This window comes from Triticum urartu, chromosome 3 (assembly GCF_003073215.2).
Source record: "Triticum urartu cultivar G1812 chromosome 3, Tu2.1, whole genome shotgun sequence".
Classification (NCBI taxonomy): Eukaryota; Viridiplantae; Streptophyta; class Magnoliopsida; order Poales; family Poaceae; genus Triticum; species Triticum urartu.
In genome coordinates this window covers 512,446,916-512,519,004 of record NC_053024.1, presented here as the reverse complement: position 1 = coordinate 512,519,004, position 72,089 = coordinate 512,446,916, and the positions used below count along the sequence as shown (strand labels likewise).

General features: G+C 43.6%; 3 protein-coding genes across 4 annotated transcripts; 1 reads left to right on the top strand and 2 right to left on the bottom strand.

Annotated features, from left to right (window-relative positions):
• Positions 1 to 56,940: 56,940 nt before the first annotated feature.
• On the top strand, positions 56,941 to 61,762 carry LOC125544698 (serine/threonine protein kinase OSK1-like). Of its 2 annotated transcripts, XM_048708442.1 has the most exons (11): positions 56,941 to 57,094; positions 57,585 to 57,766; positions 58,228 to 58,412; positions 58,666 to 58,848; positions 58,959 to 59,090; positions 59,181 to 59,366; positions 59,806 to 59,895; positions 59,980 to 60,063; positions 60,168 to 60,305; positions 60,392 to 60,616; positions 61,243 to 61,762. In XM_048708442.1, the coding sequence occupies exons 2-11, from the start codon at positions 57,592 to 57,594 to the stop codon at positions 61,354 to 61,356; spliced, it is 1,512 nt and encodes a 503-aa protein (XP_048564399.1). In that variant the 5' UTR covers positions 56,941 to 57,094; positions 57,585 to 57,591; the 3' UTR covers positions 61,357 to 61,762. The 2 variants fall into 2 exon arrangements, 1 of the variants encoding a protein (XP_048564399.1); XR_007299608.1 differs by lacking the exon at positions 61,243 to 61,762 and having other exon boundaries at positions 60,137 to 60,305; positions 60,392 to 60,459.
• Positions 61,763 to 64,700: 2,938 nt separating this feature from the next.
• Positions 64,701 to 65,267, bottom strand: LOC125548590. Its single transcript, XM_048712159.1, has one exon. The coding sequence runs from the start codon at positions 65,183 to 65,185 to the stop codon at positions 64,868 to 64,870; it is 318 nt and encodes a 105-aa protein (XP_048568116.1). The 5' UTR covers positions 65,186 to 65,267; the 3' UTR covers positions 64,701 to 64,867.
• A 1,975-nt stretch (positions 65,268 to 67,242) lies between these two features.
• On the bottom strand, positions 67,243 to 69,766 carry LOC125548589. The gene is made up of 3 exons (XM_048712158.1): positions 69,409 to 69,766; positions 67,991 to 69,150; positions 67,243 to 67,903 (listed from the first exon to the last, which is right to left on the bottom strand). Exons 1-3 carry the CDS (start codon positions 69,737 to 69,739, stop codon positions 67,502 to 67,504), a joined length of 1,893 nt encoding a protein of 630 aa, XP_048568115.1. The 5' UTR covers positions 69,740 to 69,766; the 3' UTR covers positions 67,243 to 67,501.
• Between the last annotated feature and the right edge of the window lie 2,323 nt (positions 69,767 to 72,089).

The following is a 72,089-nucleotide window of genomic DNA, read 5'->3' as shown; positions in this document are numbered from 1 at the left end:
ATTGCAATCTATATCAAGAACGATAAAATCTATGGGCACATAATTCCTATTAGAAACAATAAGAACATCATTAATTCTTCCCATAGGTTTCTTAATAGTGGAATCTGCAAGATGCAAGTTTAGAGAGCAATCATCAAAATCACGGAAATCTAGTAAATCACACAAAGTTTTGGGAATAGTAGAGACACTAGCACCCAAATCACACAAAGCATAAAACTCATAATTCTTAATTTTAATTTTAATAATTGGTTCCCACTCATCATAAAGATTTCTAGGAATAGAAACTTCCAATTCAAGTTTTTCTTCATAAGATTGTATCAAGGCATCAACGATATGTTTAGTAAACGCTTTATTTTGACTATAAGTGTGAGGAGATTTTAGCACGGATTGCAACAAGGAAATAAAATCAATCAAAGAGAAATTTTCATAGTTAAATTCCTTGAAATCCATAATAGTGGGTTTAGCAACATCTAGGGTTTTAATTTCTTCAATCCCACTTTTATCAAATTTAGCATCAAGATCAACAAATTTTGAATTCTTAGAACACCTTCTAGGTAAAGGTGGATCATATTCAGTCCCATCATTATCAAGATTCATATTGCAAAACAAAGATTTAATAGGGGACACATCAATAACTTTTAGATCTTCATCATTATTTTCATAGGAACTAGAAGAACACGCTTTTATAAAGGCATCTTTCTTAGCACGCATCCTAGCGGTTCTTTCTTTGCATTCGTCAATGGAAATTCTCATGGCTTTGAGAGACTCATTGATATCATGCTTAGGTGGAATAGATCTAAGTTTCAAATAATCAATATCAAGAGAAATTATATCAACGTTCCTAGCCAAATCATCAATCTTTAGCAATTTTTCTTCAATCATAGCATTAAAATTCTTTTGCGAAGAAATAAATTCTTTAATATTAGATTCAAAATCAGAGGGCATCTTATTATAATTTCCATAAGAATTGTTGTAGGAATTACCATAATTATTAGAGGGATTACTAGGATAAGGCCTAGGATTGAAATTTCCTCTATACGCGTTGATACCAAAATTGTTCCTACCAACAAAATTCATCATCCATAGATTCATTATTATTCTCAATCAAAGTAGACAAGGGCACATCATTAGGATCAGAAGAAACAATCTTATTAGCAAATAATTTCATAAGTTCATCCATCTTTCCACTCAAAACATTAATTTCTTCTATCGCATGTACCTTTTTAGTAGATCTTTCAGTATGCCATTGAGAATAATTAACCATAATATTATCTAGGAGTTTAGTAGCTTCTCCTAAAGTGATTTCCATAAAAGTGCTTCCCGCGGCCGAATCTGAAAGATTTGGGCCATTTGCATTTCTGTCCCTAACTCGAACCACCTAATCAGATATACCCCTAATTCCAAAGCCTGCTTAAAAATGCCCCTCCGCCGTGATGTGCCCTTATAGAAATGCCCCTCCGAGCCGTTTCCGTCCAGTCAAGGCTGTTTGACCGCTAACGTGTCGTTTCTTTGACATTTTTGCCCCTCCTGCCGTACATCTGGGCCCAACTAACCGCTCCCCTCTTTCTTCTTCCTCGCGATGATAGGGGCATTTTTGAGCACATACTGGATCGGGCGTTTCCGCGGTCGGAGAGAGAGGGGCAGGTCAAGCGCGGCGTGGTTAGCGATGTCTATGGCGGGCACGGCGGGGATGTCTTCTACGAGCTCGTCGGTGGCCGCCAATGTAAGTTTCAGTGTCGATTTGGGGGAGATATGGGCATATTGCGAAATTAGGGTTCATCAATTTGGGTTTTTTTGCTACTGTTAGGTTGATGGTGTCGGCATAGTTCAGTTTCAATCGTAGTTTTACATCCCCGATCTGACATTCTGTGGCCTTGAGGTTCGCTCGATGCAGCGGTACCCTGGCCACGGGCTTATTCCTGCTCGTCGTGTCGCCTAGGGAGGAGCAAGCTCCGGCAGAAGGTTTCTCGGCTGCCCTCTTGATGTAAGTGTTTGGCTTTTAAGCTTGATTCGATTCTGCTCTTTCCCCTCTTTCTAATTCGATCATTGATTTTGCAGCTTCCTGATGAATGTGAGTGGGTTGTATGGATTGACCCGCCACCGACCGAACATGTTGCTCGTGCATTTGAGGAGCTTCATGCAGGATTGGAGAAGAGCTCGCTAAAATCTCATGATTTAGAGAGGAGGGTGATGTATCTAACCGAGAAGAACAAGAAATTGAAGCTGAAGATGAAAAAGAGGAACGAGCTTATGCAAGCATGGGGATTTATCATAGTTCTTGGTATTAGCATTGTGGCCACATTTGTTTCTGGGTGGTCTAATAATCCATACTAAATGGATTTCTCTTTGTAGTGTATGTTGTGATGGAGCTTGGTGTGGGTATGTATTATCACAGGACAATGCTGTGATTTGGGAATGTTGTGATGTTGCTATTTGGAAATGACTCAAGAATCTTGCTTTGATCGATGACTGAAATAGCATAGATTGAAATATTTGAACAAATGATCTGTTGTGACAAAATAGGAGCTCACAAAAATATTTGAAAGTAGCATCTCACAAGATAGCAGCTCACATAATATTCCAAACTAGCAGGTCACAAAAGGAGCATTGCACATTCAATATAGTAGCTCACAAGTTCACCATTACATAAGTTCATAATTTCAGCATCACACACTTAAGGTAGCAGCTAACAAGTTCACAAATAGTTGTTGAACAACAAAAACAGCAGTGCCCTAAATGATTCCAGTCACAGGTCTTTCATCTTCTTGCTCCTGGTGTTGCAAGCAGGGTTAGTTAAGAGCCTTGAACTCCTCCTTGTGGTGACAGTTTTGCTCACTTCTTTGCTTAGCTGGTTGCTTCCAGTTACAGATCCTACTATAGGATCTGGTGCAAACTTGAGCCTCTTCTTGGCTGGTGACATCCCTCTATCAGCTGCCCTTTTGTAGTTCTTCCTTGGGCTACAATTGAAATGAGAACATTAAATGCAGAAAAAAGGAAATGAGAACATCAAATGAAGCAAAAATTGAAATGAGAACATCTATAGCAGTTGCACCTTACAGCAGATGACACTGTTGGTGCATCTGTAGCAATTGGAGCATCAGGTTCAACCTCTATAGCATTTTCAGCATCAGGTTCAACCTCTGTAGCATTTTCAGCATCTGTTTCAACCTCAGTAGCATTTTCAACATCTAAATGATCATCTGTTGCATTTTCAGCCCCCCAGTGCTCTTCTTCCCCAAAAGCTAGGTCAATGGATTCCTTGCAGTGAGTGCCACAATGGCCAAGCCTTCCACACCTGCCACATTTCTTTATCCTTCCTCCAAGTCCTTTTCCCTTAGATTTTGCCCTAATTCTTGTCTTCCTAGGTCTACCAGGGGCCCTGTTTTGCAATGGAGCAGACAATTTAAACCCAGGGTCCACCACATCCCACTGTTGTTTGCCCTCCATTGCAGGCAAATTTTCAGCATAAGTAGCATTGAATCTAGCAACAGAAAAGTACTCATGTACATACTGATCAATCTCACTTACTGGGCCTCTCGTTGAAGTAATAAAATACAAAGCATGTATGCAAGGCTGTCCAGTTAACTGCCACTTTCTACAACTGCAAGTCCCAGTGGCCAAATTTATTGGATATCTCCACTCTCTCTTTTCCTTGTCAACTGCTGTGATCTCTGCCTCATATGTGCTTCTCTTCACTATCTCCATATCAAGGTCCTTAGATTTTGCATGAAGCATTTTCATGACTTTGGGGATTCTGATGTGGCCAATGAATGTAGCAGCTGCAATCTGCTGTCTGAGATCAAACTTCTCCATTATAAACTGTCTTATTTTTCTAGCAAGTCCACAATGTGTACACCCTTCCATTTTTTAATCTTTGAATTAAAGGACTCAGCTAGATTGTTATTAACATAATCTACTTTACATACTTCATTGAACAGCGACCTTGCCCATAGCTTGGTATGATGCTCCTCTAAGTACTCCTTCACACCAGCCTTACTGTGCAACTGCCTAAGATGGTAGTTGTGTTTCTTTATGTTGTATGTCAATGAATAGGGCCATAAATTTTCATCAAAGAATTTTCCTCTAAACTTTTTTGTGAAATTTGCAGCCAAATGCCTCATGCATTCTCTATGCTCCACACCTGGGAACACATCTTCCACTGCAGTCTCCAGGCCTTTGCATGCATCAGTGTGGATAACAAGACCTGCTGGGTGTCCTATAAGCTCTCTTAAGTTCTGAAAAAACCAAGTCCAACTGTCTATGTTTTCACCCTCTAGAACTCCATATGCAACTGGGAAGATCCAATTGCAAGCATCCACAGCACATGCACTAACTAGTTGCCCTCTAAATCTGCCATTTAATGCAGTGGCATCTACTGCAAGATAAGGCCTACATCCATTCAAAAAACCTTGCCAACATGCTTTGAAAGAAACAAATACTCTTCTAAAGCACTCTTTCTGTCTACTCTTCCCATTTAGTTTGTACTGCACAGTGTGTTTATCAATGGTAACTACACTACCAGGAGATGCTTTCTCCACTTCTGCCTTGAAGGTATACAGTAACTGGAAAGAGTCAACCCACTTACCATAGATATTGTCAAGTGCCATTTGCTTCCCATAGAATACTCTCATATATGGAACTGCCAGGCCATACTTCTTCAAATTTTCCGCAATTCTGTTGGTCCCACTTCTGAATCCTCTAAAACCCAGGTCTTCACAGCATCAGCAACCCATCTACTCTTAGCTGACTTCAATCTTTTTCTCCTGTTCACACTGGGACATGTATGAGCAGTTTTGTTCACCTTAACCTGCATTCATGAAAGTTCAGACACATGTTAGAACCTATGTACTGCAACAAGAAAACAAAATACAGTATCAATGCTGCTAACTATAAGCACAATGCAATGTTAGTTGCTATATATTAGATACCTGAAACAGTGTGCTATGTCTCATTAAGGAGGCATGCATCCTCCATTGACACCTCTTATAAGCACAATGCACTGTCAACCTAGTACTGTCACTCTTGTCTATCACAAATTCACTTTCAGTCTTTATTGAGAAGGTTGCAAGAGCATTTCTACAGTCTAAAGCACTGGAAAATATTGTTCCCTGTGCCAAAGAAGGATCATCTCTATTGTATTGCACATCTGGTCTTTCCTCATCAGATGTTTCAGAGTATCCCATGTCCCTGTCCTCCTCCTTCTCATCTTCACCTGCCTCAGCAAACATGACTTCAGGGGGTGGAACATAATCTTCCCCCTCATCATCTTTATCCTTGCCCTTCTTCCTTGTTACAAACTGTGGAAACAACTTTTCATCCTCATCATCACTTGGCCAATCATCTGGTAGTGCCTCTTCAGTATAGGGGTCAACTGAATCTCTACTCTAAGAAGGACCTGCATTCTTAGGAACTTCTACAGTAGGTGTTCCTGGTGCCTGCATGGAACTGCTGCTGCCTCTACTATGAGCATTTTTTCCTGCCCCTTGATTGGCTGGTCCTACCTTTATCTCTAGACCTAGACTGAGATCTTGTTCCTCTGCTCTCTGGCTCTCCTCTCTTCCTTTGTATGACACTGATTTCTAGTTTAGCAGGGAAATAATCATGTATTGCAAACATGATACCAAGCCCATCATCACACTGGACAGGGACCCAAGCTGTTTTGTCAATGTCCCAGTACCTGAATTCCACTGCATCATATAGACCCCATGGATATTGAGCACATATGGCAGATCTAAACTGATTAAAAGTCCATTGATTGTCAGCAACAAAAGGAAAAGAGAATCCTGTATTGGTTGCTTTTGTGCCAGCTCTAGCTAGAAGTGTGGTTTCCATTCTACATTCCATCCCAACTACTCTATCGGGGTCGATCCTACGATGACCATGGAAAACAGAGACAGATCCCAACGCCATGAGCACTATGAACTAGGTCAACAAATCCCAAATCGAACTACAAATGGCATGAGACTCCGCCAGATTAGAAGAGAAACTTACCCCGCTGAAGCATGCTTCTGTGGCTGCGGTGTGCTCCCTCGTTCGCCGCCGCCGCCGCTGCCGCCGCAACTACTATCCCCATCCATCCGCTGCCGCCGCCGTAGTAGAGTGTCGCGCAGAGTCAAATCTGAAGCTCCACCATGGCTGCCATCAGGAGATCGAGCCTTGCGAGTTGGATCGAGCGAGCTAGGGTTAGGGTTACGGTGGGAGGCGATTTGGGGGAGAAAGAGAGAGCGTGCGGCTCGGGCAAGAGAATGAGAGGGAGAGAGAGTGAACTGGTGACCTGGGCCCAGGTGTAAGGACGGAGGGGCAAAAATGTCAAAGAAATGGCCGCTTGCCAGTCAAACAGCCTTGACTGGACGGAAACGGCACGGAAGGGCAATTCTATAAGGGAACATGACGGCGGAGGGGTATTTTTGAGCAGGCTTGCGAATTAGGGGCAAATGTGAGTAGTGGGTTCAAGTTAGGGATACAGATGTAAAAGACCCAAAAGATTTCTAGAAGCAAAATTCACTCCGGCATAAAAATTCTGAACAATCATCCACAAATTTAAACCATGAGTAGGGCAATTACGTATCATTAATTTCATTCTCTCCCAAGCTTGCGCAACATGTTCATGATCAAGTTGTTTAAAATTCATAATATCATTTCTAAGAGATATGATCTTAGCGGGAGGAAAATACATAGAGATAAAAGCATCTTTGCACTTGTTCCATGAATCAATACTATTTGTAGGCAAAGACGAAAACCAAGCTTTAGCACGATCTCTAAGCGAAAAAGGAAATAGCTTCAATTTAACAATATCATTATCGACATCTTTCTTATTTTGCATGTCACACAAATCAATGAAGCTATTAAGATGGGTAGCGGCATCTTCACTAGGAAGGCCAGAGAATGGATCTTTCATGACAAGATTCAACAAAGCAGTATTAATTTCACAAGATTCAGCATCGGTAAGAGGAGCAATCGGAGTGCTAAGGAAATCATTATTATTGGTATTGGTGAAGTCACACAATTTAGTATTATCTTGAGCCATCACGACAAACAAGCAAACTAACACACGAGCAAACAAAAAGCAAACGGGCAAAAAGGCAAACGGAGAAAGAGAGGGAGGATAGAGAGAGAGGGCGAATAAAACGGCAAGGGTGAATTGGGGGGAGGAAAACAAGAGGCAAATGGCAAATAATGTAATGCGGGAGATAGGGATTGTGATGGGTACTTGGTATGTTGACTTTTGCGCAGACTCCCCGGCAACGGCGCCAGAAATTCTTCTTGCTACCTCTTGAGCACTGCGTTGGATTTCCCCGAAGAGGAAGGGATGATGCAGCAAAGTAGCGTAAGTATTTTTCCCTCGGTTTTTGAGAACCAAGGTATCAATCCAGTAGGAGGCTACGCTCGAGTCCCTCGTACCTACACAAAAACAATAGCTCAACGCAACCAACGCGCTTAGGGGTTGTCAATCCCTTCATGGTCACTTACGAAAGTGAGATCTGATAGAGATGATAAATAATTTATTTTTGGTATTTTTGGTATAGAGATGCAAAGTAAATAAAGTAAAAGCAAAGTAAAAGCAAAGTAATAATAAAGGGATGGAGATTAATATGATGAGAAAGAGACCCGGGGGCCATAGATTTCACTAGTGGCTTCTCTCAAGAGCATAAGTATTCTACGGTGGGTGAACAAATTACTGTTGAGCAATTGACAGAATTGAGCATAGTTATGAGAATATCTAGGTATGATCATGTATATAGGCATCACGTCCGAGACAAGTAGACTGAAACGATTCTGCATCTACTACTATTACTCCACTCATCGACCACTATCCAGCATGCATCTAGAGTATTAAGTTAAAAACAAAGTAACGCCTTAAGCAAGATGACATGATGTAGAGGGATAGTTTCATGCAATATGATAAAAAACCCATCTTGTTATCCTCGATGGCAACAATGCAATACGTGCCTTGCTGCCCCTTTTGTCACTGGGAAAGGACGCCGCAAGATTGAACCCAAAGCTAAGCACTTCTCCCATGGCAAGAACAACCAATCTAGTAGGCCAAACCAAACTGATAATTCGAAGAGACTTGCAAAGATAACCAATCATACATAAAAGAATTCAGAGAAGATTCAAATATTATTCATAGATAGACTTGATCATAAACCCACAATTCATCGGTCTCAACAAACACACCGCAAAAAGAAGATTACATCGAATAGATCTCCACGAGAGAGGGGGAGAACATTGTATTGAGATCCAAAAAGAGAGAAGAAGCCATCTAGCTACTAGCTATGGACCCGTAGGTCTGAAGCAAACTACTCACACTTCAACGGAGGGGCTTGGATGATGATGTAGAAGCCCTCCGTGATCGATGCCCCCTCCTGCGGAGCTCCGAAACAGGCCCCAAGATAGGATCTCGTGGATACAGAAAGTTGCGGCGGTGGAATTAGGTTTTTGGCTCCTGATATGTCTCCAACATATCTATAATTTTTGATTGCTCCATGCTATATTATCTACTGTTTTAGACTATATTGGGCTTTATTTTCCACTTTTATATTATGTTTGGGACTAACCTATTAACCGGAGGCCCAGGCCAGAATTGCTATTTTTTGCCTATTTCGGTGTTTCGAAGAAACGGAATATCAGACGGAGTCCAAACGGAATAAAACTTTCGGGAACGTGATTTTCTCACCGAACGTGATCCAGGAGACTTGGACCCTGCTCCAAGGAAGAAAAGAGGCGGTCACGAGGGTGGGGGCGCCCCCCCCCCCCTAGGGCGCGCCCCCTGCCTCGTGGGCCCCTCATTGCTCCTCCGGCGTACTTCTTCCTCCTATATATACACACGTACCCCCAAACGATCAGAACAGGAGCCAAAAACCTAATTCCACTGCCGCAACTTTCTGTATCCATGAGATCCCATCTTGGGGCCTGTTCCGTAGCTCCGCCGGAAGAGGGCCGTCATCACGGAGGGCTTCTATATCATCCTAGCCTCTCCGATGAAGTGTGAGTAGTTTACCTCAGACCTTCGGGTCCATAGTTAGTAACTAGATGGCTTCTTCTCTCTCTTTGAATCTCAATACAAAGTTCTCCCCCTCTCTTGTGGAGATCTATTCGATGTAATCTTCTTTCTGCGGTGTGTTTGTTGAGACCGATGAATTGTGGGTTTATGATCAAGTCTATCTATGAATAATATTTGAATCTTCTCTGAATTCTTTTATGTATGATTGGTTATCTTTGCAAGTCTCTTTGAATTATCTGTTTGGTTTGGCCAGCTAGATTGGTAGTTCTTGCCATGGCAGAAGTGCTTAGCTTTGGGTTCGATCTTGCGGTGTCCTTACCCAGTGACAGAAGGGGCAGCAAGGCACGTATTGTATCGTTGCCATCGAGGATAACAATATGGGGTTTATTTCATATTGCATGAATTTATCTCTCTACATCATGTCATCTTGCTTAAGGCGTTACTCTGTTTTTAACTTAATACTCTAGATGCATGTTGGATAGCGGTCGATGAGTGGAGTAATAGTAGTAGATGCAGAATCGTTCCGATCTACTCGTCACGGACGTGATGCCTATATACGTGATCATGCCTAGATATTCTCATAACTATGCTCAATTCTATCAATTGCTCAACAGTAATTTGTTCACCCACCGTAGAATACTTATGCTCTTGAGAGAAGCCACTAGTGAAACCTATGGCCCCCGGGTCTATTCTCATCATATCAATCTCCATCACTTTAATTTTGCTTTGCTTTTTACTTTGTTTTTACTTTTTACTTTGCATCTTTATACCAAAAATACCAAAAATATTATATCTATCAGATCTCACTCTCGTAAGTGACCGTGAAGGGATTGACAACCCCTAATCGCGTTGGTTGCGAGTAGCTATCGCTTTGTGCAGGTACGAGGGACTTGAGTGTGGGCTCCTACTGGATTGATACCTTGGTTCTCAAAAACTGAGGGAAATACTTATGCTACTCTGCTGCATCATCCCTTCCTCTTCGGGGAAAACCAACGCAAGCTCAAGACATAGCAGCTCCGTCCCCGATCGTTTGGGGGTACGTGGATATATATAGGAGGAAGAAGTACGTCGGTGGAGCTTCGAGGGGCCCACGAGGCAGGGGGCGCGCCCTGGGGGGCGGCCCGTACCCTCGTGAGCACCTCGTGGCTTTCTTGACGGAGGGTCCAAGTCTCCTGGATCTTATCTGATGATAAAATCACGTTTCCGAAGGTTTCATTCCGTTTGGACTCCGTTTGATATTCCTTTTCTTCGAAACCCTAAAACAGGCAAAAAACAGCAATTCTGGGTTGGGCCTCCGGTTAATAGGTTAGTCCAAAAAATAATATAAAAGTGGAAAAATAAGGCCCAATAATGTCTAAAACAGTAGATAATATAGCATGGAGCAATCAAAAATTATAGATACGTTGGAGACATATCAAGCACACCCATGAGCACGCTGCCTCAGCAAGGTATGAACATCAACACCCCTCCTACCCAATTAGCATCGGCTGTCGTGCTGGGTGATAGCGGACGGGGTGAGGAAGAGGCTCCATTAGTCGCTGATGACGTCGCCATAGATGAGGATGACGATGACACTGAACAGTATCTCAATACTGGCGCCTATGATGAGTACTCAGGGTTTGAGCGTCATGAGTCGGTGCATGAATTGCCGCCTCCGGAAGCTGAACGTATTATAGACGAACTTCCAGTAGGAAAGAAGCATAGGAAGAGACGGAGGAAAGGCAACAAAGCTGCTTCTATGATCCAGCCACCTCAGCAGCCTCGGGTTCAAGACCGTATACCTATCCTCGGTGCGGCAAAATGGAATATCGCCGGTGAACCAATCCTACCTAAGGCAGCGTTAGAGGCCACACATGGCAATCTAAGCAGACTTCATGACGATGTGCTATGGAGAGAGAAAAGCCTCATCGCCTCGGAAAATCCAGGACACCCACTCTATGTGGTTAACGTGCCGTGGCAAAGGTCGTACGTCCACTCATGCCCCGCGGACAAGTTCTTCCTTCGATTCAATTACATCTTCGACATGTTTCACTTGAAGAAGCTGGATTTTACGTTTGTCTGCCTTTATGCCTTGTACATGAACTACATCATCGAGATTGAGCAGATACCTTATATGTGTGTCACTGGCCCGTACTTAATGCATGAGGGCTTCTTAGCAATCTGCGCACAGCACCATGAATACGCGAGGGACTACATCATCGATTTCATGGTCGCTAATGAGGACAAGGCGGCGATTCTCGTGCCTTATCATCCCATGTAAGTCATCCGCGCGGATATCCTTCCTTCAATTTCAATCATTCATTTGCACGGTGGAGGCTAATTAATTTGAGGTGTACTTATTTTGCGCTGCGGCGGGCGTGCCGTCCTCATCATCCTTTACCCCCGATACTCCCACGCTCTTTACTTGGACTCGTCGAAGAACATGAACAAAAAGGATTACACCCACATCAAGTCTATTCTCGATAGTGCTATCTTTTACTACGGCTGATGGGGTGGAGAGGTCAAGGACAACAAGAAAAAGGACGGCAGGCCCACCTTCGGCCATAAGACCAACTTCTGCTGCATCCAGCAACCGAGTGATTCTCTTAGTGATGGATTCTATGTCCTACACCACATGCTGGAGTACAGACGGGATCATCGCCTGTCACCTAAATTTGGCGATGCCCATATTCTGCAATGGGTAAAGAACGTAGGAGATATCCCGGATCATCGACTTCGAGCTGAGTTCTATCACATCCAGCATGAAATTTCCCAAGTCATCATGAAGGAGGTCCTCGACAAAACAGGTATGTTCTACAAGGAAGGGAAAATGTTGCGGGAAGACGTCCGAACACGCGTAGCTGCTCAGCGTCTCGACCTGAAGCCTTTCACTAAGCTCGGGGACTATCCCTCTGACTTGGATGGATGGAACGACATGTTGGAGTGATTGTCGATATATGAAAATGTGTCCGTTTAGTCCATAATTTCTGAATGACGAAACTTTGAGTTATGCACGATGAAACTATATTTGTGATGTAATTATACCGTGCTCCTCAACTAGCGAAGATCACTCTGGTTAGGGCATTTTGGGTACGATGAACTTTGTTATTTATGCTTATGATATGTTGCTTCTTTTTTTGCCAAGTCTGTCTCTTTCTGTTGCTCAACTATGTATGTTGCATATCATCGACTCATGTGACGATGCAGGTGCATAGATCATCGATGACGAAGAAGTGCAACGCCAGGAGTATACGACGAGTGGCTGGAGTGTCAGGCCCCAGGTGTACCGGTTTCCGGTTTCCGAGCGACAGACGATAGTTAGTTTAGGTTCACGCTAATGCGAGAGAGGGATACAAACTCATGTACTGCATAGTTTCGCTCTCACTCATAGTGATAGCTCTTCTCGCGTATATCATTGTATATATGGATGACGATGTAGTTGCAAGTAATTGAGACTTGTATCACTATTTTCGAGATGATGATGAGAGACAAATTTGTGTTGGATGATGATTATGATGATGACATGATTTGATGAGACTATCTGTATGTATATGCTATGATTACATTTGTATGTGTTTGATATGCTAAAGATTATTGTATAAAGCATGTCCAAATACAAAACAAATATGCAGAAAAAATAGAAACTAACAAAACTGGAAGTAGTGAGGGGAATAAAGTTAGCAGTAGCGCTCTCTTACCAGTAATGTGTCCTGGTCAAAAGCGATACAGCTATTAGCAGCAGCGTGTGGTACCAAAGCTCGCTGCTGCTAGCCATGTATAGCAGTAGCGTGGGACGGCACGCACTATTGCTACATGTTAGTTATAGCGCCTTATCAATAGCGCGGCTCCCCGCGCTACTGCTAGGCAAAATACCCGCGCTACTGCTAGGCTTTTCCCTGGTAGTGACGGCGTCTCCCTCCTGCCTCCATCAGCTACTATTCATCCATGGGCTCCTGTTCATCCAACCTCCATCGGCTACTGTTCAACCAGCCCTCCACGGGGTCCTGTTCATCCAGCCTCCACCGGCTACTGTTCAACCAGCCCTCCACGGGGTCCTGTTCATCCACCCCCAACCGGCTCGATCGCGGTCCTATTCATCCAGTGGCAACGACCTCTACTACCACGGGGTCCTGTTCATCCAACCCCCACCAGAAACTCTTCATCCAAGCCCCAACAACACTCACTGTTCATCAAGAGGCAACAGGTTCGACCGGCTTCAGTTAGCAGCAGTAGCGAAGGAATCGCTCGATCAGGTTTAGTTAACAGCCAGGGATCGATTGATCGATCACTCTGGTTCAGTAACACGTAGCCAGTGCAATCGCTCGGGTTCAGTAAGTGAATGCCTCGCTCGGGTTCAGTTAGAGCCCAACGCCTCGCACACATGCGTGTATGTGCACGAGAGAAACACACAAACCTCCGTGCATCGCTCGGCCCCGACCACCCACCATAATTGGGAACTCCCCGATATTTTCCTCGCTCTCGCTTCTACCACGGTTTTGTCCATCATGAATGGCCCAAAGAATGTCATGCAGCTGCATCTATGGCCCGCCCAGGACGAAAAGCCCATTTCCTGTCATGGTTTTTTGTCCTAGAACTAGGAGCCCACCACATCTATGATGATACCGGGTTTTGTCACAATTATCATCATAGAAGTGTCATAAGCATGACAGAAGAAAATTCGTTCGGCGCAAAATGTCACGGATGTGTCTTTTTTTGTAGTGCATCCAAGAGGGATATAATAAAAACTTTCATATAAGGAGCATTGAATACTATGAGAAGTTTGATTCCTTATGATTGTTTAAAGATATAAAGATGCTGATATTAGAGTCAAGATAGTGAGTAATTGTGGATTGGTAGAAATACTTGTGTTAAAGTTTGTGATTCTCGTAGCATGCACGTATGTTGAACCGTTATGTGATGAAGTCGGAGCATGATTTATTTATTTATTGTCTTCCTTATGAGTGGCGGTCGGGGACGAGTGATGGTCTTTTCCTACCAATCTATCCCCCTAGGAGCATGCGTGTAGTACTTTGTTTCGATAGCTAATATTTTTTTGCAATAAGTATGTGAGTTCTTTATGACTAATGTCGAGTCCATGGATTATACGCACTCTCACCCTTCCACCATTGCTAGCCTCTCTAGTACAGCACAACTTTCGCCGGTGCATTTAACCCACCATATACCCTTCCTCAAAACAGCCACCATACCTACCTATTAAGGCATTTCCATAGCCATTTCGAGATATATTGCCATGCAACTTCCACCGTTCTATTTTATTATGACACATACCATCATTGTAATATTCCTTTGCATGATCGCAAGATAGCTAGCATGATGTTTTCATGGCTTGTCCGTTTTTTATATCATTTGCTATGCTAGATCATTGGACATCCCGGTACACCGCCGGAGGCATTCATAAAGAGTCATATTTTGTTCTAAGTATCGAGTTGTAATTCTTGAGTTGTAAGTAAATAAAAATGTGATGATCATCATTATTAGAACATTGTCCCATGTGAGGAAAGAATGATGGAAGCTATGATTCCCTCACAAGTTGGGATGAGTCTCCAGACTTTACAAAAATAAAAGAGGCCAAAGAAGCCCATCATAAAAATGAAAAAAAATGAGAGAAAAGAGAGAAGGGGCAATGCTACTATCCTTTTTCCACACTTGTGCTTCAAAGTAGCACCATGATCTTCATGATAGAGAGTCTCCTATGTTGTCACTTTCATATACTAGTGGGAATTTTTCATTATAGAACTTGGATTGTATATTCCAATGATGGGCTTCCTCAAATTGCCCCAGGTCTTCGTGAGCAAGCGAGTTGGATGCACACCCACTTAGTTTCTTTTTGAGCTTTCATAAACTTATAGCTCTAGTGCATCTGTTGCATGGCAATCCCTACTCACTCGCATTGATATCTATTGATGGGCATCTCCATAGCCAGTTAATATACCTAATTGATGTGAGACTATCTCCTTCTTTTTGTCTTCTCCACAATCACTATATTCTATTCCACCTATAGTGCTATATCCATAGCTCACGCTCATGTATTGCATGGAAGTTGAAAAAGTTTGAGAACATCAAAAGTATGAAACAATTGCTTGGCTTGTCATCTGGGTTGTGCATGATTTAATACTTTGTGTGATGAAGATGGAACATAGATAGACTATATGATTTTGTAGAGATAACTTTCTTTGGACATGTTATTTTGAGAAGACGCAATTGTTTTATTTGTATGCTTCAAGTATTATTGTTTTTATGTCAATATTAAACTTTTTATTTGAATATTATGGATCTGAATATTCATGCCACAATAAAGAAAATTACATGGATAAATATGTTAGGTAGCATTCCACATCAAAAATTCTGTTTTTATCATTTACCTACTCGAGGACGAGCAAGAATTAAGCTTGGGATGCTTGATACGTCTCCAACATATCTATAATTTTTTATTGTTCTATGCTATTATATTATCTATTTTGGATGTTTTATATGCATTAATATGCTATTTTAAATTATTTTTGGGACTAACTTATTAACCCAGAGCCCAGTGCTAGTTTATGTTTCTTCCTTGTTTTTGAGTTTTAGAGAAAAGCGATATCAAACGGAGTCCAAACGGAATAAAACTTTCGCGATGATTTTTCTTGAAGCGGAAGACACACGTGGGACTTGGAAAGGAAGGAAGAAGATCCTGAGGGTTCCACAAGACCTCAGGGCCTGCCCTAGGGGGGTGCCTCTGGCTTGTGAGCCCCACGGGACTCCTCCAACCCTAATCTTTGGCCTATAAATTTAGAAATATTCCCAAATGACTAGAAGCGTCCTCCAAAATACTTTTCCGCCGTTGTAACCTTCTGTACACATGAGATCCCATCTTGGGGCCTTTTCCGACACCCTGCCGGAGGGGGATTCAATCACGAAGGGCTTCTACATCAACCCCATTGCCCTTCCAATGAAGCATGAGTAGGTTAGCACAGACCTATGGGTCCATGGCTAGTATCTAGATGGCTTCTTCTCTCTCCTTGATCCTCAATACCATGTTCTCCTCGATGTTCTTGGAGATCAATCCGATGTAATCTTCGTTTGCGGTGTGTTTGTCGAGATCTGATGAATTGTGGATTTATGATCAGTTTATCTATGAATATAATTTGAATCTTCTCTGAATTCTTATATGCATGATTTGATATCTTTGTATTTCTCTTCGAATTATCGGTTTGGTTTGGCCAACAAGATTGGTTTTTCCTGCAATGGGAGAGGTGCTTAGTTTTGGGTTCAATCTTGTGGTGTCCTCACCCAGTGACAAAGTAGGGGTAGCAAGGCACATATTTGTATTGTTGCCATCAAGGGTAAAAAGATGGGGTTTTCATCATATTGCTTGATTTTATCCCTCTACATCATGTCATCTTGCTTAAGGCGTTACTCCGTTCTTATGAACTTAATACTCTAGATGCATGCTGGATAGCGGTCGATGTGTGGAGTAATAGTAGTAGATGCATGCAGGAGTCGGTCTACTTGACACGGACGTGATGCATGTATTGATAATCATTGCCTTGGATATCATCATAACTTTGCGCTTTTCTATCAATTGCTCGATAGTACGTTGTTCACCCACCATATTATTTTCCTTCAAGAGAGAAGCCTCTAGTGAAACCTATGGCCCTCGAGTCTATTTTCCATCATATATTTTCATACCTATAAACCAAAAAACCCAAAAATATCTCGCTGCATTTTATTTACTTTACTTTGTTTTATGTTTTAGTAACTTTTTATATCTATCTCTATCAAATATCACCTTCGTAAGTGACCGTGAAGGGATCAATAACCCCTTTATCGCGTTGGGTGCAAGTGTTTGATTGTTTGTGCAGGTGCATAGATTGGAGACTTGCTTGTATCTCCTACTGGATTGATACCTTGGTTCTTAACTGAGGGAAATACTTATCTCTACTTTATTGCATCACCCTTTCCTCTTGACGGGAAAAACCAACGCAGAATCAAGAAGTAGCAGGAAGAATTTCTAGCGCTGTTGCCGGGGAGATCTACATCAAGCCTACCAAGTACCCATCATAAAATCTCATCTCTTGCATTACATTATTTTCCATTTGCCTCTCATTTTCCTCTCCCCCACTTCTAAAATGTTTTCAGGAAAATACAAAAAGATTTGCCTTTTTATTCGCCCTTCTTCTGTTCATCTTTTCGTTTTTGTTTGTTTGGTTGATAGATCGGTTTGTTGCCACCATGTCTGAATGTGGGGAGGTTTTCACTTAAAAAGATAGTAATAATCTTGAGGGAAATTTTGATGACTTTGCTAATAACGATCCTCATGAAGAACCTACTATCATGCATACTACAAACTCCGCATAAGTAGCGGTAATATTATTGGAAAAGGTGTTATTCAAGATTTCTTTACTTATGCTGGTACGCTACCTACATTAGGAGGGTCTATTCTCGATAAAACTAATAGTCTTGCGGATGCAATAACTTTGCTCATAATTGAACTTGAAAGACTATTTGTTCATATACACCCTTGCATACAAAGGATTTTTCTAGAGTTCTCTAATATTCAACATTCTTCCGTTAAGCGTGCCGCCACTATATTTTTAGCCCATGAGTTTAGATTCATCATGAAAGAGGCTAGCGAAATTTTTGATCATTACAATATAAATGGTGGTTGTCCCCCTATAGAGGAGATCCTTTTTAATCAAGAAGAGATAATGAGATTGCAATCCCGCGATTATGTTGCCTATAATGAAAATTTGAGGAAAAGGGCCCCTACCGAGGTTTTGGTTGATAAGATTTCTGAACTCAATGATAATTTTTCTATACAAAACAACTGCTTAGGGTTCATACTAAGATATAGGCTTATGAAGTTCCAGCAAAGGAAAGCTTACAATGATGAGTTGATTATAAACTATAGGTGGCCGAAGGAGGAACCTATTCCTCCCGCACTCGATCTTAGGGATCCTTCCTATTAAATTTAGCCCTTTTGATTATTTTTTCTTACCACAAAGAAACTTGCCGCTGAAAGAAGGGAGTATGAAATGAGCATGGATGATCTCCCTTACTATTATGACAATACCTAGATCTATGTTTTATGCCTAGCTAGGGGCGTTAAACAATAGCGCTTATTCGGAGGCAACCCAATTTTACTTTTATGTTTTATGTTTTTGCTATTGTTTTGCAAAAAATACACATTATTACCTCTATAGTAATTGTGTTTTGGTGTTTTAATTAGTGTTTGAGCCAAGTAGGACCTTTGGGATGGCTTACGGTGAGTGTTGATTTGATCTTGCTGAAAAACAGAAACTTTTGCGCCCATTGCTAGAATTATTGAAACTCATAGAAGCATGATAAAATCTTGATTTTTTACACAAGATTGATATATGAATTGCCTCTATTTGCCTAATTTTTTAGAATTTTTAGAATTACACAAGTATACAAAGTTTGCAGATTACTACATATTGTTCTGTTTTTGACACATTCTGTTTTCTTTGTGTTGTTTGCTTATTTGGATGAATCTATGGGTAGTATCGGGGGGTATGTGATGTCTACCACACAACCTTCTTCTTGTAGACGTTGTTGGGCCTCCAAGTACAGAGGTTTGTAGGACAGTAGCAAATTTCCCTCAAGTGTATGACCTAAGGTTTATTAATCCGTGGGAGGCGTAGGATGAAGATGGTCTCTCTCAAACAACCCTGCAACCAAATAACAAAGAGTCTCTTGTGTCCCCAACACACCCAATACAATGGTAAATTGTATAGGTGCACTAGTTCGGCGAAGAGATGGTGATACAAGTGTAATATGGTTAGTAGATATAGGTTTTTGTAATCTTAAAATATAAAAACAGCAAGGTAGTAAGTAACAAAAGTGAGCGAAAACGGTATTGCAATGCTTAAAAACAAGGCCTAGGGTTCATACTATCACTAGTGCAAGTTCTCTCAACAATGATAACATAATTAGATCATATAACAATCCCTCAACGTGCAAGAAAGAGTCACTCCAAAGTCACTAATAGCGTAGAACAAACGAAAAGATTGTTGTAGGGTACGAAACCACCTCAAAGATATTCTTTCTGATCGATCTATTGGGCTATTCCTATAAGTGTCACAAACAGCCCTAGAGTTCGTACTAAAATAACACCTTAAGTTACACATCAATCAAAACCCTAATGTCACCTAGATACTCTAATGTCACCACAAGTATCCGCGGGTTTGATTATACGACATGCATCACACAATCTCATATTCATCTATTCAAACCAACACAAAGAACTTCAAAGAGTGCCCCAAAGTTTCTACCGGAGTGTCAAGAGGAAAGCATGTGCCAACCCCTATGCATAAGTTCACAAGGTCACAGAACCCGCAAGTTGATCACCAAAACATACATCAAGTAGATCACGTGAATATCCCATTGTCACCACAGATAAGCACATGCAAGACATACATCAAGTGTTCTCAAATCCTTAAAGACTCAATCCGATAAGATAACTTCAAAGGGAAAACTCAATCCTACAAGAAGTTAGAGGGGGAGAAACATCATAAGATCCAACTATAATAGCAAAGCTCGTGGTACATCAAGATAGTGCCAAATCAAGAACGAGAGAGAGAGAGAGATCAAACACATAGCTACTGGTATATACCCTCAGCCCCGAGGGTGAACTACTCCCTCCTCATCATGGAGAGCGCTGAGATGATGAAGATGGCCACCGGTGATGATTTCCCCCTCTGGCAGGGTGCCGGAATAGGGTCCTGATTGGTTCTTGGTGGCTATAGAGGCTTGCGGCGGTGGAACTCCCAATCTATGTTTCCTTTCGGGGATTTCTGTATTTATCAGAATTTTTGGCGTCGGTTTCAAGTCAGGGGGGTCCATGAGGAGCCCACAAGGTCGGAGGGCATGCCTGGGGGGTAGGGCATGCCCTCCACCCTTGTGGAGGCCTCATGGCTCTTCTGGCCCAACTCTTTTGCTTCGGGGGCTTCTTCTGGTCCATAAAAAATCATCGTAAATTTCCAGGTCAATTAGACTCCGTTTGATATTCCTTTTCTGTAAAACTCGAAAACAAGGAAAAAAACAGAAACTGGCACTGGGCTCTAGGTTAATAGGTTAGTCCCAAAAATCATATAAAATACCATATAAATGCATATAAAACATCCAAGAATGATAATATAATAGCATGGAACAATCAAAAATCATAGATACGTTGGAGACGTATTAGTATGAACCATGTATAAGTTGTAATACAGTAGATATTACACCAATATAAATAAAGAATGAGTTCACAACAGTACCAAAACTGGTGATTTATTTTCTTATACTAACGGATCTCATGAGTTTTCTATTGAGTTTTGTGTTGTGAAGTTTTCAAGTTTTGGGTGAAGATTTGATGGACTATGGAATAAGGAGTGGCAAGAGCCTAATCTTGGGGATGCCCAAGGCACCCCAAGGTAATATTCAAGGACAGCCAAGCATCTAAGCTTGGGGATGCCCCGGATGGCATCCCCTCTTTCGTCTTCGTCTATCGGTAAATTTACTTGACACTATATTTTTATTCACCACATGATATGTGTTTTGTTTGGAGCGTCTTGTACGATATGAGTCTTTTAGTTTTAGTTTGCCACAGTCATCCTTGCTGTACACACCTTTTGAGAGGGACACGCATGATTCGTGAATTCATTAGAAAACTCTATGTGCTTCACTTATATCTTTTGAGCTAGGCAATAATGTTCTAGTGCTTCACTTATATCTTTTTAGAGCACGGCGCTGGCTTTATTTTATAGAAATTGTTGAAATCTCATGCTTCACTTATATTATTTCGAGAGTCTCTAAACAGCATGGTAATTTGCTTAGGTTATGAATTTAGTCCTAATATGATGGGCATCTAAGAGGGATATAATAAAAACTTTCATATAAAGAGCATTGAATACTATGAGAAGTTTGATTCCTTATGATTGTTTTGAGATATAAAGATGGTGATATTAGAGTTATGCTAGTGAGTAATAGTGAATTGGTAGAAATACTTGTGTTAAAGTTTGTGATTCCCGTAGCACGCACATATGGTGAACCGTTATGTGATGAAGTCGGAGCATGATTTATTTATTTATTGTCTTCCTTATGAGTGGCGGTCGGGAACAAGCGTTGGTCTTTTCCTACCAATCTATCCCCCTAGGAGCATGCGTGTAGTACTTTGTTTCGATAGCTAATAAATGTTTGCAATAAGTATGTGAGTTCTTTATGACTATTGTTGAGTCCATGGATTATACGCACTCTCACCCTTCCACCATTGCTAGCCTCTCTAGTACCGCGCAACTTTCGCCGATGCATTAAGCCCACCATATACCCTTCCTCAAAACAACCACCATACCTACCAATTATGCCATTTCCATAGCCATTCCGAGATATATTGCCATGAAACTTCCACCATTCCATTTTATTATGACACATACCATCATTGTCATATTGCTTTGCATGATCGTAAGATAGCTAGCATGATGTTTTCATGGATTTTCCGTTTTTATATCATTTGCTATGTTAGATCATTGCACATTCCGGTACACCGCCGGAGGCATTCATATAGTCATATTTTGTTCTAAGTATCGATTTGTAATTCTTGAGTTGTAAGTAAATAAAAGTGTGATGATCATCATTATTAGAGCATTGTCCCATGTGAGGAACGAATGATGGAAGCTATGATTCCCTCACAAGTTGGGATGAGTCTCTGGAATTTACAAAAATAAAAGAGGCCAAAGAATCCCACCATAAAAATGAAAAATATGAGAGAAAATAGAGAAGGGGCAATGCTACTATCCCTTTTTCACACTTGTGCTTCAAAGTAGCACCGTGATCTTCACGATAGAGAGTCTCCTATGTTGTCACTTTCATATACTAGTGGGAATTTTTCATTATAGAACTTGGCTTGTATATTCCAATGATGGGCTTCCTTAGATTGCCCTAGGTCTTCGTGAGCAAGCGAGTTGGATGCACACCCACTTAGTTTATTTTTGAGCTTTCATAAACTTATAGCTCTAGTGCATCCGTTGCATGGCAATCCCTACTCACTCGCATTGATATCAATTGATGGGCATCTCCATAGCCCGTTAATATGCCTAGTTGATGTGAGATTATCTCCTTCTTTTTGTCTTCTCCACAACCACCATATTCTATTCCACCTATAGTGCTATATCCATGGCTCACGCTCATGTATTGCATGAAAGTTGAAAAAGTTTGAGAACATCAAAAGTATGAAACAAATTCTTGGCTTGTCAACGCAGTTGTGCATGATTTAAAATTTTGTGTGATGAAGATGGATCATAGGCAGACTATATGATTTGTAGGGATAACTTTCTTTGGCCATGTTATTTTGAGAAGACACGATTGTTTTATTAGTATGCTTGATGTATTATTGTTTTTATGTCAATATTAAAATTTTGTTTTGAATCTTATGGATCCGAATATTCATGCCACAATAATGAAAAATACATGGATAAATATGTTAGGTATAATCCCCAAGCTTAGGCTCTTGGCACTCCTTATACCATAGTCCATCAAATCCTTACCCAAAACTTGAAAACTTCACAACACAAAACTCAACAGAAAATCTCATAAGCTCCATTAGTATAAGAAAATAAATCACCACTTTTGGTAATTTTTTGAACTCAGTCTTTATTTATATTGGTGTAATATCTACTACATTCCAACCTCTCCATGGTTCATACCCCCCGATACTACCCATAGAATCATCAAAATAAGCAAACAACACATAGAAAACAGAATTTGTCAAAAACAGAATGGTCTGTAGTAATCTGTAACTTTCAAATACTTCCATAACTCCAAAAATTCTGAAAAATTAGGACGACATGGGAAATTTGTATATCGATCTTGTGTATAACATTCAGAATTTTATCACACTTTTGTGATTTTTAAAAATTCTGGTACTAGGCACAAAAGTTTCTGTTTTTCAGCAAGATCAAATCAACTATCACCGTAAGCTATCCCAAAGGTCTTACTTGGCACAAACACTAATTAAAACACAAAACCACATCTAACCAGAGGCTAGATGAATTATTTATTGCAAAACAGAACCTAAAAAGCAAAAACAAAAATAAAATTGGGTTGCCTCCCAACAAGCGCTATTGTTTAATGCCCTTAGCTAGGCATTGATAATTTTAATGATGCTCACTTGAAAGATAGCAATTGAAACATGAACGGAGCATCATGTGATAAACACATCTAAGTCTAACATACTTCGTATGCATAGGCATTTTATAAGCAAACAATTCAAGGCAAGCAAAAACTAGCATATCCAAGGAAGAAGAAAGAGACGGTAGCAATCTCAAAATGAAGAGAGGTAATTTAGTAGCATGAAAATTTCTACAACCATATTTTCCTCTCTCATAATAATTACATGTAGGATCATAAGAAAATTCAACAATATAGTTGTCACATAACATATTCTTGATACGTCTCCAACGTATCCATAATTTTTTATTGTTCCATGCTATTATATATTCTGTTTTGGATGTTTAATGGGCTTATTTATACACTTTTATATTATTTTTGGGACTAACCTATTAACCAGAGGCCCAGCCCAAATTGCTGTTTTTTTGCCTATTTCAGGGTTTCGCAGAAAAAGAATATCAAATGGAGTCCAAACGGAATGAAACCTTCGGGAGCGTGATTTTTGGAACAAACATGATCCGGAGGACTTGGAGTGGATGTCAAGCAATCAACGAGGAGGCCACGAGGCAGGGAGGCGCGCCTACCCCCCTTGGCGCGCCCTCCACCCTCGTGGGCCCCTCGTGGCTCCATCGACCTACTTCTTCCTCCTATATATACCTACGTACCCTGAAAACATCGGGGAGCACCACGAAAACCTAATTCCACCGCCGCAACCTTCTGTACCCAAGAGATCCCATCTTGGGGCCTTTTCCGGAGCTCCGCCGGAGGGGGCATTGATCACGGAGGGCCTCTACATCAACTCCATGGCCCCTCCGATGATGTGTGAGTAGTTTACCTCAGACCTTCAGGTCCATAGTTATTAGCTAGATGGCTTCTTCTCTCTCTTTGTATCGCAATACGAAGTTCTCCTCGATTCTCTTGGAGATCTATTCGATGTAATCTTGTTTTGCAGTGTGTTTGTCGAGATCCGATGAATTGTGGGTTTATGATCAAGATTATCTATGAACAATATTTGAATCTTCTCTGAATTCTTTTATGTATGATTGGTTATCTTTGCAAGTCTCTTCTAATTATCAGTTTGGTTTGGCCTACTAGATTGATCTTTCTTGCAATGGGAGAAGTGCTTAGCTTTGGGTTCAATCTTGCGGTGTCCTTTCCCAGTGATAGTAGGGGCAGCAAGGCACGTATTGTATTGTTGCCATTGAGGGTAAAAAGATGGGGTTTATATCATATTGCATGAGTCTATCCCTCTATATCATGTCATCTTGCTTAAAGTGTTACTCTGTTCTTATGAACTTAATACTCTAGATGCATGCTGGATAGCGGCCGATGTGTGGAGTAATAGTAGTAGGTGCAGGCAGGAGTTGGTCTACTTGTCACGGATGTGATGCCTATATACATGATCATACCTAGATATTCTCATAATTATTCGCTTTTCTGTCAATTGCTCGACAGTAATTTGTTCACCCACCGTAATACTTATGCTATCTTGAGAGAAGCCACTAGTGAAACCTATGGCCCCCAGGTCTATCTTCCATCATACAAGTTTCCAATCTATTTTATTTTGCAATCTTTACTTTCAATCTATATCATAAAAATACTAAAAAAATATCTTATTATTTTTGTCTCTATCAGATCTCACTCTTGCAAGTGGCCGTGAAGGGATTGACAACCCCTTTATCGCGTTGGTTGCGAGGTTCTTATTTGTTTGTGTAGGTATGAGATGACTCGTGCGTGGTCTCCTACTGGGTTGATACCTTGGTTCTCAAAAACTAAGGGAAATAATTACGCTACTTTGCTGCATCACCCTTTCCTCTTCAAGGGAAAACCAACGCATGCTCAAGAGGTAGCAAGAAGGATTTCTGGCGCCGTTGCCGGGGAGATCTACGCCAAGTCATGACATACCAAGTACCCATCACAACTCTTACCCTTCGCATTACATTATTTGCCATTTGCCCCTCGTTTTCCTCTCCCACACTTCACCCTTGCCGTTTTATTCGCCCTCTTTTCCTTTCGCCCTCTCTTTCTGTTCGCCTTTTCTTCACTTGTTTGCTTGTGTGTTGGATTGCTTGCTTGTCACGATGGCTCAAGATAATACTAAATTGTGTGACTTTGCCAATACCAACAATAATGATTTTATTAGCACTCTGATTGCTCCTTTTACCGAATTTTAAGCAACTTGATCATGAGGATGTTGCACAATCTTGGGAGAGGATGAAATTAATGATACGTAATTGCCCTACACATGGTTTGAATTTATGGATGATTATACAAAAAATTTATGCTGGATTGAATTTTGCTTCTAGAAATCTTTTAGATTCGGCCGCGGGAGGCACTTTTATGGAAATCACTTTAGGAGAAGCTACCAAACTCCTAGATAAAATTATGTTTAATTATTCTCAATGGCACACTGAAAGATCTACTAGTAAAAAGGTGCATGCAATTGAAGAGATTAATGTTTTGAGTGGAAAGATGGATGAACTTATGAAATTGTTTGCTAATAAGAGTGCTCCTACTGATCCTAATGATATGCCTTTGTCTACTTTGATTGAGAATAATAATGAATCTATGGATGTGAATTTTGTTGGTAGGAACAATTTCGGTAACAACGCGTACAGAGGTAATTTTAATTCTAGGCCGTTTCCTAGTAATTCCTCTAATAATTATGGTAATTCCTAAAACAATTCATATGGAAATTATAATAATATGCCCTATGATTTTGAATCTAGTATTAAAGAATTTATTAGTTTGCAAAAGAGTCTCAATGCTTTGATTGAAGAAAAATTGCTTAAGATTGATGAATTGCCTAGGAACGTGGATAGAATTTCTCTTCATGTTGATTCTTCGAAACTTATATCTATTCCACCTAAGCATGATATCAATGAGTCTCTCAAAGCCATGAGAATTTCCATTGATGAGTGCAAAGAAAGAAACGCTAGGATGCGTGCTAAGAAAGATTGCTTTGTGAAGGTGTGTTCTTCTAGTTTTTATGAAAATAAAGATGAAGATCTAAAAGTAATTGATGTGTGCCCTATTAAATCCTTGTTTTGTAATATGAATCTTGATAATGATGGGACTAGAGATGAGTCAACTTTAGTTAGAAGGCGTCCCAAAAATTCGGAGTTTTTAGATCTTGATGCAAAAATTGGTAAAAGTGGGATTGAAGAGGTTAAAACTTTAGATGGCAACGAACCCACTATCTTGGATTCCAAGGAATTTAATTATGATAATTGCTCTTTGATATATTGTATTTCCTTGTTGCAATCCGTGTTGAATTCTCCTCATGTTTATAGTCAAAATAAAGCTTTTACTAAACATATCGTTGATGCTTTGATGCAATCTTACGAAGAACAACTTGAGTTGGAAGTTTCTATCCCTAGAAAACTTTATGATGAATGGGAACCTACAATTAAAATTAAAATTAAAGATCATGAATGCTATGCTTTGTATGATTTGGGTGCTAGTGCTTCCACGATCCCAAAAACTTTGTGTGATTTGCTAGGTTTCCGTGAATTTGATGATTGTTATTTAAACTTGCACCTTGCGGATTCCACTATTAAGAAACCTATGGGAAGAACTAATGGTGTTCTTATTGTTGCAAATATAAATTATGTGCCCGTAGATTTCATTGTTCTTGATATAGATTGCAATCCTTCATGTCCTATTATTCTTGGTAGACCTTTCCTTAGAACGATTGGTGCAATTATTGATATGAAGGAAGGGAATATTAGATTCCTATTTCCATTAAGGAAAGGCATAGAACATTTCACTAGAAAGAAAATTAAATTACCATATGAATATATTATGAGAGACACTTATGGATTGCCTACCAAAGATGGCAATACCTAAATCTATCTTCGCTTTTATGCCCAGCTAAGGGCGTTAAACGATAGCGCTTGTTGGGAGGCAACCCAATTTTATTTTTATTCCTTGCCTTTTGTTCCTGTTTAGTAATAAATAATTTATCTAGCCTATGTTTTGGTTGTGTTTTTTGTGTTTAATTAGTGTTTGTGCCAAGTAGAACCGTTGGGAAGACTTAGGGAAAGTCTTTTTGATCTTGCTGTAAAAAACAGAAACTTTAGTGCTCACGAGAATTGCTGCCATTTTTTATTGGAGTGTGCTATTTAGTTAATTATTTTTTAATATGATTAATAGATAAATTACTCACTTCCAGCAATTTATTTTAGAACTTTTGGGGTTCCAGAAGTTTGTGTTAGTTACAGATTACTACAGACTGTTCTGTTTTTGACAGATTCTGTTTTTCGTGTGTTGTTTGCTTATTTTGATGAATCTATGGCTAGTAATAAAGTTTATAAACCATAGAGAAGTTGGAATACAGTAGGTTTAACACCAATATAAATAAAGAATGAGTTCATTACAGTACCTTGAAGTGGTGTTTTGTTTTCTTTCACTAACGGAGCTCACGAGATTTTCTTGTTAAGTTTTGTGTTGTGAGGTTTTCAAGTTTTGGGTAAAGATTTGATGGATTATGGAACAAGGAGTGGTAAGAGCCTAAGATTGGGGATTTCCAAGGCACCCCAAGGTTAAATCCAAGGACACCAAAAAGCCTAAGCTTGGGGATGCCCTGGAAGGCATCCCCTCTTTTGTCTTTGTTCATCGGTAACTTTACTTGGAGCTATATTTTTATTCGCCACATGGTATGTGTTTTGCTTGGAGCGTCTTGTATGATTTGAGTCTTTGCTTTTTAGTTTAGTACAATCATCCTTGATGTACACACCTTTTGATAGAGACACACATGGATCGGAATTTATTAGAATACTCTATATGCTTCACTTATATCTTTTGAGCTATATAGTTTTTGCTCCAGTGCTTCACTTATTTCGTTTAGAGCATGATGGTGGTTTCATTTTATAGAAATAATTGATCTCCCATGCTTCACTTATATTATTTTGAGAGTCCTTTAGAACAGCATGGTAATTTGCTTTGGATATTATAAAAAACTTTCATATAAGTGCATTGAATACTAAGAGAAGTTTGATACTTGATGATTGTTTTGAGATATGGAGATAGTGATATTAAAGTTATGCTAGTTGAGTAGTTGTGAATTTGAGAAATACTTGTGTTGAAGTTTGCAAGTCCCGTAGCATGCACATATGGTAAACGTTGTCTAACAAATTTGAAACATGAGGTGTTATTTGCTTGTCTTCCTTATGAGTGGCGGTCGGGGACGAGCGATGGTCTTTTCCTACCAATCTATCCCCCTTGGAGCATGCACGTAATACTTGGTTTTTGATGACTTGTAGATTTTTGCAATAAGTATGTGAGTTCTTTATGACTAATGTTGAGTCCATGCATTATACACACTCTCACCCTTCCATCATTGCTAGCCTCCTCGGTACCGTGCATTGCCCTTTCTCACCTTGAGAGTTGGTGCAAACTTCGCCGGTGCATCCAAACCCCGTGATACGATACGCTCTATCACACATTAACCTCCTTATATCTTACTCAAAACAGCCACCATACCTACCTATTATGGCATTTCCATAGCCATTCCGAGATATATTGCCATGCAACTTTCCACCGTTCCGTTTATTATGAAACGCATCATCATTGTCATATTGCCTTGCATGATCATGTAGTTGACATCGTATTTGTGGCAAAGCCGCCGTTCATAATTCTTTCATACATGTCACTCATGAGTCATTGCACATCCCCGTACACCGTCGGAGGCATTCATATAGAGTCATATCTTGTTCTATTATCGAGTTGTAAATAAATAGAAGTGTGATGATCATCATTAATAGAGCATTGTCCCAAAAAAAGAGAAAGTCCAAAAAAAGAAGGCCCCCCAAAAAATAAAATAAAAATAAAAAGGGGCAATGCCACTATCCTTTTTCCACACTTGTGCTTCAAAGTAGCACTGACGGTGTCCTGGACTAGGGGGTACTCACCACGCCATCTCCCGATTTGTTAGATTGGGCTGAGGACCCCCATGGCCGTATACTCATGGGCCAGTTCGGACAGCTGTCGCATACAAGGAAGATTCCACAAGACTTGGCGATCAAGACAAGGACTCCTCCCCACCGGCGTATTCGGCTAGGACTCTTGTTATCCTAGGCCTCTGATGCATTATATAAACCAAGGTCAGGCTAGTCGATAGATCATATACAACATACAATCATACCATAGGCTAGCTTCTAGGGTTTAGCCTATCTGATCTCGTGGTAGATCTACTCTTGTACTACTCATATCATCAATATTAATCAAGCAGGACGTAGGGTTTTACCTCCATCAAGAGGGCCCGAACCTAGATAAAACATCGTGTCCCCTGCCTCCTGTTCCCATCCGCCTTAGACGCACAGTTCGGGACCCCCTAACCGAGATTCGCCGGTTTTGACACCGACATTGGTGCTTTCATTGAGAGTTCCGCTGTGTGTTCGACGAAAGGTTGATGGCTCGCCTGCAGATCAACTGCGACTTCGGCATCTTTGTCACCTGCTCGACTGGTCACCTTGGTTTGACCAAGGACTGCACCCTACCTACGATCGTCATGTTCGGATGAGGGCCTTTATAAACATCAACTCCGATCTCTATCAAGATCATGGAGGAATCATCCGGGGAGCCCGGGGGCTCAACGTCAACATTGCCCTCGGACGACCGTACTGTTTTTCTGGACAGCAAACTTGTGTCCACCACCACCGCCTCCTCAAGTGTCTTTTTAACGATCGCTTTGGTGGAATTGTGCAGAATTGAGTCTACAACAACCCTGGAAAATTTCGTCGAGTTCCGATGGAGGAATCTCTGGCAATCCACGATATACCGGAGCCGTGTCAAATCTGGACGGGAATCTGGATGAGTTTAGGGCGTGGTGTCCAGCTTCTATCTCGACGTCCTTTGGAAGATCCAACCGTTGATCGACTGCGGAACTCCTATATCTACCACCTCTCAAAATTTCAGCTCGATCCGACCGTCCAAACTCCGGGAATCTTCCGATTATTGCATCACTTTTCAGATCTGTTTTCTGCGCGAAAACGAACCCGACCCGAGTTCGTCTTTTTTATGAACGGGATTTCGGACATCCCTTTTGAAGGAAGTTTTGTATGGGGTATTGTGTTTTGTTCCCGAACACATCCCACTAACTTTAAAATCTTTTGAACATGATCTTCAACATCATGCTGGTGTCAGACCAGTCCGGCAATATTGCTCCACGGCTGCCGACCTACGCTAGACACGTCGTCACTTTGTTGAGCCGAGCTCAACTTCTTCGGATCATCATCTCGGCAAGCCGAATAAGAGTCCGGCATCGCGAAGGATAAATCATCACCAACACCGCCGCCCCATGGATTACACGGAGCGGGCATACCGGCATCGCCGCACGGTCGCTGCATCAAGCCGGCATCGACCACGTCACGACCTGCATCGGCAGGGCCGCACTATTGCTTCTTCAAGCTGGTGTCCATCACGCTGACCTACTTCGACTCATCGGTTGACATCGAGGCTTCGACATCGAGGCTGGAACGGGGGCTTCGCCATATCTTCATCAATCTACTCCGGACACTTCGGCGTCACTAGCCGACCAGCTCCGTCATGTTAGCTGGACCGAGGGCTTTGCCTCGGCGAGCCAACCTTTGCCAGCATTGTCATGCCGTCGTTTTATCACCCATCAGGCAATGGGTGTGTGGATCCAGTCCCAATTTTGGGAATCACCTTCCTTCGGATTGCTACAACAAATAAACCAGGTCTATCAAATGGTGGCCGCATTAACGACAGTCGCATGGTGGTTCAGTCAATTTCCGTACATAGTCCGGCGAACGCCGCATCCGAAGCTCGGACCGACCTGTGAATTCAGGCTTTGCCACGCCTTTACCGCATCACGCCGACACCCTGCATCGACATTGACTTCGGCGCCAAGCCATATTTCTTTTATTACTCACTTTGCATAAATTATTTATTATGCAACGTTTTTTTTATTATTATCATTATTACTATTATCTCCAGTTTGCACTATTTTTTGTGCACATGAAAATGATCCGGGGACTTTGGCGTCACTCTGCCGGTCTGCATTGACCGTGCTATGTCACCACTTCGGCGTGTCGAGCTCTCCAGTCCGCCACCTCGGGACCGGCTTGGGGGATGGAACCTTGTCCCGCATCAAGCTTGGACCGCGTCATCAATACCGAACACATTAACCAGCTAAGTCGCTTTCATGCTCAAAGCTTTAATTTTTAACTTGTGTTTGGTTCGACCAAGCATTATACTTTTTTGGAAAAAAGTTGGTTGTAAAAAATTTCCTTGTCCAAACTTTGTTTGTGACGCATAAATTCAAATACCCAATTCATTTGGGGGCTTCCTTCATGAAGCTTTTCCTCTTGCATATGATTATACTTGTACGGCTTCATTCCTTGTTCGTGTATTATGCCACAATATGCACCATATTGACTTAAGTGATTGCAAGCTGGGTTGCCTCGCTCCTGTGTTTACCCCTACGTTCCCGATTGTTCGGCTAGGGAGTAAAGGGAGCACCTCTGCGATTGTCACGATCAGGTCATCCGAGCCGGACCTCAGACTAGGTGAAGCCGAAAGCTAGCGCTCTTATAGTTTTTAATGATAGTCGGCACACAACGGAACTCATGAGTACAAAAAATCTATTGCACAAGTCTCATAATAACAATGAGCACCAAAGAAAGGTATCGGTGGGGGTACTATTTTCTTCGAAGATGCTTCTTACACTTCGCAGTAATATAGCATAAGTTCCCTGAGCGCGCTTTGTCTGTTACAGCCTTATGGCCTGATTGCCTGGTTATTGGAAACACCATCGATATTCTCGACAGATGGAGTACATAACACTTTTCGGTCCTTGACCGAAGAGGGAGAAGCCGACAGTCGGTTAAGACGCGTTTAAAGTTCGGTTGAACATAGATATGATATAGGTACTTCAGTACATGCAATCATTCTTTTACCCAATTCACTTGGGGGCTCTTAAATTTATATGAGCCGTTTTATGATAAGTGTTCTTCTTCTTAGTCGTTGCAAAGTTTTATTATTATTATTATTATCTATCACTCCTTTTTTCGACACGAGCGTGTGGTCACTAGCCGGGGAGCCTAATTTCTCTCTCAAAGCCGCTAGAATTTAGTTTGCTAAACTGGCGTAATGAGAAGTACTCCGCCCTCGGGATAGGAGGTTGAAGCCGTAGGCTGACCCGCTTGAAGTCTTGAGATAGGATGTATCATGTTAAAACACGACAGGAGCACTTCTTTTACTATGGCCAATTTTCGGATTGGCACCGAACACTTGACCTTGTTCGGACTCAAGTTTTTACTGACGTTTTTTGGTTTTCCAAGCTTATGGCACTTTTAAACTATTTGTGTGTTTTCAGCACAAGTCTCGCAGTGCAACGCCGGACACCTTTAGAGATTCGGCAAAAACATTCTCGGATATTGCTATATATGCATCGGTTTTGAATTGTGTCTTCGGTCAATAGTTGGGTTGCCCAGCTCCTGCGCTTGCCTCCTATGTTCCGCTTTGTTCGGCTAGGTGTGCAAAGGGAGAACCACTGCCATTGTGCTTCCAGCTCACATGGTTAAGCACCTCAGTGGAGAAAGCCGAAAACTAACTGTCACAATAAGCATAAATTGGTTAGCGATCTGATGACGGTGTTAAATGACGGGCCATTCATAACAATGGCCGAAGTGTTTACGGCTTGACCTCGACTGTCGCCGAACACTACCGGGGGCTATTAACTGGCCTCCCAAACTAAATCCTCGATATTTTGCTCTTACATTGAAGCTGAGGTGTCATGATCATGCTTAGCATGACAACCCAAAGAAAGGAACCCATAGCGGGACTATTTTCTTTTGAAGACATTTCTTCTGTTAAGCAGTAATATAACATATCTCTCTGCGTACCTTTGTTTATAAAACCGTATGGCCAGATTGCCTTGTTTGTTGTAAATCTTTGCCCTCATAAAGGCTTTATAAAGTAGGACAAAAATTCCTCGGCTATTGGCCGAGGAGGTGGAAGCCGATGGTCAGTCAACAAAGTTTTGTACAATGTGGATCCGAGCATTAATGACCTAAAGTACTTGGATACATAGAGTCATTACATATAATTTGTGATTTTACTATGGATATCAATCCTTAATTCGGCCACTCGTGCCCGCATTAAGGCTCGGGGGCTACTGGGCTTCGGGCTTATTATTCAAAAATATTAAAGGGGCACATCGATCCCCTAATCTGGTGTTGCCACCCGACCAGTGTCTCGGGGGCTACTGCATTGCCTATCCAATGCAGAAAATTTTAAGTGTAATACAGTTTCCGAGGAGATTTTGATCCTCAGGTTGGTCGGCCGCACCCAACCTGAGTCTCGAGGACTGAGCACGCCGCTTTTTGTGTCCCGAAGTATTCTGCCGAGCTAGGACTTGATCCTCAGACCGATTTTGCAAATCAACCTGAGTCGCAGCAGCTACTGGGATCAGCGGTCTTATGTCATCCTTCATGTGCATCTCGGGTTTTATACCGATACCCACCTTGAGGGCTACTGGCTATATATCTCGGCAGAGAATAAATTGCACCAATCAAAAATATTGACAAAAATCGGCCCACGGTCGGGGTGGTGCACCACCTCGAAAGCAGTCCGGCATAAAGCTCGGGCGCTAGTGGTTGGCTCCATAGAGGGCATTTCCGGCATTAAGCTTGGCTAAACTCCTTGAACTTTTTTGTACCAAGATGATCTATGACATCTTGGATATAGTTCGGCGTTGGAGCTTGGACACAGTCCGGCGTTGGAGCTCGGATACAGTCCGGCTTTGGAGCTCGGATACATTTTGGCGTTGGAGCTCGGAAGCAGTCCGGCATTGGTGCTCAGCTGCAAAAGATACCTCGAATGCAGTCTGGCGTTGGATCTCGGACGCAAGAGGACACTGCCTCCCGGAAATAACTTCAAAACCCGAGGTGTGGTATAAACTTGTCGAATGCATTTCGGCGATCCTCAAGATCGAAGATGAGAAGATTTGTTGAACGAGTTTTCAAGACCGACGACCGAAGATGAAGAACGGTTCGGAAGAATCGAGGAGCGTCCCTAACTTGAAGACCGGTTCAGGGGGCTACTGACGGTGTCCTGGACTAGGGGGTACTCACCACATCATCTCCCGATCTGTTAGATTGGGCCAAGGACCCCCCATGGCCGTATACTCATGGGCCAGTTCGGACAGCTGCCGCATACAAGGAAGATTCCACAAGACTTGGCGATCAAGACAAGGACTCCTCCCCACCGGCGTATTCGGCTATGACTCTTGTTATCCTAGGCCTCTGGTGCATTATATAAACCAAGGCCACGCAAGTCGATAGATCATATACAACATACAATCATACCATAGGCTAGCTTCTAGGGTTTAGCCTCTCTGATCTCGTGGTAGATCTACTCTTGTACTACCCATATCATCAATATTAATCAAGCGGGATGTAGGGTTTTACCTCCATCAAGAGGGCCCGAACCTGGGTAAAATATCGTGTCCCCTGCCTCCTATTACCATCCGCCTTAGACGCACAGTTCGGGACCCCCTACCCGAGATCCGCCGGTTTTGACACCGACAAGCACCATGATCTTTATGATAGAGAGTCTCTTGTTTTGTCATTTTCATATACTAGTGGGAATTTTTCATTATAGAACTTGGCTTGTATATTCCAAGAATGGTCCTCCTCAAGTGACCTAGGTCTTCGTGAGCAAGCAAGTTGGATGCACACCCACTTAGTTTCTTTTGTTGAGCTTTCATACATTTATAGCTCTAGTGCATCCGTTGCATGGCAATCCGTACTCCTTTCATTGACATCAATTGATGGGCATCTCCCTAGCCCATTGATTAGCCACGTCAATGTGAGACTTTCTCCTTTTTTGTCTTCTCCACATTACCCCTTCATTATATTCCATTCCACCCATAGTGCTATATCCATGGCTCACGCTCATGTATTGTATGAAAGTTGAAAAAAGTTTGAGATTACTAAAGTATGAAACAATTGCTTGGCTTGTCATCGGGGTTGTGCATGATGAGAGCATTATTGTGTGACGAAAATGGAGCATGACCAAACTATATGATTTTGTAGGGATCAACTTTCTTTGGCCATGTTATTTTGAGAAGACATGATTGCTTAGTTACTATGCTTGAAGTATTATTATTTTTATGTCAATATTAAACTTTTATCTTGAATATTTTGGATCTAAAGATTCATGCCACAATAAAGAAAATTACACTAAGAATGTTAGGAAGCATTCCACATCAAAAATTCTGTTTTTATCATTTACCTACTCGAGGACGAGCAGGAATTAAGCTTGGGAATGCTTGATACGTCTCCAACTTATCTATACTTTTTTATTGTTCCATGCTATTATATATTCTGTTTTGGATGTTTAATGGGCTTATTTATACACTTTTATATTATTTTTGGGACTAACCTATTAACTGGAGGCCCAGCCCAAATTGCTGTTTTTTTGCCTATTTCAGTGTTTCGTAGAAAAAGAATATCAAACGGAGTCCAAACTGAATGAAACCTTCGGGAGCGTGATTTTTGGAACAAATGTGATCCAGAGGACTTGGAGTGGACGTCAAGTAATCAACGAGGAGGCCACGAGGCAGGGGGCGCGCCCTCCACCCTCGTGGGCCCCTTGTGGCTCCACTGACCTACTTCTTCCTCCTATATATACCTATGTACCCTGAAAACATCTGGGAGTGCTACCTCTTGAGCACTGCGTTGTTTTTCCCTTGAAGAGGAAAGGGTGATGCAATAAAGTAGCGTAAGTATTTCCCTTAGTTTTTGAGAACCAAGGTATCAATCCAGTAGGAGATCACGCTCGAGTCCCACGCACCTACACAAACAAATAAGAACCTCGCAACCAACACGATAAAGGGGTTGTCAATCCCTTCACGGTCACTTACGAGAGTGAGATCTGATAGATATGATAAGATAATATTTTTGTAATTTTATGATAAAGAGAAATAAAGATGCAAAGTAAAATAAAAGGCAATAGAAATAACTAAGTATTGGAAGATTAATATGATAGAAGATAGACCCGGGGCCATAGGTTTCACTAGTGGCTTCTCTCAAGAGCGTAAGTATTACGGTGGGTGAACGAATTACTGTCGAGCAATTGATAGAACTGAGCATAGTTATGAGAATATCTATGTATGATCATGTATATAGGCATCATGTCCGAGACAAGTAGACCGAAACGATTCTGCATCTACTACTATTACTCCACACATCGACCGCTATCCAGCATGCATCTAGAGTATTAAGTTCATAAGAACAGAGTAATGCTTTAAGTAAGATGACATGATGAAGAGGGATAAACTCATGCAATATGATATAAACCCCATCTTTTGATCCTTGATGGCAACAATACAATACGCGTCGGTTCCCTTTCTATCACTGGGATCGAGCACCGCAAGATTGAACCCAAAGCTAAACACTTCTCCCATTGCAAGAAAGATCAATCTAGTAGGCCAAACCAAACTGATAATTCAAAGAGACTTGCAAAGATAAACCAATCATACATAAAACAATTCAGAGGAGAATCAAATATTGTTCATAGATAATCTGGATCATAACCCACAATTCATCGGATCTCGACAAACACACCACAAAATAATATTATATCGAATAGATCTCCAAGAAGATCGAGGAGAACTTTGTATTGAGATCCAAAGAGAGAGAAGAAGCCATCTAGCTAATAACTATGGACCCGAAGGTCTGAAGTAAACTACTCACGCATCACCGGAGAGGCCATGGAGTTGATGTAGAGGCCCTCCGTGATCGATGCCCGCTCCGGTGGAGCTCCGGAAAAGGCCCCAAGATGGGATCTCTCGAGTACAGAAGGTTGCGGCGGTGGAATTAGGTTTTCATGGTGCTCCTGGATGTTTGGGGGGTACGTGGATATATATAGGAGGAAGAAGTACGTCGGTGGAGCAACGGAGGGCCCACGAGGGTGGAGGGCGCGCCCCCCTGCCTCGTGGCTTCCTCCGTTGTTTCTTGACGCCCACTCCAAGTCTCCTGGATCACGTTCATTGCGAAAATCATGTTCCCGAATGTTTCATTCCGTTTGGACTCCGTTTGATATTCCTTTTCTTCGAAACCCTAAAATAGGCAAAAAAAATAGCAATTTGGGCTGGGCCTCCGATTAGTAGGTTAGTCCCAAAAATGATATAAAAGTGTAAAATAGAGCCCATTAACATCCAAAATAGATAATATAATAGCATGGAGCAATCAAAAATTATAGATACGTTGGAGATGTATTAGGGAGCACCATGAAAACCTAATTCCACCGCCACAACCTTCTATACCCAAGAGATCCCATCTTGGGGCCTTTTCCGGAGCTCCGCCGGAGGGGGAATTGATCATAGAGGGCCTCTACATCAACTCCATAGCCCCTCCGATGATGTGTGAGTAGTTTACCCCAGACCTTCGGGTCCATAGTTATTAGCTAGATGGATTCTTCTCTCTCTTTGGATCTCAATACAAAGTTCACCTCGATTCTCTTGGAGATCTATTCGATGTAATCTTCTTTTGCAGTGTGTTTGTCGAGATCCGATGAATTGTGGGTTTATGATCAAGTTATCTATGAACAATATTTGAATCTTCTCTGAATTCTTTTATGTATGATTGGTTATCTTTGCAAGACTCTTCGAATTATCAGTTTGGTTTGGCCTACTAGATTGATCTTTCTTGCAATGGGAGAAGTGCTTAGCTTTGGGTTCAATCTTGCGGTGTCCTTTCCCAGTGACAGTAGGGGCAGCAAGGCACGTATTGTATTGTTGCCATCGAGGATAAAAAGATGGGGTTTATATCATATTGCATGAGTCTATCCCTCTACATCATGTCATCTTGCTTAAAGTGTTACTCTGTTCTTATGAACTTAATACTCTAGATGCATGCTGGATAGCGGTCGATGTGTGGAGTAATAGTAGTAGATGCAGGCAAGAGTCGGTCTACTTGTCACGGACGTGATGCCTATATACATGATCATACCTAGATATTGTCATAATTATTCGCTTTTCTATCAATTGCTCGACAGTAATTTGTTCACCCACTGTAATACTTATGCTATCTTGAGAGAAGCCACTAGTGAAACCTATGGCCCCCGGGTCTATCTTCCATCATACAAGTTTCCGATCTATTTTATTTTGCAATCTTTACTTTCAATCTATATCATAAAATACCAAAAATATTTATCTTATTATTATTATCTCTATCATATCTCACTCTTGCAAGTGGCCGTGAAGGGATTGACAACCCCTTTTATCACGTTGGTTGTGAGGTTCTTATTTGTTTGTGTAGGTACGAGGTGACTCGTGCATGGTCTCCTACTGGATTGATACCTTGGTTCTCAAAAATCGAGGGAAATACTTACGCTGCTTTGCTACATCACCCTTTCCTCTTCAAGGGAAAACCAATGCATGCTCAAGAGGTAGCAATTCTCAACACGACCCATATGCATGCGAAGTTGACACTCTTCCAACATAGTGGGATTAACAATAACTAAAGTCATGACCTCTCTGAAAGTGCAACTATCCCTGGGTGGTTTTGGTAATTCCTAACAACATATAGCTCATTGAGCTAACATTATTCCAAGATAATATTTCAGGAAAAGCTCAATGAATGGCATGGCATGGATGAGGAAAGTGGATCCCTCAAAATTCTAAGGACAAAAAGTTTGGCTCAAGCTTGAAGCTCAAGACTCTACATTTTATATTTTAGTGATCCAAGATCACATTGAGTCTATAGGAAAAGCCAATACTATCAAGGAGGGATGAGGTGTTGCTTAATGGCTTGCTTGCTCAAAGTGCTTAGTGATATGCTCCAAAAGCCTCAACTACCTTCCCACATCCACATATGACCTAAACCAAAAGTCAAACTCGGCCCCACCGATTCTTTCTATCCAGCACCACCGAGTTTCAAATGTCATAGCCACTGCCACAAACCCTAGGCAAATCGGTCTCACCGATAGGGATCTCGGTCTCACCGAGATGGGATTGTAGATTGCAATGTAAACTCTCTGTTTCCCTTTTGTAACATTTCGGTCTCACCGAGATGAGCGAATCGGTCCCACCGAGTTTACCTGACCAACTCTCTGGTTAGCTTATTACCAAAATCGGTCCTACCGAGTTTGTGTAATCGGTCACACCGAGATTACGTTATGCCCTAACCCTAACCATATCGGTCCTACCGAGTTGCATCTCAGTCCCACCGAAAATCCTAACGGTCACTAGGTTTGCTGAATCGGTCCGACCGAGTTTAACCATTCGGTCCCACCGAGTTTGGCAAATTGTGTGTAACGGTTAGATTCTCTGTGGAGGCTATATATACCCCTCCACCCACTCTTCATTCATGGAGAAAGCCATCAGAACATACTTACACTTCCAATACACATTTTCTGAGAAAGAGCCACCTACACTTGTGTTGAGGTCAAGATATTCCATTCCAACCATATGAATCTTGATCTCTAGCCTTCCCAAGTTGCTTTCCACTCAAATCTTCTTTCCACCAAATCCAAATCCTGTGAGAGAGTTGAGTGTTGGGGAGACTATCATTTGAAGCACAAGAGCAAGGAGTTCATCATCAACACACCATTTGTTACTTCTTGGAGAGTGGTGTCTCCTAGATTGGCTAGGTGTCACTTGGGAGCCTCCGACAAGATTGTGGAGTTGAAACAAGGAGTTTGTAAGGGCAAGGAGATCGCCTACTTCGTGAAGATCTACCGCTAGTGAGGCAAGTCCTTCGTGGGCGACGGCTGTGATGGAATAGACAAGGTTGCTTCTTCGTGGACCCTTCGTGGGTGGAGCCCTCCATGGACTCGCGCAACCGTTACCCTCCGTGGGTTGAAGTCTCCATCAACGTGGATGTACGATAGCACCACCTATCGGAACCACGACAAAAACATATGTGTCTCCAATTGCGTTTGAATCCTCCAAACCCTTCCCTTTACATTCTTGCAAGTTGCATGCTTTACTTTCCGCTGCTCATATACTCTTTTGGATGCTTGCTTGAATTGTGTGGGGATTGCTTGACTTGTGCTAAGATAGCTAAAATCTGCCAAGAACTAAAATTGGGAAAAGGCTAGATTTTTATTTGGTCAAGTAGTCTAATCACCCCCCTCTAGACATACTTTCGATCCTACACTCTCCAAATCCACTTTTATCAACAATTTCATAAGGTTGAACAAACTCCAAATATGTGGGATCTAAAGTTGACACTCTTCCAAACCCACTTTCAATATTGTTGCAAACATTATTATTAATCTAATGTTCATAATGGAGCTTAAATAAATTTTCAAGATCATAAGAAGAATCATCCCAATCATGGTCATTGCAACAAGTAGTGGTCATAGCCAAACTAGCATCCCCAAGCTTAGGGTTTTGCATATCATTAACACAATTGACACTAATAGAATTTATAAGAACATCATTGCAATCATGATTTTTATTCAAGGAGCTATCATGAATCACTTTATAATTTTATTCTTTCAACACTTCATCAAAATTTCCAGATTCATGAATTTCAAGCAAAACCTCATAAAGATAATCTAGTGCACTCAAATCACTAGAAATTGGTTCATCATAATTGGATCTCTTAAAAAGATTAGCAAGTGGATGAAGATCCATAAAGTTTTAGCAAACGAAGATGCAAGAAAAAAATAAAGCACATGGTAACACAAGCAAACAAAAGATTCAACCGAAGAAGGGCGAAAGAAAAGGGCAAATCTTTCGAAAATCATTTTAGAAGTGGGGGAGAGGAAAATGAGAGGCGAATGGCGAATAATGTAATGCAAGAGATGAGAGTTTATGATGGGTACTTGGTATGTCTTTACTTGGCATAGATCTCCACGGCAACGGTGCCAGAAATTCTTACTGCTAATTCTTGAGCTTGCATTGGTTTTCCCCTTGAAGAGGAAAGGGTGATGCAGCAAAGTAGAGATAAGTATTTCCCTCAGTTTGAGAACCAAGGTATCAATCCAGTAGGAGACAATGCACAAGTCACCGAATACCTGCACAAACAATCAACAACTTGCACCCAACGCGATAAAGGGGTTGTCAATCCCTTCATGGTTATTTGCAAAAGTGTGATCTGATAGAGATAGATAAACGATAAAGTAAATATTTTGGTATTTTTGTTTTATAGATCGGAAAGTAAAATTGCAAAATAGTAGATCGGAAACTTATATGATGGAAAATAGACCCGGGGGCCATAGGTTTCACTAGAGGCTTATCTCAAGATAGAAAATGATATGGTGGGTGAACAAATTACTGCCGAGCAATTGATAGAAAAGCGCAAAGTTATGACGATATCTAAGGCAATGATCATGAATATAGGCATCACGTCTGTGTCAAGTAGACCGAAACGATTTTGCATCTACTAATATTACTCCACACATCGCCCACTATCCAGCATGCATCTAGAGTATTAAGTTCATAAAGAACGGAGTAATGCATTAAGTAAGATGACATGATGTAGAGGAATTAACTCAAGCAATATGATGAAAACCCCATCTTTTTATCCTCGATGGCAACAATACAATACGTGCCTTGTTGCCCCTACTGTCACTGGGAAAGGACACCACAAGATTGAACCCAAAGCTAAGCACTTCTCCCATTGCAAGAAAAACCAATCTAGTTGGTCAAACCAAACCGATAGTTCGAATAGAATTACAAAGGTATCAAATGTTGGAAATATGCCCTAGAGTCAATAATAAATTGTTTATTATTATATTTCCTTATTCATGATAATCGTTTATTATCCATGCTAGAATTGTATTAATAGGAAACTCAGATACATGTGTGGATACATAGACAACACCATGTCCCTAGTAAGCCTCTAGTTGACTAGCTCGTTGATCAATAGATGGTTACAGTTTCCTGACCATGGACATTGGATGTCATTGATAACGGGATCACATCATTAGGAGAATGATGTGATGGACAAGACCCAATCCTAAGCATAGCACAAGATCGTGTAGTTCGCATGCTAAAGCTTCTCTAATGTCAAGTATCATTTCCTTAGACCATGAGATTGTGCAACTCCCGGATACCGTAGGAATACTTTGGGTGTGCCAAACGTCACAACGTAACTGGGTGGCTAAAAAGGTGCACTACGGGTACCTCCGAAAGTGTCTGTTGGGTTGGCACGAATTGAGACTGGGATTTGTCACTCCGTGTGACGGAGAGGTATCTCTGGGCCCACTCGGTAGGACATCATCATAATGTGCACAATGTGATCAAGGAGTTGATCACGGGATGATGTGTTACGGAACGAGTAAAGAGACTTGCCGGTAACGAGATTGAACAAGGTATCGGGATACCGACGATCGAATCTCGGGCAAGTACAATATCGCTAGACAAAGGGAATTGTATACGGGATTGATCGAATCCACGACATCGTGGTTCATCCGATGAGATCATCGTGGAACATGTGGGAACCAACATGGGTATCCAGATCCCGCTATTGGTTATTAACCAGAGAACGTCTCGGTCATGTCTGCATGGTTCCCGAACCCGTAGGGTCTACACACTTAAGGTTCGATGACGCTAGGGTTATAAGGAATAGATATACGTTCGGAGTCCCGGATGAGATCCCGGACGTCAGGAGGAGTTCCGGAATGGTCCAGAGGTAAAGATTTATATATGGGAAGTCCTGTTTTGGTCACCGAAAAAGTTTCGGGTTTTATCGGTAACGTACCGGGACCACCGGGAGGGTCCCGGGGGTCCACCAAGTGGGGCCACCAGCCCCGGAGGGCTGCATGGGCCAAGTGTGGGAGGGGACCAGCCCCAGGTGGGCTGGTGCGCCCCCCCACAAGGGCCCAAGGCACCTAGGGTTTGGGGAGGGGGCGCACCCACCTAACTTGGGGGGCAAGTTTCCCCTATCCCCCCCTTGGCCGCCCCACTAGATGGGGTTTTGGGCTGGCCGCCGCCCCTAGGGTGGAACCCTAGGTGGGGCGCACCCCCTCCCTCTCACCTATATATACTTGAGCACTTTTGGGGATGCCCATAGATGAGTTTTGACTCCTTCATGGCGCAGCCCTGCCTCTCTCCCTCCTCCTCTCACACGGTGCTTGGCGAAGCCCTGCAAGATTGCCACGCTCCTCCACCACCACCACGCCGTTGTGCTGCTGCTGGATGGAGTCTTCCTCAACCTCTCCCTCTCTCCTTGCTGGATCAAGGCATGGGAGACGTCACCGGGCTGTACGTGTGTTGAACACGGAGGTGCCATCCGTTCGGCACTAGGATCTCCGGTGATTTGGATCACGACGAGTACGACTCCTTCAACCCCGTTCTCTTGAACACTTCCGCTTAGCGATCTACAAGGGTATGTAGATGCACTCTCCTTCCCCTCGTTGATGGTTTCTCCATAGATTGATCTTGGTGATGCGTAGAAAATTTTGAATTTCTGCTACGTTCCCCAACATCAAATCATGTATAAAAGATTCAGAGAAGATTCAAATAATATTCATAGATAAGCTGATCATAAATTCACAATTCATCGGATCTCGGCAAACACACCGCAAAAAAAGTATTACATCGTATAGATCTCCAAGGACATCGAGGAGAACATGGTATTGAGAATCAAAGCGAGAGAAGAAGCCATCTAGCTACTAGCTATGGACCCGTAGGTCTGTGGTAAACTACTCACGCTTCATCGGAAGGGCAATAGAGTCGATGTAGGAGCCCTTCGTGATTGAATCCCCCTCCGGCAGGGTGCCGGAAAAGGTCCCTAGATGGGATCTCACTGGTACAGAAGGTTGCGGCGGTGGAAAAGTGTTTTCGTGGATGCCTATGGTGGTTTGGGGATATATATGGGAATATATACGTGAAACAATTAGGCCAGGAGGTGCACGAGGGGCCCACAAGGGTGGGGGCGCGCCCTACCCCCTGGGCGCGCCCTCCGTCCTTGTGGCCGCCTCGTGGCTCCTCTGACTTCATCTCCAAGTCTCTTGGTTGTCTTCTGGTCCAAGAAAAATCATCGCGAAGGTTTTATTCCGTTTGGTATTCCTTTTCTGCGAAACTCAAAAACAGGGAAAAAACATGAATTGGCACTGGGCTCTAGGTTAATAGGTTAGTCCCAAAATAATATAAAATAGCATATTAATGAATATAAAACATCCAAAATAGAAAATATAATAGCATGGAACAATCAAAAACTATAGATACGTTGGAGACGTATCAGTGTATGAGAGAAACACGCAATTTATGTAGTCGTACACCTTCACGATCCGTCCCGATCAAGTACCGAACGTACGACACCTCCGTGGTCAACACATGTTCAGATCGATGACGTCCTCGCCTTCTCGATCCAGCAAGAGAGGCCAACTAGTAGATGAGTTCAGGTAGCACAACGGTGTGGTGACAGAGGTGGTGAAACTATCCGCAGGTCTTCGCTAAGCACAATGGACGTGGCCGGAGGAGGAACTAGAACTAGAGGGAGACGGGGTGCCGCACACGGCTTGGGGACATGGTGTGTGTTGATCCTCTCCCTCCTCTCATATATACAGGTGAGGAGGTTGGGAGGTAGCCTAGGGCTCCCCCAAGGGGGCCGGCGGCCATCCCTAGGGCATGCCCTGGCCGCGCCCCCTTCCTTCTTTGGCGCTAGGGGGAAAGGAAAGGGGGTTGGTGCTACGTCTTGAGCTTGCGTTGGTTTTCCCCGAAGAGGAAGGGATGATGCATCAGAGTAGCGTAAGTATTTCCCTCAGTTTTTGAGAACCAAGGTATCAATCCAGTAGGAGCCCACGCTCAAGTCCCTCTTACCTACACAAAGCGATAGCTACTCGCAACCAACGCGGGGGCCATAGGTTTCACTAGTGGATTCTCTCAAGAGCATAAGTATTCTACGGTGGGTGAACAAATTACTTTTGAGCAATTGACAGAATTGAGCATAGTTATGAGAATATCTAGGCATGATCATGTATATAGGCATCACGTCCGTGACAAGTAGATCGAAACGATTCTGCATCTACTACTATTACTCCACTCATCGACCGCTATCCAGCATGCATCTAGAGTATTAAGTTAAAAACAGAGTAACGCCTTAAGCAAGATGACATGATGTAGAGAGATAAATTCATGCAATATGAAATAAACCTCATCTTGTTATCCTCGATGGCAACGATACAATACATGCCTTGCTGCCCCTTCTGTCACTGGGTAAGGACACCTCAAGATCGAACCCAAAGCTAAGCACTTCTCCCATGGCAAGAACTACCAATCTAGTTGGCCAAACCAAACGGATAATTCGAAGAGACTTACAAAGATAACCAATCATACATAAAAGAATTCAGAGAAGATTCAAATATTATTCATAGATAGACTTGATCATAAACCCACAATTCGTCGGTCTCAACAAACACACCGCAAAAAGAAGATTACATCGAATAGATCTCCACAAGAGAGGGGGAGAACTTTGTATTGAGATTCAAAGAGAGAGAAGAAGCCATCTAGCTACTAACTATGGACCCGAAGGTCTGAGGTAAACTACTCACACTTCATCGGAGGGGCTAGGATGATGTAGAAGCCCTCCGTGATGACGGCCCTCTTCCGGCGGAGCTCCGGAATAGGCCCCAAGATGGGATCTTGTGGATACAGAAAGTTGCGACGGTGGAATTAGGTTTTTGGCTCCTGTTCTGATCGTTTGGGGGTACGTGTGTATATATAGGAGGAAGAAGTACGCCGGAGGAGCAATGAGGGGCCCACGAGGCAGGGGGCGCGCCCTAGGAGGGGGCGCGCCCCCCACCCTCGTGACCGCCTCTTTTGTTCCTTGGAGCAGGGTCCAAGTCTCCTGGATCACGTTCGGTGAGAAAATCACGTTCCCGAAGATTTTATTCTGTTTGGACTCCGTTTGATATTCCGTTTATCTGAAACACTGAAATAGGCAAAAAACAACAATTCTGGGTTGGGCCTCCGGTTAATAGGTTAGTCCCAAAAATAATATAAAAGTGGAAAATAAAGCCCAATATAGTCCAAAACAGTAGATAATATAGCATGGAGCAATCAAAAATTATAGATACGTTGGAGACGTATCAGGCATCCCCAAGCTTAATTCCTACTCATCCTCGAGTAGGTAAATGATAAAAAGAGAATTTTTGATGCGGAGTGCTACTTGGCATAATTTCAATGCAAATCTTCTTAATTGTGGTATGAATATTCAGATTAGAAAGATTCAAGACAAAAGTTTATATTGACATAAAAAATAATAATACTTCAAGCATACTAATAAAGCAATTATGTCTTCTCAAAATAACATGGCCAAAGAAAGTTATCCCTACAAAATCATATAGTCTGACTATGCTCCATCTTCACCACACAAAGTATTCAAATCATGCACAACCCCGATGACAATCCAAGCAATTGTTTCATACTCTAACTTTTTCAATCTTTACGCAATACATGAGCGTGAGCCATGGATATAGCACTATAGGTGGAATAGAATGGTGGTTGTGGAGAAGACAAAAAAGGAGGGTAAGATGGTCTCACATCAACTAGGCGTATCAACGGGCTATGGAGATGCCCATCAATAGATATCAATGTGAGTGAGTAGGGATTGCCATGCAACGGATGCACTAGAGCTATAAATGTATGAAAGATCAACAAAAGAAACTAGTGGTGTGCATCCAACTTGCTTGCTCACGAAGACCTAGGGCAATTTGAGGAAGTCCATTATTGGAATATACAAGCCAAGTTCTATAATGTAAAATTCCCACTAGTATATGAAAGTGACAACATATGAGACTCTCTATATGAAGAACATGGTGCTACTTTGAAGCACAATATATGAGACTCGCTATATCACGGTGCTACTTTGAAGCACAGGTGTGGTAAAATGATAGTAGCATTGCCCCTTTTTATTTTATATATTTTTTGGGCCTTTTTTTTCTTTGGCCTTTCTCTTTTTTATTGGGACAATGCTCTATTGAATGATGATCATCACACTTTTATTTATTTACAACTCAATGATTACAACTCGATTCTAAAACAAAGTATGACTCTATATGGATGCCTCCGGTGGTGTACCGGGATATGCAATGAATCAAGAGTGACAAGTATGAAGAAATTATGAACGGTGGCTTTGCCACAAATACTATGTCAACTACATGATCATGCTAAGCAATATGACAATGATGAATGTGTCATGATGAACTAGATGGTGGAAAGTTGCATGGCAATATATCTCGGAATGGCTATGGAAATGCCATAATAGGTAGGTATGGTGGCTGTTTTGAGGAAGGTATATGGTAGGTGTATGATACCGGCGAAAGGTGCGCGGTATTAGAGAGGCTAGCAAAGGTGGAAGGGTGAGAGTGCGTATAATCATATGGTAATTTTATTTTCTTTCTAGGAAAGTGTTCCATGCCATTTTTTAATGGAAATTGAAATATAATATTCCCTTCCTTCATATCAATAACCGCACCAACCATTCTAAGGAAAGGTCTACCAAGAATAATAGGGCAAGACGGATTGCAATCTATATCAAGAACAATGAAATCTACGGGCACATAATTCCTATTTGCAACAATAAGAACATCATTAATCCTTCCCATAGGTTTCTTAATAGTGGAATCTGCAAGATGCAAGTTTAGAGAGAAATCATCAAAATTACGGAAATCTAGTAAATCACACAAAGTCTTGGGAATAGTAGAGACACTAGCACCCAAATCACACAAAGCATAAAACTCATGATCTTTAATTCTAATTTTAATAGTTGGTTCCCACTCATCATAGAGTTTTCTAGGGATAGAAACTTTCAACTCAAGTTTTTCTTCATAAGATTGCATCAAGGCATCAACAATATGTTCGGTGAAGGCTTTATTTTGACTATAAGCATGTGGAGAATTTAGCACGGATTGCAACAAGGAAATACAATCAATTAAAGAGAAACTTTCATAATTAAATTCCTTGAAATCCAATATAGTGGGTTTAGCAACATCTAGATTTTTATTTCTTTCAATCCCACTTTCATCAATTTCATCATTAAGATCTAAATACTCCGAATTTTTAGAACGCCTTGTAGGTAAAGGAAGATCATATTCAGTTTCATCAAGATTCATATTGCAAAATAAAGATTTAATAGGGGACACATCAATAACTTTTAGATCTTCATCTTGATTTTCATAGGTATTGGAAGAACACGCTTTAATAAAGGCATCTTTGGAAGCACGCATCCTAGCGGTTCTTTCCTTGCACTCATCAATGGAAATTCTCATGGCTTTGAGAGATTCATTGATATCATGCTTAGGAGGAATAGATCTAAGCTTTAAGGAATCAATCTCAAGAGAAATTCTATCAACGTTTCTACCCAAATCATCAACTTTAAGCAATTTCTCCTCAAGCAAAGCATTAAAATTCTTTTGTGAATTCATAAACTCTTTAACACTAGTCTCAAATTCAGAGGGCATCTTATTATAATTTCCATAAGAGTTGTTGTAGGAATTCCCATAATTATTAGAAGGATTACTAGGATATGGCCTAGGATTAAAATTTCCTCTATAAGCGTTGTTACCAAAATTATTCCTACCAACAAAATTCACATCCATAGATCCATTGTTATTCTCAATCAAAGTAGACAAAGGCATATCATTAGGATCAGAAGAAACACTCTTAGTAGCAAATAATTTCATAAGTTCATCCATCTTTCCACTCAACACATTAATTTCTTCTATCGCATGCACTTTTTTATTAGAAGATCTTTTAGTATGCCATTGAGAATAATTAACCATAATATTATCTAGGAGTTTAGTAGCATCTCCTGAAGTAATTTCCATAAAAGTGCCTCCCGTGGCCGAATCTAAAAGATTTCTAGAAGCAAAATTCAATCCGGCATAAAAATTTTGTATAATCATCCAAAAATTCAAACCATGAGTAGGGCAATTACGTATCATTAATTTCATTCTCTCCCAAGCTTGTGCAACATGTTCATGATCAAGTTGTTTAAAATTCATAATATCGTTTCTAAGAGAGATGATCTTAGCGGGAGGAAAATATTTAGAGATAAAAGCATCTTTGCACTTGTTCCATGAATCAATACTATTCTTAGGCAAAGACGAAAACCAAGCTTTAGCATGATCTCTAAGCGAAAAAGGAAATAGCTTCAATTTAACAACATCATTATTGACATCTTTTTTTCTTTTGCATATCACATAAATCAACGAAGCTATTCAGATGAGTAACGACATCTTCACTAGGAAGGCCGGCGAATTGATCTTTCATAACAAGATTCAACAAAGCAGTATTAATTTCACAAGATTCAGCATCGGTAAGAGGAGCAATCGGAGTGCTAAGGAAATCATTATTATTGGTATTGGTGAAGTCACACAATTTAGTAGTATCTTGAGCCATCGCGACAAACAAGCAATCTAACACACGAGCAAACAAAAAGCAAGCGGGCAAAAAGAGGCAAATAGAGAGGGAGGATAGAGAGAGAGGGCGAATAAAACGGCAAGGGTGAATTGGGGGGAGAGGAAAATGAGAGGCAAATGGCAAATAATGTAATGCAAGAGATAGGGATTGTGATGGGTACTTGGTATGTTGACTTTTTGCGTAGACTCCCCGGCAACGGCGCCAGAAATCCTTCTTGCTACGTCTTGAGCTTGCGTTGGTTTTCCCCAAAGAGGAAGGGATGATGTAGCAGAGTAGCGCAAGTATTTCCCTCAGTTTTTGAGAACCAAGGTATCAATCCAGTAGGAGCCCACGCTCAAGTCCCTCGTACCTGCACAAAGTGATAGCTACTCGCAACCAACGCGATTAGGGGTTGTCAATCCCTGCACGGTCACTTACGAGAGTGAGATCTGATAGATATAATATTTTTGGTATTTTTGGTATAAAGATGCAAAGTAAAAAGTAAAAGCAAAGTAAAAAAGCAAAGCAAGATTAAAGTGATGGAGATTGATATGATGAGAATAGACCCAGGGGCCATAGGTTTCACTAGTGGCTTCTCTCAAGAGCATAAGTATTCTACGGTGGGTGAACAAATTACTGTTGAGCAATTGACAGAATTGAGCATAGTTATGAGAATATCTAGGCATGATCATGTATATAGGCATCACGTCCGTGACAAGTAGATCGAAACGATTCTGCATCTACTACTATTACTCCACTCACCGACTGCTATCCAGCATGCATCTAGAGTATTAAGTTAAAAACAAAGTAACGCCTTAAGCAAGATGACATGATGTAGAGAGATAAATTCATGCAATATGAAATTAACCCCATCTTGTTATCCTCGATGGCAACGATACAATACATGCCTTGCTGCCCCTTCTATCACTGGGTAAGGACATCGCAAGATCGAACCCGAAGCTAAGCACTTCTCCCATGGCAAGAACTACCAATCTAGTTGGCCAAACCAAACGGATAATTTGAAGAGACTTGCAAAGATAACCAATCATACATAAAAGAATTCGGAGAAGATTCAAATATTATTCATAGATAGACTTGATCATAAACCCACAATTCATTGGTCTCAACAAACACACCGCAAAAAGAAGATTACATCGAATAGATCTCCACAAGAGTGGGGGAGAACTTTGTATTGAGATTCAAAGAGAGAGAAGAAGCCATCTAGCTACTAACTATGGACCCGAAGGTCTGAGGTAAACTACTCACACTTCATCGGAGGGGCTAGGATGATGTAGAAGCCCTCTGTGATGACGGCCCTCTTCCGGTGGAGCTCCAGAACATGCCCCAAGATGGGACCTCGTGGATACAGAAAGTTGCGGCGGTGGAATTAGGTTTTTAGCTCCTGTTCTGATCGTTTGGGGGTACGTGTGTATATATAGGAGGAAGAAGTACGCCGGAGGAGCAACGAGGGGCCCACGAGGCAGGGGGCGCACCCTAGGGGGGGCGCCCCCCACCCTCATGACCGCCTCTTTTGTTCCTTGGAGCAGGGTCCAAGTCTTCTGGATCACGTTCGGTGAGAAAATCACGTTCCCGAAGATTTTATTCCGTTTGGACTCCGTTTGATATTCCGTTTATCTAAAACACTAAAATAGGCAAAAAAACAGCAATTCTGGGCTGGGCCTCCGGTTAATAGGTTAGTCCCAAAAATAATATAAAAGTGGAAAATAAAGCCCAATATAGTCCAAAACAGTAGATAATATAGCATGGAGCAATCAAAAATTATAGATACGTTGGAGACGTATCAGTTGGCTGCCTTAGGAAGCCCCCCCTTTCCCTTTCTCTCTTCCTTGGAGAAAGGCGGGAGGGGGCCAACCCCTCCCTTTCCTTTACAAGGCCTGCGACCAGGTTGGGGGCGCGCCAACCCCTTGTGGGTTGGTGTGCTCCCCTCCCCTTGGCCCGTTAGGCCTAGTAACTCCCCGCGGCCTCCCGGAACCCCTTCCGGTGACCCGATAAATACCCATTGCATTCTAAAACCTTTCCGGAGACCAAATACTTGTTGGAGAACGCATTAATTTCAAAAAAAATCTACGCACACGCAAGATCTATCATGGTGATGCATAACAACGAGAGGGGAAGAGTGTTGTCCACGTACCCTCATAGATCGTAAGCGGAAGCGTTATGACAACGTGGTTGCTGTACTCATACGTCTTCACGATCCGACCGATCCTAGTACCGAAAGTATGGCACCTCTGTGATCTGCACACGTTCGGCTCGGTGACGTCCCACGAACTCACGATCCAGCAAAGTGTCGGGGGAGAGCTTCGTCAGCACGACGGCATGATGACGGTGATGATGAAGCTACCAGCGCAGGACTTCGCCTAAGCACTACGACGATATGACCGAGGTGGATTATGGTGGAGGGGGCACCGCACACGGCTAAGGGATCAATGATCAACTTGTGTGTCTATGGGGTGCCCCCTGGCCACGTATATAAAGGATGGAGGGAGGAGGAGGCCAGCCCTCATAGGGCGCGCCTAAAGTGTGGAGTCCTACTAGGACTCCCTAGTCCTAGTAGGATTCCACCTCCCACATGGAATAGGAAAAGGGGAAGGGAGAAGGAGAAAGAAGGAAGGGGGCACCTCCTTTCCATAGTCCAATTCGGACCATTTCATGGGGAAGGGGCGCGGCCATCCTTGAGGCCTTTCTCTCCTTTCCCGTATGGCCCATTAAGGCCCAATACGAATTCTCGTAACTCTCCGGTACTCCAAAAATACCCGAATCACTCGGAACCTTTCCGATGTCCGAATATAGCCTTCCAATATATTGATCTTTCGTCTCGACCATTTCGAGACTCCTCGTCATGTCCCTGATCTCATCCGGGACTGCGAACAAACTTCGTTCATCAAATCACAGAACTCATAATACAAATCGTCACAGAACGTTAAGCGTGCGGACCCTACGGGTTCGAGAACTATGTAGACATGACGGAGACTCATCTCCAGTCAATAACCAATAGCGGAACCTGGATGCTCATATTGGTTCCTACATATTCTACGAGGATCTTTATCAGTCAAACCGCATAACGATATATGTTGTTCCCTTTGTCATCGATATGTTACTTGCCCGAGATTCGATCGTTGGTATCTCAATACCTAGTTCAATCTCGTTACCGGCAAGTCTCTTTACTCGTTCCGTAATGTATCATCCCGTAACTAACTCATTAGTCACATTGCTTGCAAGGCTTATAGTGATGTGCATTACTGAGAGGGCCCAGAGATACTAATCCTAATCTTGATCTATGCCAACTCAACAAACACCATCGGAGACACCTGTAGAGCATCTTTATAATCATCCAGTTACGTTGTGACGTTTGATAGCACACAAGGTGCTCCTCCGGTATTTGGGAGTTGCATAATCTCATAGTCTGAGGAACATGTATAAGTCATGAAGAAAGCAATAGCAATGAAACTGTAACGATCATCGTGCTAAGCTAACAGATGGGTCAAGTCAATCACATCATTCTCTAATGATGTGATCCCGCTTATCAAATGACAACTCTTTGTCCATGGCTAGGAAACTTAACCATCTTTAATTAACAAGCTAGTCAAGTAGAGGCATACTAGTGACACTCTGTTTGTTTATGTATTCACACATGTACTAAGTTTCCGGTTAATACAATTCTAGCATGAATAATAAACATTTATCATGATGTAAGGAAATATAAATAACAACTTTATTATTGCCTCTAGGGCATATTTCCTTTAATACTATCATCCTATATATCAGTCTTTACGTCCGGACCATTCCAGAGCTCCTCGTCATGTCCGTGATCTCATCCAGGACTCCGAACATCATTCGGTCACCAACTCACATAACTCATATAATACTGTATCATCAACGAACGTTAAGCGTGCGGACCCTATGGGTTCGAGAATGATGTAGACATGACCGAGACGCTTCTCCGGTCAATAACCAATAGCGGGACCTAGATGCCTATATTGGTTCCTACATATTCTATGAAGATCTTTATCGGTCGAGCCTTTATGACAACATACGTAGTTCCCTTTGTCTGTCGATATGTTACTTGCCCGAGATTCGATCGTTGGTATCTCCATACCTAGTTCAATCTCGTTACCAGCAAGTCTCTTTACTCGTTCTGTAATACATCATCTCGTAGCTAACTCCTTAGTCACTTTGCTTGCAAGCTTCTTGTGATGATGTATTACCAAGAGGGCCCAGAGATACCTCTCCGATTTATGGAGTGACAAATCCCAATCTCGATCCAAGCCAACTCAACAGACACCTTCGGAGATACCTGTAGAGCATCTTTATGATCACCCAGTTACGTTGTGATGTTTGATAGCACACAAGGTATTCCTCCGGTATCCAAGAGTTGCATGATCTCATGGTTGAAGAAATATGTATTTGACATTAAGAAAGCGGTAGTAATAAACTGAACGATCATATGCTAAGCTAACAGATGGGTTTTGTCCATCACATCATTCTCCTAATGATGTGATCTCGTTATCAAATGCCAACTCATGTCTATGGTTAGGAAACCTTAACCATCTTTGATCAACGAGCTAGTCTAGTAGAGGCTCACTAGGGACACAGTATTTGTTTATGTATCCACACATGTATTTAAGTTTCCGGTCAACACAATTCTAGCATGAATAATAAACCTTTATCATGATTAAGGAAATATAAATAACCATTTTATTATTGCCTCTAGGGCATATTTCCATCAGGAATCTCGATGGGACCGACTGGAACAACTCGGTCGGACCGATGTGCTAGGACTTAGGGCAAACACCATCTCGGTGGCGCCAATTGCATCAACTCGGTGGGACCGAAGTGAGGCAATAAGCAACAGAGAATCTGTCAAGCCAACTCAGTGAGACCGATTGCATAAACTTGGTGGGACCGAAGCGAATGCAATAGATCAAAGAACGCTGGCAAGGCCATCTCGGTGGGACCGAGATCCGTATCAGTGTGACCGAATAGTTAGGGTTTCTGGCAGTGGCTATGTCATATGAACTCGGTGGCTCCGGGTAGAAAGAATCGGTGGGGCCGAGTTTGGAATTTTTCTAATATATTTGGATGGAGAAAGTGGCTAAGGGTTTTCGAGGAATATCACTAGCACTTGAGCAAGTAGACCATTAAGCAACACATCATCCCCTTTTAATAGTATTGGCTTTCCTACGGAATCAATGTGATCTTGGATCACTAAAATAAAGATGAAGAGTCTTGAGCTTTTGCCAATCTTTGTCCTTAGCATTTTGAGGGGTCCACATCTCTAGTCCATTCCATGCCAATCATTGAACATCCTGAAATATTTATCTTAAATGGATATTAGTTCAATGAGATATATGTTGTTATGAATCATCAAAACCACCCGGGGATTAGTTGCACTTTCAGCGGCAAAATCGCCGCATCAAAGCGAAGGCCGCAAAGGAGAAGCTGAAGAGCGTCTGGCCGCCGGTGGGCTTGGTGGTGGCGATGGGCGTGGTGAGCGTGGCGGACGAGGCGGTTGGCGACGAAGAAGAAGATCAAGCTCAAAGAGAGGAGGACCATGATCCAAGAGAGGAAGGCCGCACTCGAGGAGAAAAGGGTGAAGATTGCCGCTAATGCGGAGGACACAAAGATGTTGACATGGAATATCGACTCTTTGGATGCCAATGCTAGAATTATCGTGCAATCCGTCCACTATGAAATGTTGGAGCGGCAGAAAAATGAGTTGGTGGCGGACGCGGAGGCTGCCTACGCGGCGGCGACACCTCCTTGATCGGGGAGCAAATTGCTGTGATGGCTGATCCGGCAGGGCAGAAATGCATGGACTGCCGGACTGATATTCTTTGGATTCGGGCATGTAAAAACTAAACATATTTTCCTCCTTTTGGTTTTGATCTGGGATGCGATCCAACGCGGGTGTGATCCGGCACATTGTGTGGATCAATGTAGATTTGAATTTGAATTTGCTGGCGGACATATACATACTACGGTTGGATGGCAGTCTCCCGCATCAGTGTCTGCGGAAGGATGCGAGAGGAAAATTGCGGGTTGCCGTTGAAGATGCGCCGACCATCCAACCACAAATTTTCGTTGTACTAGTAAGAGCATCTACAACCGGACCCCTCAAACCCGTCTCAAACGCCCGGCCAGGCCGCCCGGTCATGATTTTTTGACCCGGACGGGCCTTTCAAACGGCCCTCAAACGCCCGGGCTGACCGGCACCTCCATATCCAGCCAAATAAGGGGTGGATATGGGGGCGCCCGGGCACGCCCGCCATGTCGGACCCGACAGCCCGACCCCACTCTAAATTGCACCAAATCCACCAAACCCTTCCTCCTCCTCCCGCCGCCCTCCAACCATTTCCGTGCCCGGACCCTCGCCGGTCAACATGGACGGGCATTTTTCGGTGAGGGAGAGCAAGGAGGAGTGGTACAAGCTCATGTTGGATGCGCAAAAGGAAATGATGGAGTGGGACCGGAAGAGGACGAAGAAGATGCTCGAAATTGGGAGGGAGAAGATCGAGTTGGAGAAGCAACAAGCGGAGATCAAATGGTAGCTTGAGAAGGCCAAGACATTTGGTGACATAGAGCTTGAGGAGGAGAGGTTGCAACTCGCACGGGACATGGAAGATGCGAGGATCATGTTGGCGGACGAGACCCTCTATGATAAGCATTCGAAGAAGTGGCTTGCGGACAAGAAGATGGAGATCAACGATCGTAGGAAGTGCGAGGCGGCGAGGGCAGCTGTGGCTCAGATGTAGTTGGAGGAGGCGACCTGGATGCAGGCGGAGCAGGATGCATTCTGCCTGGAGCAGGACGTATTCCGCTCGAAGCAGGCGCCGAGCCAGTGATCCGAGGCCATCCGTCATGCTCGGACATTGATTTCATTTTGCCATGTTCGGTTTGCTGAACTATTATGATTTGCTTTGCTTTGCTTTGTTTCGAATTTTGGCGTTCGGACAGTTTGTATCGTATGATCGACGTGCATGGGTTGTATGAATTTAAGGATCAGAATTTACGGTATGTGAATGTGCAACGCAACATTTAAGACGTGACCGGACGCGTTCATGGGCATTTGAGGGGTCGGATTCGGCGAAAGGTGCTCTAATTTGGTCTCTACGGTGTCAGATATTCTCTTGCTAAAAAACCCCGGACGTTAATCGCAGCTGAAGCGAGTACCGACACTGTTGAACCCGTGGCGCTCACCAAGCACCAACGCACCGGGAACGAACCGTCCCGTCGCGTCGCGTCGCGTTCCCGTCGCATCCACCCGGCGGAAAACGACAGATCGCGATGGAATCCTCCCCGTCCCACGCCCTCTGCCCGTTGTCTGATTGGCCCCCCACCGCACCAGCGAGCCGCACGAACCCGCGCGCGCCACGGGCGCGCGCGGTCCCACCCGCAGTCGCCGTCGCCGTGGGGCCCTCGGTGTTGCGGGAATCGAATCTCTCCTCCCCCTCCCCCCTCCCTTTCCCCCGGTCCCGTGAGCGACGCATCGCTCTCCAGTCTCTCCACCCCCCTCCTCTCTCTCTCCGTCCGCCCTCCGCATCTCCGCGCCGCCGCTGCCGCTACGCCTCTCCCCGGGAAGCCTCGCCGGCGGCCAGGTAGGGGATCCCGCCTCGCCGCCTCCCCCTCTCTCCCCCTCGCGCGCCCCTTCCCGCCCGAGAATTCCGCGAGGCGCTTGGGCTTTTGGGCGGACCGTGAGTTTTCGTTTCATCGCTCCAGGAGTGAGCGGGATTCGCTCGCCACCTAGCCTGCAGATCCGTGAGCTCCCGAGCTTAGCATGGCTTGCTGGTTTTCCGGCGATGCTGTGGGTCTCAGGTTGAATTGGGCAGGAAGAGCTGGAGCTCTGCTCTGGGGGCAAATGGTCCTTCTTCTTTCAGAATTAAGCATTTCTGCCTGCCTTTTATCCCCGGCCGTCGTAGGCTTGGAGTTGCAATTCAGCACACGGACCAGCTGGATCTGTCCTGCTTAATTGGAACAGCCAGCGCGCTTTATTCATGCCCGCCCGTCGTTTCCATGTGAAATTTCGTACTAGTAGTGATTTCCCGGTCTTCGTTTCCTGAAGTGTACTTTGGTGTGATTACGATTAAGGTGGAAGATGGAGACAGGCGGCAAAGATGGCAACCCTTTGAAGAATTACCGTATTGGGAAGACCCTGGGGATTGGTTCGTTCGGGAAGGTCAAGATTGCCGAGCATATAAAAACTGGTCACAAGGTGGCCGTCAAGATCCTTAACCGCCGGAAAATCAAAAACATGGAGATGGAAGAGAAAGGTTGGTAATTTTTCTTGCTCTATCTATTGAGCTCTTTCAGTGAGTATAGAGTTTCCTATTCTGTACATATTGGGTATATAGTAGTATGCTGCTGTTGTAGTAATTGTCGCTCATAAATGGAAAGTTGGCATGCTACTATTCTTCTATTAATAACATATACTCCCTGTGATTCAGCCGTTGTAGTAATTACCATTCTCATAAATGGAGTGCTCCTGTTTTTCTATCTTTGCATGATGTAGAAAATTGTGATTGACATGAGCAAGCACATCAGCGATGTGAATGCAGCACCGCTCTTGATTATAAATGTTGTATAGGAACTGTTTAAGAAAATATTCACTGCTCAAGTGCCAAGCACAACAAATGCTCTCGTCTTACATTTTGAGACAGAGGGAGTATCTTATATAGTTGTTTGGTCTAAAATGAAGCACTCAAGTTTTTTTTTTTGCATTGTTCTCTTGCAGTGAAAAGAGAGATCAAGATATTAAGATTATTCATGCACCCACATATCATCCGCCTTTATGAAGTGATAGAGGCACCAGCTGATATTTATGTGGTTATGGAGTATGTTAAGTCTGGTGAATTGTTTGATTACATTGTTGAGAAAGGTAGGCTACAGGAGGAAGAGGCCCGCCGTTTCTTTCAACAGGTAATCTCTCCTTTATTGTCTTGAACCCTTTATTCTGAAGATTCTACTCAGCGTCCTAGTTTCTAAACTCTAAAGTTTGGATTAAGCTTTTTTTTTTTGTTCTTGTTTGCCACTTATTTTGATGATGTATCAGCAATGGCATGTGAAAATATAGTTTGCTCGGAAATTGCAGAGTGCAGACACAGTAATGATGTTTATCATTCCACTTAGACCCTTAACGTGACGGGTTACTTTGTTTTCTGTCTTTGTACAGATCATATCTGGTGTTCAATATTGCCACAGGAACATGGTGGTGCACCGCGATCTAAAGCCGGAGAACCTTCTTTTGGACAATAATTGTGATGTTAAGATTGCGGATTTTGGCTTAAGTAATGTTATGCGTGACGGCCACTTTCTTAAGACAAGTTGTGGTAGCCCAAATTATGCAGCTCCGGAGGTAATTATCCTTGAACTATTTTCAGACAGAAAGGACATGACATCATTGTACTCCTAGCTTTGTTCCCAGACTCTTTGGTTTCACTGTATAATATACTTTCTGTTATCTAGGTTATATCTGGAAAACTGTACGCTGGGCCTGAAGTTGATGTATGGAGCTGCGGTGTTATTCTTTATGCTCTTCTATGTGGTACTCTTCCATTTGATGATGAGAACATACCCAACCTTTTTAAGAAAATAAAGGTTAGCAAATATATGTGTAGTCTGCATTTGAATGGTGCATCTGTACCTGCTTCTAGTGATATAAATAATATATTCCATTTTTCATTTCAGGGTGGAATATATACCCTTCCAAGCCATTTATCAGGCCCAGCAAGGGATTTGATTCCAAGGATGCTAGTTGTTGATCCTATGAAGAGGATAACCATTCGTGAAATACGCGAGCATCCATGGTTTGAAGCTCAACTCCCACGATATTTAGCCGTGCCTCCACCAGATACTGCACAACAAGTTAAAAAGGTATAATTAGCCCTCTGCACCGCTTCCTTTATGAAAATCAGTTGAACTATGATATAATGGTGTTTCTCTGTGTGTTAGTTATGCCAAATATTCCGCCCATAAAAATATTTTATATTGTTGATATCTCCTATTAAGGCATATAAACTTGGTGGTTAAGTTTATATGTGGTTAAAAATGTGCCCATCATTTCTCTTCATGATTTATAATGATATATTTTAAAGTTTTTTTCTGGGGTCTGTACATTACCCTTCTGCCTTGTGCCATTTAGTGAGGCTATGCATGGGAGTGCTCACTGGTTTCTTAAAATTTTATGTGTATTGGAGTCAATCTTGCAGTTTTCTGTGTGACTGTCCAGATGGGAGCTGACAGGATTTTTTAGTCATGTATTTCTTCATTTAAGTCCTCAAATAAGGTGTTGGTTTCTCTCATGATTTTGTAGATTGATGAAGAATCTCTTGTTAAAGTTATCAGTCTGGGATTTGACAAAAACCTGCTGGTTGAATCAATTCATAATAGATTGCAAAATGAGGTAACTTTTTTTTACGTTCTGTTGTCTGCATATGCCTGTTATGTGCAAATTAACGACCATGACTAATTCATCTGCGCACTGCAGGCAACAGTTGCATATTATTTATTTTTGGATAATAAGAGTCGCACAACAACTGGCTATCTTGGAGCTGGGTATCAAGAAGCTATGGTGAGTTACTGTGTTCACTTGTTTGCCTCCCCCGATTATGTTTTAATCTTCTGACTGATGCATGTGCTGTTAGATTATTGATTTCTAATAACTTTGGCATCAAGGAATCGTCTTTCTCACCCATTACTCCAAGTGAAACACAAAGTCCAGCTCATGGAAATCGGCAACAACCATATATGGAATCTCCAGTTGGCTTGAGACCACATTTTCCAGCTGATAGGAAATGGGCTCTTGGGCTTCAGGTAATCTATGTTTAGCTTTGTTCTGGTGCTTTTCTTAAGCTCTTTCTTATATATTTCAATTAACATCTTTGGATTCATTTTGACAGTCTCGAGCACATCCAAGAGAAGTTATGACTGAAGTGCTGAAGGCTCTGCAAGAACTGAATGTATACTGGAAAAAAATTGGACACTATAACATGAAATGTAGATGGAGTCCTCCTGGCTTTCCCGGTCAGGAGAATATGAATCATACCAATTATAACTTCAGTGCAGAGCCTATTGAAACCGACGACCTGGGTGACAAGTTAAATTTAATTAAGTTCGAACTTCAGGTAAATTGCAAATCCATCTGTATTCATCCAATGAGAAGTCCTGATGCAAATACAGCAGTGTGATGCATGAGTACTTATGCGTGTCTTTCTCCTGATGGTTAAACAGTGTAGCAGACCTTGACCTTTTAGTCACTATAAGTATGGCACTCCAAATTGTTCACTAGCAGTCCCTTGCATTTCCATGCACGCTCGTCTATACATGATATTTTTACTAGGAAGTTATATACACAAGATAACTCTTCACATATCCCTGCATCTCTTTTACTTTGAAATCGGCGCAATAGGTTCAGGAACCTCATAAAATTGGAATCTTATTTCCATTGTATACACACACCCCTGTTGCCATACACCTACTGCTTGCATGCCTCCACTTGATGTCTATTGCAGTCACTATCATGCGAAAACTGAAATTCAACTCCCATTATTCGCGTCACCTTTTACTTCAGTTGTGCACTTGATGGTGATCCCGATGTGCCTCCACTCGGCAACAACTTTACATAATTCATAAACCTATACGATTTGAATAATATTTTCTCCTCCTTATTTCGCTTACGCACTTAAAACCATATGTTCTCATTATCCGTGTTGCATTCTTCTTAGCTGTCTCTGTATTTCTGATATTGCAGCTTTACAAAACAAGAGATGAGAAATACCTTCTGGATTTGCAAAGGGCGAGCGGGCCGCATCTCCTCTTTCTTGATCTATGTGCCGCCTTTCTAGCTCAGCTGAGAGTCCTTTGATACCAGATGTGCCCGAGGAATGTATGTTGTATCACTCTAAAGAGATGTAAATAGCAAGCTTTCTCCAGCGGATCAAAGTCGTGGAGTATGTAGACATGCGGAGCTGTTGTGTGCTTATTTCGGCGCCTATATGCTGAATTTAGACCTGGCAGGGGCGGGCAAGTGAAGCAAGCAAGGAACTATTGCCATCAGGCTATTTCCAGCTGCCGCCAAAGGCACTAGGATATAGAAGTATTATTGATTAACCCTATATTGGCCCCTTGGGACATACTCCTACTCTACTGCTGTTTACTTGCATGTAATTTTTACTGTCTGGGTCTCCAGACCAGACCACGTACACGAATAATTTCTTCAAATTGCAATGGTTAATGAAAGCTGAGCTGCTGACGGGCCACAGACAATCGTATACAGTTTTGTTCTTCATATACTAATTCGAGGTGTCTAATCTCTTCTGCGTCCATTGATTGCGAAGCACGTCCGTTGAGAATCTTCCATAATAATCGTTCGGTTTAGCGTGGTCAATCAGTACAGCTGTGCCATTGGCTGAGAACAATGCGGCAACCGCCATGGAAGGAGAGGCATGGACTGTCGCCTAGTAAGCTGCCTTCCAGCAATTTAAATACGTTCAATTTGTTACTGCGAATGCAAGCATGCTCAGCTTTGGACACCACCACGATGGGAGGGCACTTCCTGTACGCGACCGCGACGGGCGCTATGTTGGTAGTAGGAGAAAACGCCCCATGCAAATCCTCTCCATTCGCCTGTTCTTGCTTCGAGTCCACGCACCGGTCATCGTCAAGCAAGCTATTAAAGGCTTGTTAATTTGAACGGTGTCCATTTGTTTTCTTTCTTTCATGGGAAGAAAGAGGGCCCATTGGCTAGGGTTTCTCGTGCCTCTCGCCGGTGCTGTCGCCGGTCTACCTCGTCTCATGTGGTATTAGGGATATGGAGGCGTGGTGGATGGGCCAGAGGGCTCCGTTTTTCATGCTCTTTTGAGTTCTTTTATGGTTTGTGTCTAGCTCAGACAGGCGAGGCGGTGGTGGTTCTCTGAAGATAAGGTTCTTTCCGCCTTGCATCCGTTCCGGTGGTGTTTCTAGCATCGTCAGAGGGGGTGTGGAGGTTTGTCTCCAGCGGATCTCGCGGGATTCGGTCGGCGTTTGTCTTCGGTGGATCCGGGTGGATCTTGTAGTCGTCCGTTTGTGTTCATGTGTCTACAAGTTAGATTCTTTCGATCTACGCTTCTTTTCATTGGCGACGACTGTTGTTCTCGTGTGCTGGTCTTATGTGGCCTTGTACGACGACTTTCCGACTGTCTACTACAATAAGGTTTGCTCGGCTCCGATGAGGAGGGACGAAGACGACGGCGCGCCTTCGGCTCGCTTCAGTGCTATTAGTCGTTGGTAGGTGGTCTATAGACCTCGATGTATTTTTTATTTCTGGTGTTCTTTGTACTACCTTGACAGTTAATGAATAAATCGAAAGTTATTTAAAAAAAATGAACTGTCTTTTTCTTTTTTAAATGGACTGTGATATTTGGTACACGTGTACCATATAAGCAAAACTGCCACACCTCTACTTCTTTCATTTAAAAGTACCACACGATCCCCCGTCCTTTGACCTCGCCTCCTCCCAAACGACCCCGGAGGCTCGTCCGAGAAACCTGCTTCTCCCACATATCTCGCGCGTCCATCCCCGAGAAAACTGCCACTTCTTCACGTCTACCACATGATTTCTCCCCAGGACAAAGTTACCATGATATTCGTATGCAAATTATCAGGCATGTGTTGCATAACTTACCATACTATTTACATAGAACGTACCAGGTACTATGCTTCAACAACTACACCCCTTCAAAGTCACCATTGTATTTTATACACAAGTTAGAAGGTCTTCGATGTGTAAAATACCGTGGTACTTACACATAAGTTATCAGAGTATATGTACATCAACCTCACCCTGGTCAAAATTATCATGGATGGATTGTACATGAGTTACCGGGTCTACAGTACGTATATTATCATGTTACTTGCACCTAAAAATCTGGGTGTGTTTCAGTAGCTTTTTCCATAGGTCAAAAAATACCACGATGTTTTTGTGTAACTTATCACGCCTATAGCACGTGTGCCCCTTATGACACTAAACATTATGTCACTTTCCCGTGGCACGCCATGTGTTGTGTTCATTCAAGAGGCCCATGCGCGAGGCGAGTGTATGTTTTTAACAACTTGTTTTCCTTTGATAAAAAAAGTTACCATCATGTTTATATTGCAAATTATCGGTTATGCGGTGCTTATATTATCATGTTATTTACACGAAAATTATTGGGGATGTTTTGAACAACTTTTTTCTGGGAGAAAAAGTTATCATGGTGATTCCAGGTAACCTATCAAGCCCGTAGTGCTTAAAATATCATGTTATTTACATAAAATTTATCAGGGGTATGTTTCAGCAAATTCTCCCCCATGGGTCAGAAACTTATCATGGTGTTTAGTTATCGCGATGCATATATTTTCATACTATTTACACATAAAAATGTCAGGGAAGGGAGGTATACTATCGTGTTATTTACACAGAAGATATCGAAGTATCTTTTCAAAAAAAAAATCCCTACGGTCAAAGTTACCATGATGTTTCTACCTCAGTTATCAGATGTGCGCTGCGTATATTACCATCTATTAAAGGCAAAAACATGTCAAAACAGTATTTTCCTTAGCTTGTTCAACAATTAGTGTCATAGGTGAGGTGGTTAGTTCCCTTTGTTGATTACTTGCAGACTAGAGATCAAATTCTAGTTCAAGCATTATTTTTGCCCGAAAATTGGGAAGTCGTGTGGGGCCATAATTGACGATTACAAAAATTAGGAAGTCACGAGCGGGTGTGCCCGCGGGAAAGGAAAGAAATTGGGAGGGAGGTCGGGGAGGACGTGCGGGAAATGAGGAAGATCGGGAGGCGTGTGGCAGTTTCGCAATCTGGCACACGGTTGCCATATACATATTTCGTTTTTAAATATCCCCACATTGCGTTGCGCCCTTACTGTTGTTTTCAGGAAATGTTCCAAATCCTCCCATAAATTTTGAACACTAAAAATCAAGTGACCAGACTTGTCATGTGTATGTTTTAAAGTAAAAAATTGCCATGTAGTAAAAAAAATACCAGAGAAATTGCCATGCGGGTGACGTAAGATTTATATCTGGGTCCTTTGCATTGGCCGAGAATGTCAATTTGCGAAGGTGCTGTGCTGATTCGGAAAAGAAACCTCAACGCAAGAAAATGGATGATCTCAAAAACATTCGATCGAAACGAGTGAAGATCGAAGGCAAGTGATCCCGAGAACAAATGGAAGCTAATAAATTCGGCCGCGATCAGCCTCGTTTCGATAAAACCAATTACGTATACATGAGTTGATGAGTAACACGACAGTACAATGCGCGAACACTCGGTAAATCTCACAACCAGCGAGTAGAATAGTACAACGATCCCTCCCATCCCGGGGAAGGCATCGGCGTCGACGCTATCTCCTGGCGTGCGCGGCGCCGGCGGGCTGGTCGCAGGAGAAGACCTGCTTCGGGAGCCGCCACGCCTCCGCTGCGCCGAAGCACATGTCGTCGAGCGCCTCGCTGCGGCACCACCGGCACCTGCCCCCGCCGCCGCTCGCCACGCACTTGCCGCGCGTCGCCAGATCCCGGCACCCCGCCTCCGCCTCCGCCCTCGCTGACCGAGCAGCAGCCTTGCTCTTGATTCTGCCCGCCGCGGCGGCTGCCGACGCGGCCCCCGAGCAGACCAGGAGAAGAGCGAGCAGCAGCAGCAGCAGCGCCGCAGATCTGGCCATGAGGTGAGAAACAGAGACGGTCTGGGACGATTGGATTGGGTATCAGTCAGAGGGGAGTCTGAATATTTGGACTCTGGATCGCGATACGGACGGTGGGCCTCTCCTTTCTCTTTGACGGGAAAATGAGGTTGGCGCCTTTTCTCTTCCAGCCTTCAGACGTTGGGCCGGCATACCAACGATTGGCTGGCTACAACTTTTTTTTTTTGACATCTTGGCTGGCTACAACTTGATTTAGCTGTGAATTCCCCTTTCAAGGAAAGAAAAATAAAACTGTGAATTCTCAAAAATAAATAAATGCAAGTTATCTTTTTGTCCCTCGTGACTTAGATCCATCGAACAAATCATCAGTACAAGCATTTGTTCAAAATAAGGAAAATACATAGAGGTCCAACTCAAAAAAATAAATACATTGTGGTCCTTGAGGGTGATTGTCTTCCTCATCTCGAACGGACCGACGACATGTTATTGTTCCTTCTTCTCCATTGTCCGATTAGCCAGTTGTTGATCACTGATGGAAGTCACCGAGGCCACTAATGAACCATCGTCTAGAGAAGAAACCGTCTAAGCTATCGTCAGAAGACCAACAAATTCACTATCCCAACCTCTAAAAAGCTCATAGGCATCATTTTGACATTGGAGGCTGCACCAAATTGACAGAGACGAGGCAACCACAGATGGAAGTCGTTGCTGCATCCGATGAACCCTAACATCACTGGCCAGAAATATCGGTGGTAATCTATGTCAACGAGCCACCGAAGTCACCCCAGCCCACATCGTCGATATGAGAGGCTCGAGGAAACTTTATTCACCAGATCGGGGTCAACACGTAGGCCTACTAAAAGCTTCAAAGAAGGGAATAATTAGTTTGATGCCAACATTTGGCATTGCCAATACTTGGCAAGCTAACAAATGACAATATTAAAAGTTGCCAAAAATTGACAATTTTTGTGAGGTTGCCAAGTAAACATGGTAACCAACCAAGCACTAGACAATTTTTGGCATGTCCATTTTCGGCATCAAACGAATCATGCTCAGAACTCCATCTAATAGATGGGAGCCTCTTGCCCTCCTACGCGTGCAAAGATAGTGGAGGAGGAGGCTGATGACCTACTAGGAGAGGAGTGGCTGCACGGTGAGCCCAGAAAAATCTCCTCTCTGTGGTTTGGGAAGGAGGAAAGTTCTCATAATCGCCAAAGAAGAGAGACATCCACAAAGCTGCACCAATCAGTCCGGTGTCTACTCTCTTTACCTGCTGGTCACCTCAGGCATACGCCACTCCACCTCTGAAGGCCATGAAGGCGTCGTTGGATGCTCCCTGTGTCCTCTAAGTTCATCTACCAACTCTTCATGAGACTATGCCCCTGCTGGGAGGCTTCTCTTGTAATAGTGCTACTTTCCCGAGAAATACACTTCGGTTCCTGGTTGTATAAACACCCTATATGGAGAATTTTTTAATAATTAAACAGAAAGTCAAATAGTTTAGAATTTTTTTAGAATAAACTTGACTTACTTCTGCACTAGTATGTAAATTTCCAAAAAATAAAAATCAACGTTGACTTCATAGTGAAAAAGACAAAATTTATTTGCTATTATAGGTCACTATTCACACTATTTTGATCAAAAATTTGTCTTTTTTGGAAAGAAGTCAAAGGGGGATTTTCTTTTTGTGAAAATTTTCTCACAAGTACAATGTAAGGTCAAGTTTATTTCAAAAATATTTTCAGATTTTTTGACTTTTTGTTGAATTATTAAATTATTTTTCCATATAGAGTGTATATGTCCTCATAGATCAAGAGTTCCCCTCCTACTTTCCCTAGCTAGCTTGTTGCTGTTTCACTGTTTTTAGACTGCTCTTTTAAGAGCTGTTGCATCAGACTTGGTGTGGTTTTGGTTTCATTCTGAGTAATGGAACCGGGGAGGTGCTCCCTGTTCTTCTAAAAGAAAGTTCTCATAACAAGTCTTGTGTTTCTGGATACAGTCATCTTCATTCTAAATTTCTAATATAAAAAAAACTTTCTGTTATATATGGAAAATTACCATTTTGCTCTAAAAGGAGGTCAAAAAGGTTGGTCATCATTCTTGTTCCTCAAGTACGTTCTCTCACACCGTTGTATGTGCTCCCTTCATTCGGAATTACTTGTCGCAGAAATGGATGTATCTAGACGTATTTTAATTTTAGATACATCCATTTTCGAAACAAGTAATTTCGAACGGAGGGAGTATATGACACGACTCTTGCCAAATATACATTCTGTGTCTGCATCTTCTTTTATACAGACAAAAGGACCCAAGGGTCGAACTCTGCAGCGACTCAAGTCACGTCATATAGTAAACCAACTGCGGGTCAATGGCCTTGGGAATGCCCCTAGCCGGAGCGTCATCCAGGCCAGTGTTGAGCAGGGACTCGGCCAGCTTCCGTGCAAACGCCATGTAGCTCTGGTAATCGTGCTCTGCTTTGACTTCTCCGGTATGCGACTCAGGAGCAGCAGCACAAGTTATGGTAGTATCGGCGACCGGCCCGTTGTCTGGCCGGACGCGGCCGCAGCTGCGGTCGTACAGCCAGTCCCCGGATTTCCAGTCGAAGGTGTAGAGCGGCAGAAACCGGTGGCCGAAACTGGCGACGAAGTCTATGGCCTCCAGCACGAACTCCGCCTCGCGCGCCGACGTGTAGTACGCCAGGCTGACACGCGTCCACCCTGGCCGCACTCCGTGATAGCCCTGCATGGATTGATCGGTCAGAATCCATCATCAACAAATAGTGAGTGCAGAGGATGATGAAGTTGGAAACTGTTTAGTTTCGGTTACCATCTCGACGGCGGATTTGATGGCCTTGGCTCGCGCCGGAGTGATGCCGAGCAGCCGGTGGCCGTAAGGCCCTGCGCAGGCGCAGCCCCCGCGAGCCTGCACGCCGAACAGGTCGTTCAGTAGCTTCGTCACCAACCGGCAGTGCAACTGCGGCCTCGCCGCCCCCACCTCCTTGTTCTCGTCGACGACCGGAGGGTACACCACGAAAGAGAGCACCGGGAGCCGGCCTGCGGTGCTGCCGGGGTCGCCGCCGAGCAGCAGGCGCAGGTTGGGGTTGGCAGCCGTCCGGATCCGGCGGAGGGCGACGGCGAGCATGCGCTGCTCGCCCTCCTCGACGCACTCCGCCCCGACCCACTCCTTCACCTTGAACGCCAGCGCCGCTCGGACCTTCTGTATGATGGCCGGCGTCCCCGCGTCCTCGCGCTCCTCCGTGTCCTCGCAGTACACCGTGTCTCCGTGGTCGAAGCCGCTGACGTAGAGCACGGTGCCCCCGCCGCTGGTGGACGGCGCGGTGCGGCGGAGGCGGTAGAGCCGCGACGCCATCGCGAGGATGCCCGGGCTGCCGGGCCCGCCGAGGAACTTGTGCGCGCTCAGGAAGACGGCGTCGTAGCCGTCCGGCTCCCCGGACCTCATGTCGATGTCGACGTAGGGCGCGCTGCATGCGAAGTCGAAGCAGGCGAAGGCGCCGTGCCGGTGCAGCAGGCGCGCCACGGCCCGCGTGTCGGTGCGCAGCCCGGTGACGTTGCTGCACGCCGAGAAAGAGCCCAGCATGGGCCGCCCCGCGCGCCCGGGCGCCGCCAGCGCCGCCTCCAGGGCCGCCATGTCGACGAGGCCGTCGTCCTGCCGCAGCCTGATCTCCACCACCTCCGCGAGGCTCTCCCGCCACGAGAGCAGGTTGGAGTGGTGCTCGTGCGGCCCGACGAATACCACCCACCGGTCGGACGGCGGCAGGGCCTCCAGCACCCTGGCGCGCAGCGTGGGAGGGACGGCCATGCCGGTCACCTCCTGGAGGCGCTTGATGGCGGCGGTGCAGCCCGTGCCGCAGAAGAGCAGCACGTCCTGTGGGCCGCCTCCCAGGCTGCGCTTCACGTACCGCGCCGCCTCCCCGGCCAGCCTGCTCGTGTGCATGCCCACGTAGCTGTCCACCGTGTGCGTGTTGCCTACACCATCATGGACACAGACTTACACATCACTGACAATTCCAAAATTTTCATTAGTTCGGGTGAGCGCAACTTGTACTCCTACTAGTACTAGTATCAGTTAGAAAAAGTTACTCCCTCCGTTTATTTTTATAAGTCGTTTCAGACAACTGAATATGAGCTATTTTGTACCTTGTCTAAAACGTTTTTAAGATCTTATAAAAGTAAATAGAGGAGTATAAAAAGAGAATTAGCGGAAAGGCTGTTAATGGCGCGCACCGTAATACGGGAGAACGTTCCGCTGCACGAACTCCTCGACGAAGAGCAGGCAGCGGCCGGACGCCGTGTGGTCGGCGTACGTGATGCGGCGAGTCCCGAACGGCGACGAGAACTCTGCTTCGGCGCCGATGATCTGTGACCTGAGCCACTCCAACTTCACCGCGGGGTCGTCGTCCGTCTCATTCTTGCTTCCATCGCCGTCACCGAGCACAAGATCATCGAACAGGAGGCCATCAGCATTTGCTGAAGGAGATGCGGCACCGGTACTAGAAAGAGCGCCCGTGCTAGCACTAACAGAGATGGGCACGGGCAGAGCCACAAGAAGAGGCATGATAGATGATGTCGAACAAAATGAAGATCGAAGATGATCTGTGAGTGGGCTCTTGAACATACAGCTACGCTGTATATATAGAGAGGCTGGTTTAATTTGACCTTAACATGTAGTAGTAGTATGAAGTGTTCTACAGGAGATGATCCGTGTACGCTGTGCACAGGAATTGATCTGTGTGCCCCTTCCTGTAGAATTGTTAGTGGACATTCGCTGTGTTGGACTCGACTCGGGCATCTGTAAGCAAGGTGCTCAGCCGTGCTAGATGGGAACATGAAGCATGGGTTGAGTGCCCTCCGATCACAAGAAATCAAATACCAGGGCAGGCAGCGACGGTGTTTGTCGCGGCTGCGAAGCGAAACACTGATGAAGGTAATGCCCAGTCCGTGGGCTGGATCGCCTCTGATTCTCATTTCGGCTCAGTGGGAGGCGTCGGCCGGACGCCGCGACGCGGGTTGCATCACTCGACCAATCAAAACAAACAAGTCGTCCCGCCAATGCATAGCTAGCTTGACTAGATGGTGTTTTTCAGTTTTATAAGAGCAACTCCAACGGGACCATCTAAACGAAGGGTACTTTTTGTCCGTTTGGGTCGGCCGCCCGCCCGGCGTCCGTCCTCAATTAGATTTGGATCGGCAGTGCGGCCGACGCGCCGACCCATTTCATGACTGCGCGCGCTGGTTTTGGCGTTCCAGTGCGCGGGAAAGGTTCGCGCGCTAGTTTTGGCGCGGCCGACGCTCGTTATAAGAAAGTGCTCCCTCCACACTCCGCCCGCCGCCCACTCCTCTTGCTCCCTCACTAGCCTCGCTGCCTCTGCGTCACCATGTCGATGCGCCGCCTAGGCGCTTTGGATTTTCGCGGAGTCCGCGAGCGCCGCTCCGGCGCCTTCTCCTCCGAGATCTGGTTTGACGAGAAACGCCTCATTCTCGACACATTCGACACCGCAGAGGAGGCGGCCCGCGCGCATGACGCGGCGGCGTGGCGCCTCCTGAGGCCTCGTCGGGAGATGAATTTCCCCGACGTGTCGAGCCAGCGGGCGCAGGATCTCGCGTCTCTCCCGCGGCTTTTCACCGACAAGGATCGTCGTGACCACCGGAGGCGGCAGCGTCGCCTTGCCATCGCCAAGATGGACATGGAAGCCATGGTGGTGTGGTGCGAACGCTTCCCGCAGGACATCGTCGACGAGCGCCAGTTCTACAAGCAAAGGAGGGTGGAGAGGGAGGCGAGGAGGACGGAGTGAGCCGCCTACCGGGAGGACAAGCGTGTGCGGAAGCAGACCGCTCAATTGAACCTGAAGCTCGGAGAAGCATCGTCCTGGGACTCCGAGGACGAGCGGTATGCTGACGCCTACATTCAGACGTCGGAGGAGGACATTACCGAGTCGGAGTCGGAAAACGACGAGTAGTTCATCTTTTTTTTCTGTCTATGCTACAACTATCTATGTATCCTTTTTCTGTCGGAAAAAATGGCCAGCGGCGTCGGCGACGAAGCAGGCGAGCGACGGTACATTGTTGGACGGGGAGAGGCCAATGTGCCATCGACCAGCGAGCCCGGGGAGGAGAGAGGGCGAGCGCGCACGCGTCCGTCTTCTGTCCGTGCCGGTGCAAATCCGACTCAAAAATGGGCCGGAAATGGGTCGACGGGTGGACGAAAGAGGACGCGCATCCGTTTGGGTCGGCGCGTTGGGCCGTCTTTTCAATCCGCGCTGACCCAAACGAATGGCGGCGGACGAAATGGGTCGCCCCATTGGAGTTGCTATTTGGGCATCTGCAACGTTTGACTTCCAAACCAGCCGCAACCGCCTTGTCAGACAAGTTTTTTCATGCAATGCAGTTCTGTATTGGTACGCTTAGCGGTCCGGACACACTTTTTCTCACAGATAGAAGACAAACTAGGAGGGCTTTGCGGGCGGCCGGACCGCTGACATGTCCATTTCTGACTGCCCTTGTCCACCATTAACACCCTCACTCGCCCGCATGTGCATCTCTCTGAAACAGTCAGTGCCGCTCCAGAGCGCCAGTGCCGAATTCATGTCCGCCCAGAGCGGACACGATCTCTCACTGTTGTGGTGTTAGAAGGGAGAGAGAGAGGGATTGGTGAAATTGTTCATTGTATTGCTTGAGCCTCATGGGCATATATGGGAGTACATGATCATCTTGGAGTACAAGGCAAGATAGAATAATATCCTACGCTATCGTAGCTTTCCTAATAATCATGATAATTAATATACCCCGTAATCACAGCGGTAGCGACGCAGACGGTGAGACTGGAGAAGAATTCGAAGGCAAGCCGACATACACCCCCCACAGTCGTAACGGTCGATGCATGGCGGAAGCCGTGGCTGGAGTGGAAA

Excerpts from the sequence above, each read along its gene's own strand:
- LOC125548590 (XM_048712159.1), bottom strand. The coding sequence starts at position 65,185 with ATGGCCAGATCTGCGGCGCTGCTGCTGCTGCTGCTCGCTCTTCTCCTG.
- LOC125544698 (XM_048708442.1), top strand. The coding sequence starts at position 57,592 with ATGGAGACAGGCGGCAAAGATGGCAACCCTTTGAAGAATTACCGTATT. Across the intron at positions 59,896-59,979 it reads ATAATAGATTGCAAAATGAG|GCAACAGTTGCATATTATTT; the intron begins GTAACTTTTTTT and ends TGCGCACTGCAG. Across the intron at positions 60,617-61,242 it reads TAATTAAGTTCGAACTTCAG|CTTTACAAAACAAGAGATGA; the intron begins GTAAATTGCAAA and ends CTGATATTGCAG.
- LOC125548589 (XM_048712158.1), bottom strand. The coding sequence starts at position 69,739 with ATGCCTCTTCTTGTGGCTCTGCCCGTGCCCATCTCTGTTAGTGCTAGC. Across the intron at positions 69,151-69,408 it reads GAACGTTCTCCCGTATTACG|GCAACACGCACACGGTGGAC; the intron begins GTGCGCGCCATT and ends ATGATGGTGTAG. Across the intron at positions 67,904-67,990 it reads TCAAATCCGCCGTCGAGATG|GGCTATCACGGAGTGCGGCC; the intron begins GTAACCGAAACT and ends CAATCCATGCAG.